Source organism: Motacilla alba, chromosome 26 (genome assembly GCF_015832195.1).
Source record: "Motacilla alba alba isolate MOTALB_02 chromosome 26, Motacilla_alba_V1.0_pri, whole genome shotgun sequence".
Taxonomy (NCBI): Eukaryota; Metazoa; Chordata; class Aves; order Passeriformes; family Motacillidae; genus Motacilla; species Motacilla alba.
The window spans coordinates 2,378,554-2,450,306 of NC_052041.1; the positions used below are offsets into that span (position 1 = coordinate 2,378,554).

At 45.3% G+C, this 71,753-nt stretch overlaps 1 protein-coding gene across 3 annotated transcripts; it reads left to right on the forward strand.

Moving 5' to 3' along the window:
• Nucleotides 1–31,626: 31,626 nt before the first annotated feature.
• NGF (nerve growth factor) lies at nucleotides 31,627–58,561 on the forward strand. Of its 3 annotated transcripts, XM_038162714.1 has the most exons (3): nucleotides 31,985–32,112; nucleotides 54,558–54,685; nucleotides 57,708–58,561. In XM_038162714.1, the coding sequence occupies exon 3, from the start codon at nucleotides 57,719–57,721 to the stop codon at nucleotides 58,433–58,435; it is 717 nt and encodes a 238-aa protein (XP_038018642.1). In that variant the 5' UTR covers nucleotides 31,985–32,112; nucleotides 54,558–54,685; nucleotides 57,708–57,718; the 3' UTR covers nucleotides 58,436–58,561. The 3 variants fall into 3 exon arrangements, with proteins under 3 accessions (XP_038018641.1, XP_038018643.1, XP_038018642.1); XM_038162713.1 differs by lacking the exon at nucleotides 54,558–54,685 and having other exon boundaries at nucleotides 31,627–32,112; nucleotides 57,770–58,561; XM_038162715.1 differs by lacking the exon at nucleotides 54,558–54,685 and having other exon boundaries at nucleotides 31,974–32,112.
• Nucleotides 58,562–71,753: the final 13,192 nt, after the last annotated feature.

Sequence of the window (71,753 nt, forward strand, 5' to 3'; positions counted from 1 at the left end):
GCTGTTTTGGGGGCTGGTTGTGAGGCTGTTTTGGGGCTGTTTTGGGGCTGGTTTAGGGCTGGTTGTGGGGCTGTTTTGGGGCCTGGTTGTGAGGCTGTTTTGGGGCTGTTTTGGGGCTGGTTTAGGGCTGGTTTGGAGCTGTTTTGGGGCTGTTTTGGGGGCTGGTTGTGAGGCTGTTTTGGGGCTGTTTTGGGGCTGGTTTAGGGCTGGTTGTGGGGCTGTTTTGGGGCTGGTTTTGAGGCTGTTTTGGGGCTGTTTTGGGGCTGGTTTGGAGCTGTTTTGGGGCTGGTTTAGGGCCGGTTGTGGGGCTGTTTTGGGCCTGTTTTGGGGCTGGTTTGGGGTGGTTTGGAGCTGTTTTGGGGCTGTTTTGGGCCTGGTTGTGGGGCTGGTTTGGGCCTGTTTTGGGGCTGGTTTGGGGTGGTTTGGAAGCTGGCTTTACACCCCCTGCAGAAACCCAAAGGGGTTAAACCCAGTGAGGGACCCAGGCCCTGCCAGGCTGTGCAGAATCCCCTCCCACCACCTTGTTCAGAGCTCCGAGTGCTGAAAAGAAACTCCCAAAGTCTTCCGCTTGTTTGGCAACCGACAGAGAAATATTTCTGTTTGCACTTAGCAACACCCTGAATCAGAATTTTTAGTACAAAATCAGTTTACGGAGCCGTTCCTGGTACTCCAGGCTCTTCCCAACAGTTTCTCTCTGGCTTCTTGCCTTTTGGAAATCTGCAGGGCTGAGAAATTTTTCAGGGGACTCCACTCAGGGAAAGATGTCCAGAGCTTCCCTTTTGCTCTTTCAGTGTCTTGCTTGGTTTTTTAAAAATAAATTTATAGGAGAGCCAGGATAGCACTAAAAATACCTCCAAATTAACATGGGAGCATGGAAATAGAAGTATATAAAATGACTGCAGTATGCTGGGGTTTTTTTTGCTTTATGACAGAAAACAGAGCTGTGCTGTCTGCACACAAAGATGGGAACTTTACTATTTTCTGTCTCAAATATGAGTTATTTAGTAAGTTTCATTTTTAGTTATTTAGTTATTAAGTTTCATATATTAAGTTTCATTTAGTTATTTATGTTATTAAGTTTCATATGAGTTATTTAGTAAGTTTCATTTCATAATTTCATACTTTATATTACATTTTAGAACAAATCTAAATTATTGACTCGAAATACTGAATGTAAAATATTAAATCATTATATTGAACTGTTTCATATAATATCATACAGTATAATATTTATATATGGAAAATATAGATAACATTATATATTCCAATACAATAATAGATTAGATATAACATATATCTGTAATATATAATATATTATATTTTATTTTCTATATTAGACATTATATATGACATTATAATACAATATATAATATAGGAAATATTTTAACATGATGAGCTCAATTAATGCACTTATTAAAATGAATAATGTAAAAATGGGTAAAGTTTGTACCTTCTCAAATCAAAGTTGCCCTCTGAGCTGCCACCTGAATTCACACAGTTTCTCATCTACTTTGGCTTAGAATTAGAGCAAGGAATTTAAGAGCTGGCCTTGCTGCAGTTCAGTAGAAAAGCATTAATTTTGGATCCCAATCCTGAATATTGTCTGTAACTATCTGAAAAGTTTTTGCCTTATTAAAAACCAAAGCAGGGCAAAAGGGAAAACTGGTAAAACAGTTTCAAGGCAACTGCCTGGAATTTTTCATGGTAATTAGCTCAGTTTATAGACTTCAGAACTATAAACAAGACTCATTAAACAGAGCAGAATGGCATTGTCTACATTTGCAAAACTACAGATCAGCATTTGTGAGCCCTCAGGAAGGCATTTAGCCCTCATCCTAATCAGATTTAGTGGTTTAAAATCCCCCAAAAAGGGTGAGGTGGATCTCTATTGTTGTTTTATCAATGATAGCATCTTTAATTAGAGTCAAATGGTGCACACAGGCTTTGAAACACAGGATCCAGTGCTGGTCTCTGTAGTTGTGCCAACAACAAACTCAGTTCCATGTTCTGCTGTTGCACTTGACTGCCTGTCTCCTCAGTTTAAGGGATGTGGCCTGAGGCCACAGCCATCATAGAGAACTATAAATAGCCCTGGCAATAAACTGACTCTGGAATTCTTGCAGGAACTGGGAGAAAACCATTCTAGATCTGCAAATGCATTAAACTGCAAGGGTGAGCCTTGTGCTGCACCTTTGGTGGGACCTTCAGCAGAGAATTGAAACCTTGAGCCAAGGTTCACATGTGGGTGAACAAGGTTCACATGTGGGTCATCAAAACATGGAATTATGGAATCCCAGAATTAGAGACTCCCAGAATCCCAGACTGGGTTGGGTTGGAAGGACCTCAAAGGCCATCCTATCCCATGCCATGCCATGCCATGCCATGCCATGCCATGCCATGCCATGCCATGCCCCATCCCATCCCATCCCATCCCATGCCATGCCATGCCATGCCATGCCATGCCATGCCATGCCATCCCATCCCATCCCATCCCATCCCTTCCCATCCCATCCCATCCCATCCCATCCCATCCCACTCCTGCCATGGCAGGGACACCTTCCACTATCCCAGGTTGCTCCAATCCCTGTCCAACCTGGCATTGGACACTTCCAGGGATGCAGGGGCAGCCCCAGCTGCTCCGGGCACCCTGTGCCAGGGCCTCCCCACCCTCACAAAAATACATTTTCTGGAACGTGGCTCTGTGTTCTGTGGGAAAATATCAAAAATCTGTGAGGAAGTGTTATATTTTTTTCTATCCAGAAGCAGAACTGAGGAGCAGGATCCATCATCAGGCTTCCCTTTTCTCCAAGACAGAAACTCAGCAGCTCTCAGAGAGGAGCTGGGGATCCCTTGGGCATCCCTTGGCTCTGGGTGTAGCTGCACCACTTCCCTGAACTGCAGAGTTCAGGGAGCAAAACTGCTACTGCAGGGCAGGGGACACAAACTGCAAGATATTTACACAACGTTTGTCATTTCAAAATCAAAAATTACTGCAGTGGGAGCTCTGAGAGCTCCAACACGGACAAAAGATTAGAAGCTAATTACATTTTGAGTAGAAATATTGGACTTTGATGAGCCTTGTGAGTCCCTTCCAGCTTGGGATTTTCTACGATTCGATGTTTTAACTGTTTCGTTTACCACAATATTGCAGAAATGGCCAACCCAGCAGAGAGCAGGTATGTTCCTACCAGAGCAGAGCTTTGGTACAGCTGAGCTGAGCTGAAACCCTGTGCTCTGATGCAGATATTGATCTGTTGATCAGATATTGAGGAATTGTGTGGGCACACCCAGTCTCAGGTAGGAGCAGCTCAGACCCAAGCTCTGCTTGCACTGGTGGTTCTTAGTTTGCCTGAGCTGGAGCAAGAGAAGAGGAAAGCCACAAGAATTGTTTAGAAACAACAGTTTATAAAACGGGAAACTGTAAACAGTTAAAGAGCTCAAGGTATTGAAGGGAAATCAAAGTTAAAATCTCAGAATATCCTGAGCTGGAAGGCACCCACCAGGATGATCCAGCCCAGCTCTGAGGCACAGGACAGCCCCAAAACCCCACCCTGTGCCTGAGGGTGTTTTCCAACGTGATGATCTTTCAAAGGATCAGGACAGGAACAGGTAGTTGGACATTATTATCCTTATGGGTCCCTCCTAATTTGAGATCTTTTATGATTATTTAAGGAAAAATATTAGGACTTGTGTGGGATCACAGCCCAGAGAAGACTCTTAGTATGGCCTTGCTGAGCTTTCATCAGGCACTTTGGGCCACTTTGATGGACACAGGTAGTTCATCAAAACCTCAGCACCACGACATGAAAATTAATTGAATATTGGTATTGGAGTTGAAAGGATGACCTGATTTCTGGTCTGATTTCTCTTTACCAATGCCCATCTGATTTCTCTCTCTGCTCAGTTTCAGTTGTATTAGGATGACATTTCAAATCTCAGTGCTCTGCATGAGTTCCAGAGCAGCTTGTGCCAGTGGGAAGGAGGAGTTAGCATCTGAATGAATTTCAGCCTCCTGTTTTGTCCTGAATGCTTGCTGTTCCCTTTTCAGATCTGGAAAGTTGCAGAATGACATATCTCTGGATTTTTTATGTTGTGATTCTTTTCTCCTAGGATCTATGCCCTGCTGGTTCTGGGAAACTTGTGACCTCTGCATTTTTAATTAGAACTCGTAACTTTTTCCATAGCAACATATTTTGATGCTGCAAATACAGAATCTGTCAAATCAAACAGCTCCTGGTCAGAAGAAATCCAAATATATGCAAATGCTGAGCAGTAATAAGATGTAGGATATGGCACAGTTAAGAATAAAAAAAGAGGCAATAAAAGAAGGATGGAAATCTTTGGTTAATTTCTAAGTTTGATTTAAGTAACTAATTAATCAATACAAATTATTAAATTGTTGTGTCAGTACCCACCTGGTACAAAGGAATGAACTGGTCTCAGGAAATATTTTAGATGTGGAAAAGTCTCACTCACGGGGATGAGCAGGAGAAGCAGGTGGTAAAAGCAAAAGAAATCCTCTGAAACAAAACCCAAGCTCAGATATTAACAGAATAATGGAATTCAATAGGATGGGTTAAGGCAAATAATTCAGTAAAACACAGCAGTTCTAGATGAACTTTTTCAAAACCATTGATTTGTGATGCATACCTTGCATGTGCCAAAAAAGTATTTCCTTCAACAACAAAGTTTTGGAACTTTTGTCATTTGGCTTTACTGTTTAAGGGTTACTGTCATTCACTGATTCTCAATTACAGACATTTTTGGGTATTATTGTTTTTACTATATTTATACACTTGATATACTATTTATATACTTATTTGCTATTTTACTGTATTTATTTACTATTTATTGTTTTACTATATTTACTATATTTATTTAATACAATTTGGTATTATTTATGAATTATTTCCTATAATTTGGTATTACTGTTTTGACATCTCTGTGAGCTTTTTAAAGATATTTCTGTGTCAACAGAGACCTATGCAGAATACTGTCACCTGTTCCTTGAACTTACCAAGTAAGGCACTACTCAATTTCCTCTCTGGCATGAAAAGTCTTGGACAAAATGATTATTATTTTCTGATTAACCAGACTTGTGCTCACTCTCATACTCAGTTACTTGGGGATCCTTTTCCTGCTTCAACAAAGATTTTGTTTCAGACTAAGAAATCATCCTGCCTTTCCTAATCCCCCCCAACCCCTCACCCTTCTGCAGGGCCATCCCTCTGGAATTCCCTGTCAGGCCAGCAGCCAGGAGATACCCACGGGCTTGTTCAGGTTTTTAAACAAATGTTGAAGGGCAGGAACATCTTCTAGAAGCAAAAACACCAATGTGGAAATAGCTGCTTCGGTTTCTTCCCTCTGGTTAGTGTTAGACACATGATTACTGTGCCTTTGTCTAGTCCATCTGTTTCCACTTTCCATAAAAAATGCTGGGATATGAAGTTCAACTTGGTGTGTTTTAACCTTGCGTTGCAAACGAGGGGTTCCTGGGTGCTCCCTTCTCACAGAGGCCACAGGGCTGTGGCTGGGCAGAGGGTCACAAAACCCTCACATTTCCTCACAGATATCTGATCTTTTCTCTCAGAAAACTCAGATCCACCATCCAGAAAAATGTCCTTATAGTCTGCAAGGCTGTCTAAACAGAGTATGAAAATAGATGACATCACTTACACAATTTGGGTTTTCTCCACCAAAATGAAAAGCTCCGTTCGTGTGAACTCCCCGACAATTGTCAGAGGAGGGAACTTTTCAAATGAAATGCTTCATCTCACTAATTTAGAGCAACAAAAACCACAACACTGCTCTGAAAGCTTTGATTTCCAAAAGCCATGACGTTTTTTTAATTTATTTAGAAGCAGGATGGAACAGTTTCATAAATCTCCTGCCACATATACCATCCACTTAGGCAATCTGACAGCTTGTTTGCCGGAATACATGAGACACAGAAGGAGCATCACTATATTTATGTGTGCTCAAAAAGGACACAATATTATTTTTAAAAACCAAACAGAAAAAAAATTGGAATGTTTTGGAGCTGGAGGAATGAAATTTCCCGCATTTTGCCTTCCAAGTATAGATGGTTCAAGGTTCTGCCTGCAGCAGCCAGGCGGGATTTCTGCCCAAGGAGCTGGGACTGGCAGTGCTTGGACCAACCCAGCACCATTCACTCACTCCCTTTGTGTGGCTGCAGTTTTCCCAGCTATTTCCACAGATCCTGGCTGCTCCTGGGTCCCGAGGATGCCACAACCCCGAAGAGTTTTATAAATCTAGAGGGGGAAATGATCTGTCTGTCGCAGTCAGCACAGAGCCCACGAGAACGTCTGTGGGGTTTTACCAGCCAAGCTGCTGAAAAAGGAGCCAAGATGGGATCCCTGACCTTTCCCAGCCCTCCTCCACCCCGAGCAGCCCACAGCCTGCGCTGGAAAAGCTTCAGCTCACCCAGGCAGCAAAATTAGAAATCTTCTCCAGGGACACTCTTACTCTTACACCAAACCACTCCTCAGTGTGATGGGGGATGGAAAGCAGGGAAGAGTGAGTGCAGAGAGTGCCTGTCCCTCTCTGAGGGTTTCCCACAGCTCACTGGGAATGCCCAGACATGCTCAGGCAGCTGCTGAGGGGTAGGAGCAGAGCCAAGCCCTGGCCTGTGATTCATGGAGCAAGAAAATCATGTTTGAGCTGAGGAACAGCAGCACTTCACAAGTGTCCAGATCCTCTCATCCCCGCTGCTCACAAAAACCTGACTGGCATTCCATAATGGAGTTGTTTTTCCAAAAATTTTTGGACTTATGACTGTTGCTTAAGGCTTTTTGAAGGTTTATGATAACTGTATAAGTTCTTAGAGAAAACCTGTTTATTATAGTCTCGTTTTTATCCTAAGTCATCACAGCAAGGTGAAATAATAAACATGGAGAATTGTCCAATAAATTAAAATTATAAAAATAAAAATTCCAATGAACTAAACCCCAGGTATGTCCAATAAACTAAAAATCAGATATTACAAATAACCAGCTGCAGTACAGTAATGTTTTTAAGATCAGGTGAATTGTTGCTGGTTATGATTAGAGGTTTCAGGTGAAAGCTACCAAAGAGTTTGTCCAATTTCTGTGACCACTTCCAACTCCTGTCTGGCTCTGGGAAAATGCAAGGATTGGGGAGATTTTGGGAGAATGTGAGGTTTTGGGAGATTTTGGGAGAATGTGAGGTTTTGGGAGATTTTGTCCCACACGGTGCAGAACCTGACCCTGCACCAGCCAGAGGGAGAGCAGCTGCTCCCAGGGAGCTCCAGGTGTGTTTTGGAAGGGGAAAACAGAATCAGCACAAAACCCCTGGAAGGTTTGGCAGCTGCTGCCCCACAAACACAGAGGTGCTGTTATTCCAGCAGATTCCCAGCCTCCACACCCTGAGCATCTCTTTTGTGTGCTCCAAAAGCTCTTCTGTGCTGGAGTTGGCCTTAACAAGCCTCTGTTCCTCTGGCTGCTGGGGGCAGTGAGGGCAGAACCGTGGAATTATGGAATTATGGAATGATTTAGGTTGGAAAAGCCCTCTAAGGTGATGGAGTCCAACCATTACTGCAGCACTGCCAAGGCCACCAGGAACCCCTGCCCCATGTGCCACACTCTGTTTCCAAACACTCCCAGGGCTGGCGCCCTGGGCAGCCCAGTCCAGCCCCCTTGGCAGCCCCTGCAGTGGAGAAATTGTCCCCAGTTTCCACCCTGAGCCTCCCAAGCCCAGCCTGAGGCCGTTCCCTCTCCTCCTGTCCTTGTTCCCTGGGAGAGGATCCCAAATCCCCCCCGGCTGTGCCCTCCTGGCAGGGAGTTGTGCAGAGCCAGAAATTCCCCCTGAGCCTCCTTTGCTCCAGGCTGAGCCCCCCGAGCTCTCTCAGCTGCTCCTCACTGGAGCTGTGCTCTGTTATGTGCACACAAATCTGAAATTACGGGATTTTCCTGCAGGAATGTGGGAAACTCAGGGGAAAAACCACAGTGGCTCCCAGCTCACCCCAAGAGGAAACAGCCTGGGCTCAAAGTGTCTGATGAAAGCTCAGCAAGGCTATAACTAGAGTCCTCTCTGGGCTGTGACCTCATAAAAGTCATAATATTTTTCCTTAAATAATCATAAAATATCTCAAATTAGGAGGGACCCATAAGGATCATCATGTCCAACTACCTGTTCCATGCAGGAATACCTAAAACTAAGCCATAAGACTATAAAATATTGCTAGAAATATGTATAAAAATACACATAACCTATAATATATTGCTCTATCTATATAAAATATACTTATTAGGTATGAAATACATATAAGAATATACATATAATACATAATACAATACCACGATGCATTGTGTATGTAATACATTACAGAATACATGAATGCAATCATCAGAAACACAAGAGGATGTAAAAATTACTCTCTCACCTTTATAAACCTTTGTATTGCATTAACTGTCCACTGCTCTTCTGCAGCCTTTTACTGCTTTTTGTGCTTACACTGACAGTCTGAGGTACCTCAGGAAGGCAAGTGCTTTAAGTGCTGTGTGTGCCCAGAGCTGAAGAGTATAAAAGCCGTGCACGGTAAATAACTGACATAAAAACAGGTTTCCCTCCTCCACTCAACCCTCTGTAAAGGCAAAAAAGAAAAAAAAAAAAGGAAAGAAAATGTCTTCTCTCAATATAAAACCTTAAAAACTCAAAACTTGGCTTCCTTTCTCAATAAATTCCATATTACACAGTGGCAGATAAATGTAACAAATATTTAACAGAAGCTGCCTTCACACAAGCAGTGGATCAGGTCAAACACTGTTTAATTAAATATCTTCCCTCCTAATTAAATATCTTGCCTACAATCATCTAAAGGACATGGATGTGTATGAGATTAGGACGCAGATGTCTTAAAGGGCTCCAGAGTATTCTGTCTTCCTCAGAAAGGAGCATTTTAGGAGTTGCTCAAGTCAGAAACCAGCACTGGTCCTGTCTGGGTTTCCTTCCCAGGAATGTGTTCATTTCCCCCCAAATCTACAGAAATTTCCCACGTTCACAACATTCTACAGCAACAGCAAGAACAGTCATCCGTCCTCTTTCCTGAGAGTGGATTGTGTTGCCCCCTGCTTCCCATGATGTAAAAGCACACAGCATCACCTTTGCCATGGCTCTCAGGATTCAGTTCCATCAAATTCCTCACATTTTCTCCATTATTTTACTCCTCTTCCCCATTATTTTACTCTTTTTCCCATTATTTTACTCCTTTTCCCATCATTTTACTCCTTTTCTGATCATTTTACTCCTTTCCCATTATTTTACTCTTTTTCCCATTATTTTACTCCTTTTCCCATCATTTTACTCCTTTTCTGATAATTTTACTCCTTTCCCCATTATTTTACTCCTTTTCCCATTATTTTACTCCTTTCCCCCATCATTTCACTCTTTTCCCCATCATTTTACTAATTTTCCATCATTTTACTCCTTTCCCCCATTATTTTACTCCTTTCCAGACTAAAGTCTTCCATATATTCCTCTCTTCCTGCATGTTTTATGAAAAACAACTGCGTCCCCTTCACCTCACCCTTGTTCAGAGGTTTCCCAGCTCCCTCCCTTCCCCGGGAGCAGTGGAATACCTGCACATGTGCCCAGGCAATTTCCACAGGGCCAGAATTTATTCTGCAGGTTGCCTCACGTTAGAGACCAATTAAAAACAAATCATCCAAATGTAATTAATTTTCCTGATTCTGAACAGTCAGCTCAGAGCCAATCACTCTTAGTTCAAAATTAGGTTTTTGAAGGGGTTTTTGTTCATTTTTGGGGTTTTTTTTTGTTTTGTTTTGTTTTTTTTTTTTAAGTAATCCTGGTGCATCACATCCCTTCACATCCCTGCACTGACCTTTACCTTTCATTCCATTCGACAGGAAATGTAATGTAATTACCTCCTCTTGCAATTCCTCAGGGACTTTGAAGACCAGAGCCCACCATGAAAACAGAGTTCCCTTGCTATTTTGCCATTCCTAAATCCCTTCTGAATACCACAAGCCCAGGTTCAGACCCCAGGACCTCCTGGAAATCAACTCTTTAATCCCATTTTTCTTCCTACCTTCCAAAAGATCCATAAGGAATTTCCTCTCCTGCACCAGGACAGCCCAGCAGTGGCAGCACAGAAACTGCCTTTCTGAAATGCATGGCTGTGATTTTGAGATTGTTTCAGCCCGGAGAATTTCATATTTTTATTTGGTTCCATTTAAGCGAATCCACTTGAAGAGTGGAAGCATTTCAGGAGGCTCAGGGGGAACTTGTGGCTCTGCAGAACCCCCTGACAGGAGGGGACAGCCAGGTGGGGCCAGGGGCAGGAGAGAGGACGTGGCCAGGGCAGGCTCAGGATGGATGTTGGGGGGTATTTCTTCACCAGGCTCGTCCAGCCCTGGCACAGCTGCCCAGGGCAGTGCTGGATTCACCATCCCTGGGGGATTTAAAGCCACGTGGGGATGTGGATTAGTGGTGGCCTTGGCAGTGCTGGGTTACTGAAAAGGAGGAATTCCAAGCAGGATGACGAGGAGGAGAAGAGGGGAGTGTTCACTCAACCCAGACTTGTTGTCGTTTCAATTTCTACAGTTCCTTACAGAACTTCTGTTTGAGCACTTTAAGACGAGGGGCATTTCTGCTGTCTGAGGTTTAGAGTGCACGGAACAGCATGAAATATTTCTATCTATGCAGGTACAGTTCACCTGCCTCCAGAATGAGATCAGTTCATGGAGACGCCACACCAAAGACAAGTGAAATTTTATTTTAAGGTCTCTTAAAACAAGAAACAAAACCATACCCTAGCTGTAGATTGCTTTGTGACCACTAGAACAAAAAATGAACATCCTGCTAGAGTCAGGGAGACTAAGGAATCATTTTTCCTGAAGGTAACTGATTTTACAGCTGTCAGTAAGTGGAAAATAACTTTTTAAGAGGGGCTCCTCGGAGAAAAGCACTTGGATTCCCCACAGTCTGGGGCTGTAGTTGATGTTCTGTGGCAGAGGGGCAGGGGAAGAGGAAAGGAAGGGGAAGAGAGGAGAACAGGACAGGACAATGGAGAGGAATTGTGGAGCTCCTCTCTCTTTGCTGCTTTTAGATTTTGTCAGGAAAACAGAATACATAACAATTATCGACTTCAATTATATGCTATAATTTCACACATTTTTATAAGGTGGTTAAATCCTTAAACAACTTGATTAATAAAAAACAGTGATACCAAAATTTACCAATGTTGTCAATAATTTCCAGAACATTTTGTCTCTCAGCTGATGTCAACAATCCTAGTTTACCAAATTTGTATGTCAAAATTTTAAATCTTTCCAGACAACTTCAAATCAATGATGGAAACACTGAAGTTTTCTGTGGTTGATCTCAGCTGTGGAATTCTGAGCCATGTTTAGGAGATGGAATATACCAGATAAAACAGAGAAGGAGGCCCTCAGAGCAGGGATTGTGCCCCTTCCATTCACAGCCCGTGGCTCAAGGCACCACAGGGCTCAGCCCTTCCAAGTCTGCTGCATCTCCAGGGAATTAATTAACTTGGAAATAAAAGAGCAGGATGACAGCTGATGGGAGTGCAGTAGATACACAGAGGGTTTTCCACATCACTGTTTTAAATTTAGGTGACCAAACTTCGACCTCTGGTTCCTGCACTCGGAGTCTGGCTCTCTGTAGAAGCCTTTGAATGCAAGAGGCCGTGTACAAATGTCACCTTTTATCTGGGCTGGATGGGAGGTGATATTTTTGGCAGCATTAAGTTTTTTTTCTAGAATTTCTCTGTGTCCCATATTCCTCAGTATTTATTTTATAGTTGTGTGTCCATGTCCTCTGGGAGCCTTGGTCTGAGAACTTTCTGCCATGGTTTTGGTCGGTATTTGAATGAACATTTAGCTCCTTTTTTGTGTCATTCAGTCACGTTTCCCCCCTCCCAGGACTAAATTTGGGTTTCTTTACCCCTCTTTGGAGAACTTATTGTCTTACATTAATTCTCTGTGGCTACAGATTAACCACCCTGGCATATTTCAAGTCTAAAGTTTGAAACCCAGTGAGAAATAAAGGTGAAAAAAGACACAATTGGATAATAAAAATTACATTGATCATCTGGCAATATTTCAGGAATTTGTTCTCATCTCTTAGTGGCCGTCAATGAATCTCAGTTTTCTTTTCCAGGGAATAGCTATAGGGAATTTTTTTTTAATACTAAAATGTCAAAATACCAAATAATATCCCATTCTCATAATTTCAAACATAGCAGCCTATTAAAAGTTGAACCTGGTGATCTGCTGCTCTGGAGCTTAATTTTGCAGAAGGAAAATCACTGTTCCTCAGGTACTGACTCCTCAGAAATGGCATTTGACTTGGCTTTTCCTTGCTGAGTTCCAGCTTTGTCAGCAGTGATCTGCCTTTGTTTCTCTGCTGGGAAGACCCTGCAGAATTCCCTCCGCTCAGCACCGTGTGCCAACAAGCAGCCAAACTCCAGAAAAAGGAAGAAAAGCCCACACTTGGTGTGTCTGGAGAGCTGCAGGCCATGGAACCACTTCACCCAGGATAAAAAGATGGAGAAGAAATAGACTCCAGCAGCTGTGATAATAACCAGGCATTTCCACATCAGTCTAAACAGTTCTGAGGAGCCGCAGGTGTACTCTGGACCACAGACTTCTCCTTCTCCCAAGAGAAAACATCCCCAGAAAACCAGGGGATGCTGTACAACAGGATTATATCCTTAACTTCACAGCCACAGAATATCCTGAGCTGGAAGGGATCACTGAGTCCAACTCAGACACCCCAAATCCCACCCTGGCATCCCTGGAATGGTGTCCACACTCTCCAGGAGCTCTGGCATCCTCGGGCTGTGCCCATTCCCTGGGCAGTGCCCAGCACCATCTGGGGGAAGAATTCCTTAATTGCTCTCACTGGATCTGAAATTCCTCCATTCCCCGCTGGCTGTTCTCACTTCTAAGAATTCCAAGGGACCCTTGAATACTGAGAAACATTGCAATTGTGGTGGAAAGAAAAGCAACACCTTCCAAAGAGCCTGGAAGAGCTCTGGAACAGATGCTGATCTTTGCCTTGAGGTTAATATCTGCTGGTGAGTCACCAGGGCAGAGATTAGAACGCAGTGTTTGTGTTTAGATTATCTGCTGTAAACACATCCGGGTGACTGTCCTGGGATTAATGGAGGCTGACATTTGTGTGCTATCACCTCATTGTTATCTGCTCCTCACAGGCTTTGTTGGCAGTTCCATAACCACCTCCCCCATTCAGCTGAGGAAGGGGAATAAGAAAGTGGAAAAGGTCAGAAGTCTGAAGTGATCTTCACCATGTGCTTGACATTTGCATCACAAAAACTAATGGAGTAACTACAACCCCAAGAGCCACAGGACAAAAGCTCTCTCTCCTCTGGGGTGCAGCCACCTTCTCACACAGGATTTGTGTCTGATTCTTCTCCCAGCTGCGTAAGCCAGTAACAGAACGAGGGGGAACAGTTTTACATGAAAAGAGGAAGATTTAGATCAGATATTGGGAAGGAATTCTTCCCGATGAGGGTGGGCAGGCCCTGGCACAGGGTGCCCTGGCAGCTGTGGCTGCCCCTGGATCCCTGGCAGTGTCCAAGGCCAGGTTGGACAGGGCTGGGAGCAGCCTGGGACAGTGGAAGGTGTCCCTGCCATGGCAGGGGTGAGGCTGGGTGATCATTAAGGTTCCTTCCAGCACAAACCAGTCTGGGATTCTGTGATAAGATTCATTTCCAACACCCCAGGCTGTAGCTGAAGTTTGCTGAGACACTTCTGCTTTTTACTTCTCCTGCTGGAACTGGAGCACCACATTCCAGACACCTGCTCTTTCCATGGGGAGAGAAGCTCCAGCAGAGAAACATCTGGAGGAGCCCTGGAGTGGTTCCACCATGGGCAGGGATGGCTCCCACTCGACCAGGTGAGATTTGGGGCGCTGGAGAGCAGAGCCTGAGAGATCAGTGCAGGGCTGGAACTCCTGATATAAGCACATTTTCATGCAAAGCTGAAGGCAGAGCAAAGCCCCAGCTCAGCACATCTCTTCCCTGCACAAAAGAACTCCAAATGCCAGGAGGCTCTTGCCAGAGAACGTGGGGAAATCCCATCTGAGAACTCTCCCAAAGATGCCCTTGGACTCTGCTGGTGCCAGAGGGAGCCGCTCCCTTCAGGGACTCTCAGAATCTGAATTTCCTCTCCTTGCTGGTTCTCTCCTATAGAAGCTCCCAGTGGCACCCATTGGTTTCCAGCACCAACACAAGCAGCCACTTTCCAGGGGCACCAATGATCCCTTCATTGCACTGCTTTACCAGGCAGAACAAAGAATCTGAGGGGGAAAAGAACCCCAGTTTACAAAATTCACAACAATAAGTTTTAATGGAATGCATTACTTTCGCCTCATTCGGTTCTAGAGAGGACAATGTGATTCCAGGAATGTTTGGGCCAAAAGATTCAATGTCACTGAAAGCCTAATCCTTAGAAAACATTGGAAGATGAACTTTGACTGTATAGAACTTTAAATAAAAATAGCATTTTTACTAATGTATTCTTCCCAAGTGCCTGCTTCTTCCTAGCATGTTTCCCATCCCAATACTGTTTTTGCAGCTGGCAAATGACACTGCCAATGAGTCTTTATGTTCAATGTTGTTTAATATATTCCCATCAGAAAGCTATTTTTACTGTACAATTTCGATATCTTCTTGAAGTGTCTTGCATGTAATGTTCATACTTTAATTTACATTTCTTTCCCATAGGATAAGTAAATAGAGATTCAAACAACAATATTGAACCAATTTAGGTTTGTTTGCTGAGAGAAGGGATCTTATAGAATGGAAAATTGCTTTGTTTTACTGAAAATAAAATGAAAAATGCAACTTTCAGGCAGTTATCCTGGAGATAATGGGCAGACCACCCTCCTAATGGGACATTTGCATTTCATTTAATAGGTTTGGGGAAATAACGTGGTCAATAATCATTATAAATGGTGGGATGGAATGTTCTCAGAATCCTGTCCCATTCATAGAACAACAACTTTGACAGGTACAACCTTTAACCTGAGGGAAACACCAGCCTGGCCTGGGGCTCAGAACCAATTTATTTGGGGTTTGAGGAGCAGCTCTTAGTTATGCAGGTTTGCCCAGGACAGATCTCATCACACCAAGACATTCAGTCCCTTCCTGCTGTACCCTACTGTACAATAATAATAATTAATACACATCCTCTGATCCTTCTCTCAGACTGAGAAAATTTTTATTCACACACAACCAGTATAAAAATACTGTGACCTCTTTAACAATCTTCAAGCCAATACTTTCTGCTGAATTGGAAAAATAATCTTATGTGGCTGCAGAAATAATGTTTGTGTTTTATCAGTGCTGTTCCCGCCAAAGGCTGGATTATCTGTTTCACATCCATTTAAACACAGGAAGGTTATAATGGGGCAGACAGCAATCTGGGCTTTATTGGCTGGGAAAACTGACCTCATAAATCTGATTTGATACATCTGTCCTTTGGGCTGTCTGCATGTATGCCCATGCATCCACTTGGCCATGTGCCTGCTCAGTGGTGGATCAGCTTCTGTGGCTACTGCTCAGAGGATTTTCCATCTCCCCCTCCCTGCTGCAAAAATAAATACACTGAGGGAAGTGCAGAAAGGAAGATGTGTTTATGGGTGCTTGGAGGTGCTTAGGAGAGATGAGATATTCTCGGAGGAACGCTCAGGAAAACATTGAAACCGCCCGAGCAATGCTGATTGTCCATTTCTGGCAGCAGACAGGGGTGCTGCTCCCACTGGCACAGGTGCCCAGAGCAGCTCTGGCTGCCCCTGGATCCCTGGAATTGTTCTAGGACAGTTTGGACAGGGCTTGGAGCACCCTGGGATAGTGGAAGGTGTCCCTGCCATGGCAGGGGTGAGGCTGGGTGATCATTAAGGTCCCTTCCAACCCAAACCATCCAGGACTGTATGATTCTGTGATTCTGTGATTCTGTGATAAGATTCATTTCCAACACCCCAGGCTGTAGCTGAAGTTTGCTGAGACACTTCTGCTTTTTACTCCTCCTGCTGGAACTGGAGCACCACATTCCAGACACCTGCTCTTTCCACAGGGAGAGAAGCTCCAGCAGAGAAACATCTGGAGGAGCCCTGGAGTGGTTCCACCATGGGCAGGGATGGCTCCCACTCGACCAGGTGAGATTTGGGGCGCTGGAGAGCAGAGCCTGAGAGATCAGTGCAGGGCTGGAACTCCTGATATAAGCACATTTTCATGCAAAGCTGAAGGCAGAGCAAAGCCCCAGCTCAGCACATCTCTTCCCTGCACAAAAGAACTCCAAATGCCAGGAAGCTCTTCCCAGAGAACGTGGGGAAATCCCATCTGAGAACTCTCCCAAAGATGCCCTTGGACTCTGCTGGTGCCAGAGGGAGCCGCTCCCTTTAGGGACTCTCAGAATCTGAATTTCCTCTCGTTGCTGGTTCTCTCCTATAGAAGCTCCCAGTGGCACCCATTGGTTTCCAGCACCAACACAAGCAGCCACTTTCCAGGGGCACCAATGATCCCTTCATTGCACTGCTTTACCAGGCAGAACAGGATGATCTTTAAGGTCCTTCCAACCCAAACCACTCTGGGATCCTTCCCAATCCTGTGATTCCCTGTGAGGACACAGTAGAGTCCATCCTTACACAGGGCTGCAGGTCATCCTGCACCCCAAATATCAACTCCCCATCAGCACCAAGGCTTGTGCCTGCCACCTGAACAGCAGATCCCAAACCTGCTCTTTCCGGGGTGAGAAATGCTCCAGCAGAGACTCAGCTGGAGGAGCCATGGAATGGTTTGGGTTGGAAGGGACCTTAAAGCCCATCCTGCTGCATTTCCACCACCTCTCCCACATCAACACCAAAACATTGCTGCTGCCACCTACCCCAGCCAAAAATACCCAATTTCAAAGAGCCCAGGCTGTGAGTAGGGACGGAACCGGCCCTGTGGGACCCCAAGCTGGGTGTTCCAGTCATTGCAGGTGCATGGATGTGCTGGGCTGCCCTTCCTGCAGTGGAATGTCCCAGTTTGTCCATCACCAGAGGCACGTGGGGGGTTGCTGGGTGCTCAGTGCAGATCCCCTGCAGTGAGTTACCTGAAGGAAACCACCACCAATCCCTTTTCCCTCCTGTGTTCCAGCCATTCCATGAGTCAGGACTCCTCACTCAGGCTTACACGGTTTTCCACTAGCAAACCAATCTGATATTGGTAGTGATTAGAAGAGAAAGAGTAAAAAAAGGGTATTTTTTTGCTCTTTTCCTTTGTCTATTCAAACAGAGGTCCAGGTACCAATCACAGACTCGTTAAGGTTGTAAAAGGTCATAATTGGCAATTTTTGAAACAGCTCATGCAAGGTCAAGAATGTGTTTGCTCCTTTCTGCTCTCTTCCCCTCATATCAAGGACCTTTGATGTGAAACTTCAGAAGGGGTCCTATTACGTTCTACATAAAAAGTGAAATATATGATAGAAGTAAGAACAAATTAAAAATTAAATATTCTCATTTTAGAACATTTTCCTTCTGCCCTAAGTTTTCTTTTTTGATAGACCCACAGGTAATTCAAGGACTGATAAACATTTCTGGTGGTTGCTAGATGCAAGAACAGCAGCAAAATATGTTAAAAAATATTGAAACATTAGAAATATATGTAAACCCTAAGCAGCCTGGCTTGGAATCTGTACTGATTTCTGCTTGTTTCAAGCTCTGTTGTTTAACTTCATAGTGGGAGAGCAGAGGATTAAACCCCAGATTAGCCTCCATTCTCTGGCTGGATTTGGCAGTCCAGCTGTTTAGAAGGAAAGCAAAGAGGAATAGGCTCAGGCTATTGATCCAATTTTCTGCTCTGTGCTGAGAGAACACAGCAGCCTGAGCTGATTTTAGAACAACTGCACTTCCCAACAGCTCTTCTCGTAGTGCAGGATAAGATAAGAAGATCATGGGAACAGCAGCTGATAGACTAATCCACCCATTGATTTCTCCTCCCTGCTTACTCCCTGTGTTTTAATTGAATTTTGTGGTTCAGCATTGGTTTCAGCCCGTGCTTTCCGAGTCAACCAGAGTACAAAGTAAAGCAATGGGAAAAATCAAATTCTTGAATTTTGTCCAAATGGAATTGGACAAAAATAGACTCAAAGATTCTCATTGCAAATTGGACTCTGGAATGAAGGTTGTGTTGGGGGGGGTTTTTTGTTGTTCTGGTTTGGGTTTTTCTCCTTTTCACTCAGCTCTTGCTTGCAACAAGGCCAATGTGAAAAGGAGAATGCTGGGAAAGAGACATTTTCTTGTTCCCAGCAAGCAGGTTAAAAAATTGAGGGAGTTGGAGGTTTTGAAGAACTCACTTTTGACACAGAAGTCACAGAAGAAACTTAGCAGACGGGGACAAGTTGCTGTCAGTCACCTCTTACACAAATACTTCCTTTGCCAGCCGTGCTCCAGCTCGGTTTGCTGGCTCTCATCAGTGCTCTAAGTGCTAATAATTCAACTGCTGGACATCCAGAGGCATCAAGTGCTGAACATAATTCTAAAAGAAAGGGAGTAATTTAAAAATAGAGATGAACACTTCCCTTCCACTGCAGCACTGGGCAGTGTCTCCATGCCCTGCCTGCCCCGTGCTTCAGACAAGTCACAGATTTTTCTACCACCTTGAGGACAACTCCTGGATCCCTGTTTCCTTTTGCTTTACCTGGACAAGGCCCTTAAGAACTTAAAACAAGATTTACAAACATGGGTGATGATTTGTTTGATCACTTAGAGCCAAGATTATGGATGGTAATTTCAACACCTCCTTATTCCCCAGCATCCCAGGCAAACTGCAGGGAATAGATGCCCCTTCCTCATTAGCAGAGCTGACTCAAAGCCTGGTTCCAGTCCCAAAGGACACTGTGCAGTGCTCAAGTGGCAGAGGAACCCACAGGCCACGTGGAAACAGAACATCCAGGGTGGAAAAAGGAAAAGCACACGCACAACACAACTTTTCCCACTGACCACAATGTTGTAAAATAACTCAGGTTCCACGAAAGAGCTGCAGGTATAAAAACAGTATTAGACTCAAAGAATAAGGGAGGCATTCTTTGAATACTCTGTAAGTTCCCCTGGACTTCCAGAACTCCTGAGTAGCTGCTTTTTACAGGAAAACATAAAGCATATGTATTACCTGAGATTTCCAAGTGTGAGTTCTGCCCTTAATGTAGTAACACTTAAAATTCCCAGGTTAATTCCCAAGCAGAATTATCTTACCCATGTGACAGCTTGAATTTGGAATGACCCATATTTTGGAAAGGTTTGTGGAGTGACAAATGCAACATAAAATTGTCTTTGCTTTCCTGAAAAGAACAGTACAAAGAGGACAATCCAAAATACCAACTGTCCCTTGGTGCATAACGAGGAACAGCTTCAGGACACAACGTGGTTCTGTGCTTCCAAGGAATGCCAGCACAGCAAGGAGAAGGGTGCCAAGGCACAGCAGCATGGCAGGAGCAACTGCAGAGCCAAGCCTTCAGCAGATGGTGGGCAGCCAGGCAGGAGCCAGGCGTGATGCTCCCCACGAGGAGCTGCACGTCCCCGTGGTGTCACCCACGGCACTGCCAGGCTCCCAGAGCTCTGGAGATGAGGGAGAGCCCCCAGAAACTCTGAGCAGTGGCACCATCCAAACTCCTTTTTATGGCAATGACTGCTCCAGTCTTATCTTCATGTTTGGGAAGCGTATGGCCTGTGCATAGCACAAGGAAAGAGGGAATAGTATTGATCTCTGGGTTAGAAGCAGTTTGGTTTGGGGATCAGAACCCAAATTAGTTACTGGTTTGGGGTCAGAGCACCAATCTGTAACTGGTTTGGAGATCAGAACCCCAATCAGTTACTGGTTTGGGGGTCAGAGCACCAATTAGTAACTGGTTTGGGACCAGAAGCCCAGTCTGTACCTGGTTTGGGGACCAGAAGCCCAGTCTGTAACTGGTTTGGGATCAGAAGCCCAGTCTGTAGCTGGTTTGGGATCAGAAGCCCAGTCTGTAGCTGGTTTGGGTTTAGAAGCCCAGTCTGTACCTGGTTTGGGATCAGAAGCCCAGTCTGTAGCTGGTTTGGGATCAGAAGCCCAGTCTGTAGCTGGTTTGGGTTTAGAAGCCCAGTCTGTAGCTGATTTGGGTTTAGAAGCCCAGTCTGTAGCTGGTTTGGGTTTAGAAGCCCAGTCTGTAGCTGGTTTGGGTTTAGAAGCCCAGTCTGTAACTGGTTTGGGATCAGAAGCCCAGTCTGTAGCTGGTTTGGGTTTAGAAGCCCAGTCTGTACCTGGTTTGGGATCAGAAGCCCAGTCTGTAGCTGGTTTGGGTTTAGAAGCCCAGTCTGTACCTGGTTTGGTTTAAGTGGGGCTTTTCCTGCCATCTATAACCTGGGCTCAAGGTGAGCTGGCAAAACCTGGCCCTCTCCTGTTGCTTCCAGAACATTCTGTACTTCCCAGTCCCGAGGCAGAGCTGGAAGTTCATTAACCCATTGATTCCAGGCATGAACCACTGCAAATCCCACAGTGCCAAGCCATCCCCTCCATCCATGGGCTTCCATTCCTCAAGAGCACAGAGTGAGTTTTGTTTGCTACACGACTGCATTATATAAAGCTGCTGCTGGCAATATCAAAACATATTAAAAGTTTAACTAAGACAATGTGTTTGAGAAGAATTTGCTCTCTTTGGAGCTGGAATGTCCCCATAAAAAGGCATGCTCTGTACGAGAGTGAGCTGTCCAATGATCTGCCTTGTGTCCTGGAGTAAACCCTGCTCTCCTCAAACCCAAATTGGTTTGGATTCCCTCTGTGCATGCAAAGAGCGCTTCCAGCTCCTGCTGCAGCTGCATGTCTTAAACCTGCACTGGTGGCTGATTGTCACAGGTGGACTTTCATGTCACAGCAGGTCTGGTGACAGTGCCACAGAAGCTCCTCAGAACACACCTGGGAGGGTGTGTCCAAGTATCCCTGAAATGCAAAGCTGTTCCTGTTTGCCAGACCTGAGCCACTACGATGGTTTGGCAAAAACCATAAAAAGATATTTTCCTTATCCCAAAGTTCTCCCTTTTCCTACAAACCCATTGAAAACACTGTAATTCCACTGAAAGCACTATAAATCAATTGAAAACACTAGAAATCAACTGAAAACACAATAAATCAATTGAAAACACTAGAAATCAACTGAAAACACAATAAATCAATTGAAAACACTAGAAATCAACTGAAAACACAATAAATCAATTGAAAACACTATTATTTCTGGCTGGTTCCTTGTGCCTCCTCCCCACCTCACCTGGCCTCTCAGCACTTCACCCCATCTCTGTAGCATCCCACTGCTCCAGCTGTTCCACTATTTCTCCTTAAAGCTTTGTGTTCCCCAGTCTCCCCCAGTCCTTGTGGTCCCAGGAAGGACCTGGGAAGGCCAAGGAAGTCCAGGATACATAAAAGTTGCTTGAGAGCTTCACTTCTCTGCTGATAATTGAGGGATTTTATTTTGCAGACTGTTTTCCAGCAATCCAGAGCTGGAAATCGCAGTGAAGATGAGACAAAGTCTGTGATACTGAAACAAAAACCTGCTGAATGAGTGTGACAGCCCCACCAGGGGCTCACTCCATGCCTAGTTTTCCTCCCAGGAAAACGGAAAAGCTTTCTTTTCATTCAGTTTTCAACTCAGAATAATTCTCACAGGCAGAATTTTGCCTTTTCCTGCAAACAGCTGAACACACTGAGCACTCCCACACTGGCTCAGCCCAAAGGTAGTTCTGGCCTGAGTTCTGCCTCCAGCAGAGCCCAGAAGTGTAGAAAACAAGTGTAAGAAACAGGGCAAGTGCAAAGCAATTCACTGGTGGATGTGCCCTCCCAGTTTTCTGCCTTTTTTAGTAGTAAAAACAAGTTGTAACATTGGCAGGGAGCCGCAGTGTTTTACACTTTCATTATCTCCATTGTTATACAATACAGAGCCAGGTCCTGGAAGATGAGTAGGATATGAAATACTTCTTGAGCTTTGCTTTAAAAGTAATTATTTGCACATCTTTTCAGCCTTCCCCAAAGCCTCATTAAGGGTTAGCAATGAAGATAAGCAGGTGCTGGACAGAAAGATGATGAAGGGCAAGTCCATCCTTTGAGTCCCTGGTGTCAGGGCAGGCTCCCTCCAATTGGGAAATTTTTTTCAGCTACTTTAAAATGTCCAACCCCCAACAGAATCATAAAATCATGGAATGATTTAGGTTGGAAAGGACTTTAAAGCTCATCTCGTTCCACACCTTGCACTAGACCAGGATGCTCCAAGCCCTGTCCAGCCTGGCCTTGGACACTTCCAGGGATGGGTAAATTGTCAAATGCATCTCCCCCCAAGAGTGATGTTAAGTTTACATTCCTCATTTCACAGCAGGACTCCCTCCTGCATCCCCTGTACCTGCCCAGGTAGTGCTGGAAGGAGGAGAGACCCACACTGAGGGAGAGAGCATTTACAAACGCCAGGACAACTTCCATAACTCTGACATTCTGATCCTTTGTGACAGAAAGGGGTTTCACCAGTGATGACCACCCTAAAAAAATGGGTTCCCTCCAAAAGAGACAGACCCAGCTTCTCTGAGCCAGGAGAGGTGTTTGGTAGGCCGGACTTGTGTCCAGGCTGGGACAGGACCCACATGCCCAAAGAAAAACTGCAGCTGGGTCTGACCTCCCTCTGTGAGAGCAGGAAAGCTTTTTCAGTATCTGCAGAATTTAAACCACCAGAAAAACAAGAGACCAGCCACACAAAGCAGTAGCACTGCTCCGTTCCACAAATAAAATCCAGGGCAGAAAAGAGAGATTTCCCACGGAATTGGTGTGAGCCTGGTGCCCAGCTCTGGGCTGTTCCCTCAGGTTAAACACACCTGGCTGTCCCCACACAGGGGAAGCCTCTTCAAGCACATTTTCCTTCTTAATTAAAATAACTTTGACAATAATTTTGAAATTAATTTTGAAATGAAAAGAATTTTGAAATGACAACTGGCCTGTGAGCAGAACGAAGGCCAGCACAACAGCTGGGGTGATCAGATTGTAGGGACTGGCAAACAGGTCCCAGTGAGCTGGAATACAGCATGGAAAAGGATTTCTCCACATGGAGAAGGGATTCCTTGGGGTTTTTAATGAACATTTATTGCAACAGATGGCTTGATGCTGTGCACATAAAAATGGTTTTATTGGATATCATCACTGCTTGCGAATGAATCAGGAAATATGCGGGGCTCAGAAATCACCTGCACAAACCTTGGGGCACCCCTCTGCATCCACCACCGGGTCCATGAGCGGCTCCAGGCTCTGGAAGGGCACAGGGGAGGGAGGGAAGGCTCTCAAAAGGACAAGTAAAGAGATTAAAGAGATGAAACAGATGCCTCGAGAGGCTGGGGCTCCATGGGCTGGGGAGGGAGGTGGGGCGGGACACGGGGGAGGTCTGCAGGGTGGTGAAGGTGATGGGTGAGGTGGGGTGGGGTGGAAATGCTGCTCAGGAACCCTGGCACGGCTGAAACCTGGGGGCACTCACTGGCAGCAGCACAAGTATTGACAGAGAGGCTGCACAACTTGAGGATATTGCTGCCAGAAAAGGTTTGGAAGCAAACAGTGCCTCAGGCAGACAAGTTCATGGCCAACAGGTTCATCCAGATAGGAATGGAGTTAGGATAGGGGTGTGCCTTCAACATCCCTCCTGCAACGACTGTGAGTAAATCTTACCTCCAGCTGTCACTTCTGGGCACAAAGTGCATTTTTTATTCTTTTAAATCTGCTGTAGTCACTAAACTTTTTTTCTGTCTCTAAGGAAATACGAGTAGAAGTGACAATAATAAAAAATACAAATAATAACGGCACAGAAACCAAATAATAATGGTAAGAAATAAACAAATAAAGAACAAATAAAAGAACAAATAATAATGGTAACAAATAATAATGGTAAAAATAATAACAATGACAAATTAAAAATAAAATAAATTAACAATAAAAATACAAATAAAAATAAATAAAACTACTACTACTACTACTACTAATAATAATAGTAGTAATAGTAATCCAACCAAAACTCCAAGCCAAACCAAGCCAGTCCATTTCCCACAGAACACAGACCCACAGAGCTCAGCTTCCAGGCATTGGTATGTAAAGAGTGAATAACACTCCTGGTTTTAATTACTGCCCTGCAACAGTGCTAGGAACAGAGAGCCATGTTTTACAGCAATTCCTAAGTGTGCTCCTTCTTGGAAACACAGAGAAGGGCAGGCCAGGGAGAATCCTGCAGATGGGATTCTTTTACAAAGTTGGAATTCAACCCAAGGAAATTAAATCTTGAATGACTGGGGGGCAATCTGGGGCTCTCCTCAAAGTGTGGCCTCTCTCATGTTCACTGATTTATGGTAAAGCACAGGTAGCTGGAAAACTTTTCCGGGGCAGAAAAGTTTGAAGAAATTGGCTGATTTATGGTAAAGCCTGTCCTGGTAGCAGAGCCTGGACAAATCCTAGATGAACTTTAAAGCAGCCAGGTAATTCCTGTTATCGCACAGTAATTGCTAACTCTGCCAAATTACCTTTTTGTACCTCAATTCCACGGCTTGGTGACATTTTGCTAGTTACTATTTCTGTCTCCTTTCCAAAAAAGTTTTCTCAAAAACTTCCAGCAAAGCCAGTGCCTGAGAAGGAAGCTTTAAGCAGAGTGTTCACAGAAAAAGACCACGTTCAGACCAAAGAGCAGGAAAAGGTGTTTCATGAAAAGCCTAATTTCACCCTTAAAAAATTATATACCAGCAACTCAAATGCCAAAGTGTTTGTTCCACCCCCTCCACAAGATTTAAGCAAGAAAGCAACATTCCCTGAGAGCAGCAAGTTCTCTCGTGGGGTCTGTTCTACAGCAGGAGGTCAAGGGGCACTCTGGAATGTTTTGGGGCACTCTGAAAAAAGCAGATGCTTCTGTGGGAGAATCTTTGGCCCAGTGGCCACAGTTCCTGTGGTGTTGTGTACATGAATTTGCTGTCCAGGGCCATGGAAGCATCCCTGGAGAACAAGCACAACCTGATCCCACAGCTGTGGCCCCAGTGCTGCTGCGCACGAGGATCCAGCCTGAAAGCAGGAGGAATTGTGCTATGAGCATATGTCATCTGCCCACTTGTGGGAACCCAGGACATCCCTCTGGGTGCCCTGGATGGCCAGAGCCGCTGGCAGGGGGCTCTGAGACCCTGGCAGCAGCCAAAGACACACGTGGGGTTTTGATCTGAGCCCATGGAGCAAATCACCAACTCTGTATCAAGAATTACAAGTCACAAAAGTTTAGGTATTGTGGTAGAAGTAGTCACAAAGTGAAAGGAAGGATTTTTGAGTGCTGTACAGGGGGTTTTAAGCCTTGTACGCAGGGGTCCAGGTTTTGTACATGGGGGTCAGGAGTTTTAAGATGGAGGGATTTGGGTGTGCCCTGTCCTCCTTCTTTCTCCTTCCCAGCCTCCATGTCTTTGGTGATGCTGGCACTCACAGATTGGTTTAGAGTAGAAAGTCACCATTCAATATAGATAGCAGGCATGGGGGAAAAGGTATAAACATGGAACAGTAATGTGTGATATCAAAGATGGCAGCAGCCCCTGGGAGGGCAGTGTGCCTTTGTCTGACCTGCTGAACGGGCCACAGCAGCTCAGGAGAAGAATCTTTAGATAACAACAATAAACAACCTTGAGACCGGACAACAGAGGACTGCTGAGTCTTTCTTTGAAGGCACGGGTTGGAGCAGAGACTTTTCCATCTTTCGGGGTCACCCCAATCCGGGGCTGAGACCCCACACCCACTAACAGGGCAAAAAGGATCAGATTTTAATGCTCATGCCCTGCAGATAGAAAATCCCTTAAGCAGCAGCCAAGTGCCAGAGGTCATGAGCAAAGCAGGGTCCTGCAGGAGAACCATCCCCACTGTGGCTGTGCCCCTGTGAGCAAGGCCCAGCTGCTGCCAGAGGGGTGGGAGAGCAGTGGGGAGCCGGGAGGAGAAACACGAGGCCATTTCATCCATCAGAGCAGGGAGGAGTTGCTCTAGGTCAGGGATGCTCCTCTCTGCTTCCAAATCCTCTGCAGCAAGGAGAGGAGTGATGCTGAAGCCATGGATTCTCAGGGAATCTGGACTTATGGTGCCACTGTCCAGCAGCAGGAGGAGCAGCAACTGACAGAACCAGAGGTCACAGTCTCAAGCTGCACCAAGGGAAATTTAGGTTGGATATTAGGAAGAAGTTTATTCCAGAAAGGGTGATGAAGTTCTGGAATGTTCTGCCCGGGGAGGTGCTGCAGTCACCATCCCTGGGGGTGTTTAACAAAGCCTGGATGTGGCACTGGGTTTAGGTGAGGTGTTGGGGCTGGGTTGGACTCGATGATCTTGAAGGTCTCTTCTAGCCTGGTGATTCTGTGAATTCTGTGAATTCTGTGAATTCTGTGAATTCTGTGAGCATGCAGACCGCCCCCAGAATGGTCCCATTTCATGCTGCCACTGGGGGAGTGAGTCCTTGAGCTGCTGAGCTTCTCTGGCAGTACTGACACCCCCCAAAACAGGATCCCCCTGTCAGACTGTGGGTGTTTGAAAGACTGATGCTGGCACAGTGTTGGCAGCACAGAACCAGGCAAAAATACCCAACCCCAGCACAGGGGAGGGATGGCTTTTGCTGGCTTTTTAAAAGCCTCTGTCAAGGAGATGAATGTGAAAGGTACACCAGAGCAGGTGTTCTCCTTCTAAAAATCCATCAGAGCAGCTTCTGTCCAAGGAGAGAGACCTCAAACAAACTCCAGCATCAGCAAACTCTGACAAACAATGGTTTCCAAGGAGAACTCAGACTTCCACCCAAACCTGGCTCAGCCAAGCGCAAAAAGCTCAGTCCTGGGGAAAAACTTTGCACCTACTCAGCAGAATTTCTTAAAAATATTAATCCTCTCACAGAAGAGCATGGAATAAACATCTAAGTGCTGATTCTCAAAATCCATAATTCCTCTAATATTTTTAATAGCATATATTCTCTCATTTGATCCTCTCTGCCAATGAACAGCTGATAATTAATCATAGAATGGTTTGGGTTGGAAAGAGCCTCTAATCCCATCCCATTCCAACTCTGCCATGGCAGGGACACCTTCCACTATCCCAGGCTGCTCCAAGCCCCGTCCAGCCTGGCCTTGGGCACTGCCAGGGATCCAGGGGCAGCCACAGCTGCTCTGGGCACCTGTGCCAGGGCCTGCCCACCCTCAGAGAGAATTTCATCCTAACATCTAATCTCAACCCCCTCTCTTTCAGTTTAGAGCCAGTAATAAAAGCATATATTAAATAAAGCATGTATTGCCTGCAAGCCTGTGCATTCCAGAAAAAAATGGTTGTTATCTCTTCAAACAACTGTCAGGCCAAATGTGTGCAGGGTCTGAAACAGAATGTGAAGTTTGTCTCAGAGCTCTGTCTATATGTCACTGCCACTACAATTATGTTCTCTCTGTAACAGCACTTGAACCATCACCAGACATTTTAGTCAGCTCAGGCTTTTGAGATGTTTTCATTTAGAGTCAAAGGGTTTCTTTCTCCTGTACAGTGCAGAACCAAGAGAAAGAAAAAAAAGGAGTGCAAATCACTTCAGCAGTGCAGCACAGATGAGTGGCTGTCCCTGCTCAGTTTGGATTGCAGGCTATTGGAATTCAGCGTGTTCCCATCGATTTTCCAACATGCCCAAGCTGCATTCCCCATGTGGTATCGACTCAGCTGGGAAGCCATGAGGCAGAGACAGTTAAGAAAATATTTACAGGAGACTGAGCCCTACAGTAAATCAGTAATGAACTTGTTTGTCTGACCCATTTATTCATGACCCATAAGTGAGCTTCTGCTGTCTTCTGGAAACGTCTCCCCCACACACAACCCCACAGTGGTGCTGCACAAACCCCCAAAGGCAAAACAGACCCTCAATTCCTCCATCAGAACAGACCCTCAATTCCTCCATCAGAGCAGACCCTCAATTCCTCCATCAGAGCAGACCCTCAATTCCCCCATCAGAGCAGACCCTCAGTTCCTCTATCAGAGCAGACCCTCAATTCCTCCATCAGAGCAGACCCTCAATTCCCCCATCAGAACAGACCCTCAATTCCTCCATCAGAGCAGACCCTCAATTCCTCCATCAGAGCAGACCCTCAATTCCTCCATCAGAACAGACCCTCAATTCCTCCATCAGAGCAGACCCTCAATTCCTCCATCAGAGCAGACCCTCAATTCCCCCATCAGAGCAGACCCTCAATTCCTCCATCAGAGCAGACCCTCAGTTCCTCTATAAAAACACACCCTCAGTTCCTCTATCAACTTCTTCATTTTCTGTAATGAACATGAGAAGAGAATTTGCATTGTGATCATTCCTCCCAATCTCTTGATTAGCTTCTACTCAGCCAAACATGGGTGAGCTTCCTGCAGCTGAGTTGTAGAAGTTGAGAATCTCCTCTGGAGCCAGGCTGGGAGAGCTGGGGGTGCTCACCTGGAGAGGAGAAGGCTCCAGGGAGAGCTCAGAGCCCTGCCAGAGCCTAAAGGGGCTCCAGGAGAGCTGGAGAGGGACTGAGGATAAGAGATGAAGGGCCAGGACACAGGGAATGTGTTTCCACTGCCAGAGGACAGGGCTGGATGGGATTTTGGGAATTGGGAATTGTTCCCTATGAGGGTGTGGCTGCAGCTGGGGCTGCCCCTGGATCCCTGGCAGTGCCCAAGGCCAGGCTGGATGAGGCTTGGAGCAGCCTGGGACAGTGGAAGGTGTCCCTGCCATGGCAGGGGTAGAACAGAATGAGCTTTAAGGTCCTTTTCAATCCAAACCAGTCTGGGATTCTGTGATCTCTTTCCACTCACTTTAGCCCTGGGAACAGCTCTCAGACAAGTTTACACAAGTTAACAACGTTCTGCTTCCTGCAAATGTAGAAGTGTAAAAGCTAAATATTCTTTCAGGTAAAACAGACACTGTCTTCCACTCTGAGTGTTTAATTTCAGCTGTTTATAACTCTTCCTCACACTCACAGTAAGCACCCCCAGGACAGGCAGGGGAAGAAGGTTGCTTGTGATACAGCTTTTCTCATGTAAAGACTTAGCATGACAAGGAAATATTGAATGCAATGCACACACACATTTAAATAAGTGTCTCTGAAGAAAATAAAACTTGTTCAGCTCATCCCATCCCTTTATACTTTTACAGGACCTCTGAAAACGGTTTGATGCTCCGTGGGTCCCTTTCTCAGTGACCTGACACCTCTCTAAAGTGCCAAGATTTTATGAACAGCAGCTGTACTCGCCCATGTTGCTTCCAAACCCACAAAGATTTCAGAAATAAATGAGGATTCATCAAAAGCAACATTTTTCCTCGAAGGCTTCTTTCCTCTAAACCAAGAGAGCACAGACACTTCTTCCCAAATGCCTTGTCTAAGATTTTCAGCAGCACAAAGGACACAGATACCAGGAGGAATCCACAGAATCGTGTAGCATTTTGGGTTGGAAGGGACTTTAAAGCTCGTCTGGTTCCAACCCCTGCCGTGGCAGGGACACCTCCCACTGTCCCAGGGTGCTCCAAGCCCCAGTGTCCAGCCTGGCCTTGGACACTGCCGGGGATCCAGGGGCAGCCACAGCTTCTCACAGAAGCTCATCCAAGAGATCACGGGAGACTTTAAACTGTGGTAGAAGCAGAGAAATAACTGGATGCACAGCGGAAGAGAATCAGGATTCATCCATCCTGTGCTCACAAGGCTCTTTGTCCAGCTGCCTCTCTGAGCCCAGAGCACATCCTTTCCTTACCCAGCCTGACACTCCAATCCCTCACCTGGCACCAGTGACCTGCCAAAGCAAGAGAGCCCTCAACTCACGGAGGGGTTCAGCAAGGCTTTCCTCCTTAAACCTGAGCCTCCAAGCACTGCTGGGGGAGGAGGATTCACCTCTGAGCACAGCAATGCCCTGGGATCAGGCATTCCCCCGTGCACTGCTGCCACACCTTCTCCAAAAGCTGCCTTGCTGTTTGTTTGGGTGACATGGGAACGTCAGGAAGAGCAGACAAGCTCCTGCTCCTTCCCAGGGATCCCAGCCTGCTAACATCAGCCTGCTGGGGTGAGCTCAGGAGAGAATGTGGGACAAGAGGGGGATTTCTTCAAGAAAGAAATTAGTGCTGGTGATACGGATTAAGTACAAACACAATGTTCTGTTGATTACTGTGTCCAAAGGAGCTTTTAAAAAAAGACAGGCAGTTTTCTTAGAACACAGTTTTAAGAAAAAACAGGCAGTTCTTGCCAAGAAATACTCTTAGAGATGCTCAGCACAAGCGTGCACTAACTTTTATGTAAAGAAAAGGAAAATCCTATCATTTTATAGCTCTCATCTAATGCTGTTTGCTGCAGTCACAATGGGCTCTAAGGCTCTTTCCAATTTTCCAGCACAAAGTTCTAAATCTGAGGATGTCCTAATGAGGCCAGAGAAATGCTTGGCACTGGCACAGCAGTTCTGCCATGGACCCTGAGGCTTTGATCCCCAGGTCAAGGTTTGCAGGCAACATCTGAAGAAACTCTCCCTGTGTAAATGAAGACACACTTTGGCCTGTGACTGCCACCATGTGCAGAAGCATTTTTCTTGGAGAAAAACAAAGCAATCTGCATAATCCTGGCAAATGGGAAAGGCAATTTCAGCACTTACATCCAGCATTTTGTGCTGCAATTTCCTAAAGGATATTCCAGGCAATTTTAAACACACATCACCTCCAAGAATCAATCTAGCACTGAAGCCACTTTGGCTCTGTGGGGAAGGAATTTAAGGTTTTTCTGCTGGTGCTAATGAAACATGAGGATAGGGTGCTCCAGGTTCAGAAAGCAGCACATCCCCATGGCAGAGAACTTTCTCTCAAGGCTTCTCTGCCTCCTTGCTCTTCTCCTTTATGTAGTGCCTTCCACACATCTTTCCCAAAGGATTTAAGGACCAGTCTCTCCAGCTGGCTGCCCTCTCCTGGATGGAATCAAAAAGTGTTTGATTACTTTCACTTAGATAAAATGCAGTGATCTGCTTTTAATATTTTTTCCTTGGGTCTGTTTAATCACAGAGGTTCCACGGTGCCAGAACAAGAGCTATGAAATTCTAAGGGGCTGCTTCATAATCCTCAACAGAGCTGCCAACTTTTTTGAGAGTTGAGTTTTTAGCCAAATTGCCTTTTATATATTTATTTTACAAAGTTCTAAATTTTTACATTTCTTTCCTGTATTTACCATTGCCTAAATACCACTGCTGTTCCCTTGTAAGCTACTTAATCTCTCTCCTCAAACACGCTGGAAAACATTTCCATATCTCTTTGTTGCTGAAGGTAAGCGTGTTAAACGCAGAATATTTCACTTGGAAGGATTCTTATATAATCTCTTCCTCTGCCTCAAGTCAGGGTCAAATATTTCTTTGCTACTCTCAACCAGCGCTTGGCTGACCCCAGCCACAGCCAGCTGATAATGGGGACTGCACGGTTTTTGTAGGGAACCAGTCCACTCCTTCCCCGGTTAACCATTAGCGTTCCTACAGGTTTGCTCCCCGCTCCTGAGATGAGCAAAGGGCTCTGGAGATGATTTTCCCAAGGACCCGTTCACCGGGGAGCTGGGAGTTTCCCTCTGGGAGCCCTCATCTTTAAATCGAGGGCAAGGATTAGGATGCAGAGAGGCGAGGCAGAGGACAAACCCCCCTCGCAGAGGGATTCAGTCGCTGCCAGCGGCGCGGCCGAGCCGGAGCCTTCCCGGGGCGTTGTGCGAGCGCGCTCGCAGAGCAGCCAGGCTTTGAAACTTTCGCTGCACATCTGTGCATCCCTGCCTGCGCTCGGCAGCGAGCCAAGCGCCGAATTCCTGCGAGCCCGTGCAGCTCCCACACGTCCACAGCGCTAGGACCCAGAGGGAGCCGGCTCGCCGTGAATCAGAGCGGAGCCCCGAGCGCTGAATGAGGCTGCGACGGCAGCGGCGATGTGAATGGCTCTGCGGGCTGGCCACAGGGGCCGAGGACAGGGGTGCCACAGGGGACGGCAGAGCAGCCTGGACAGCCTCGGGCAGCGGCGAGCCCGCGGCGAGCAGCGCTGCGGCTCCCAGGTGAGTGAGCCCCGCTCGGAGCCCGCGCCGCGCACGGCCCAGGTGCGCTCCGGAGCAGCGCGGCACGGGTGGCACGGGCTGGCATGGGGTGGCATGGGACAAGGTGGCATGGGAGAAGGTGGCATGGGATGTCTGGGCGGCTCGCTGCTCGCAAGCACGGCGTGGTTTGGTGGAAGCGAAAATCGCATCTGCTGAAGGCAGGTTTGGCCGCGCGCACATCTGGAAGGTGTTGGTGGGGCAGCTGTGGATAAGCTTAGAGCTCGAAAAACATCTTTAGCCAGAGCAGCTTAATCTCAGGGAAATGCAAGTGTTCATACTCTTTTTATCCAGGTATATGGGAACTTAGTTTTATTTGCATTCTACAGCAGTCACACCTATATGAACATTCTTTACTGGCTTTGTTCTGAATATTGAGGCTTTCTTATTTCCTTTTTTCCCCGCCTTGTGATAATTCTAGTCTAGATAAAAACTCCTTTCTTTCTTTACTAATATAAATAAATAGGAATTCTGCTAAATCAAAGCGTGACTGACCCAAGGCAGGATCCTTTCAGCTGCAGACAGAGCAGTGCTTCACCAGAGACCCTGTATCCTCTGGGATGTCCACTTGGAAAAGCTCACGACCTCCCTGCTGCCTGTGTGTAGTGACAGGATGGAGCTGACAATGTTTATTGATTTATAGCTGGTGATAACACTGTTTTAGCTGAGACACTGCTCACAGATAAAAACGGGGACCCCAGGCAGGGAGACAGAAGGAATTTGTGTGCTGAGAACAAAAAGTGTTTGTGCTTCGGTTCTTTCTTCAATTTAAATTCTCCTTATAAAGCTCAAGAAGTTTTAGAAAAACACCAAAAGTGAGCGTGCTTGTCAGGCTGGTTTTCCAAGTTGTCACAACTTGGAAGTTGCACTGTGGCTGTTAGACAGATAATTTATGGATGTTTTCATGCATTGGAGTATCACAATAAAGTTTTTTGGGGCACTTTTTTGCTAAGCCAAACTAAAATGTGACAATTATCTGCAATAAGACTGAGAGGGAGCTGACTTGTCTGTACATTCCTGCTTGTGGCACTTCTGAGCTGGTTCAGATATTGTGGAAAACAGGCTTTTAAAATCCCCCTGCCAACTGCCATTTCAGGGAGTTTTGTCTGAAATTCAGAGGGTTACAACATTTTCTGCGCTTCCCCAAGAGACTGCAGGGATGGAAAGAAGGGATTTGAACGATGAATCAAATCTATTGGAGAGTTCTCAAGTATGATAAGAAGGACTGGGCCTTAGACTGTATTAATAATCATAGATATGAATCATTTTAAAACAAATCTCAGCGAGGTCTGGAGAGGAGCCCCCTGACACATCTGTGCAGAACCAGTGATTTCACAGCTTGATCAGTCCCAGCCACTCACCCCGGAGGGATCTGGCCCTCCCAACAAGGTGGTAAAGAAAGTAACCGTGGCTGTATTTCCTCACCCTCGTAGCTCAGCAGTGCCCCTTTTCCCCACCGAAGACTGAAATTGTATTTTTAGATGTCTTCATTTAAGTTCAGTGGAGAGCTACAATGAGCACAAGCATCACTTTAACCCATATGCTAAATAAACAATTACTTCATAGGGTAACTGAGCAGCCTATGAAATAACCACAGGATAGTAATTTAAAAACTAGTTTAGAAAAAGACCTGAAATACGTATTCAGATTAGCATTTTCAAGTGTAAAATGTCTTTACTTAATGGGATGTCTAGAACAAGGGTCAAATAGAACACATTAAAAGCTAGATTGTTTCAATCAATAGAATAAAGCCCATAAATTCCCCTACTGCTCCATGGCTTTGGCCATATAAATGTTCCTTTAAGCACAGATTCTATTAATTGGTTTTCTGTTTCCTTAAAAAATGCTTTTAGGACTAACAGAATATTGAATACGTACTAATTAGCATTACTGACTTAAATGAAAGGCACATGGAAAATCACTGGTAATTTTAAGAAGTTAACAGAAATCTTTGATTTTTTTTTTCATCTACATTTTACAAACAAACTGCTGATAAAGGAAAAAAAAAAGATAAGGGGTTACTAAAACCCATAATTTCATTCCAAAAGATTCAGTGCTGTAACAGCAACAGTGAGCGCTGGATTGGTGGGGTTAGAAATGTTTGTCAATCCCAAACGTGGGGCCAATAAAAGCTGGGGAAACTCAACCCCTTCCAGCCCAGCTACAGCAACGCTGACCTCTGCTGGCAGCTGCTCGGGCAAAGGATTTGTTACACCAAAATATTTATTAAATCTCATTTTATTGCCTGAGAAAGGGGTAACACCTCTTCCCACCAAATTTATCTCGTGGAAAGAAAGAAAGAAGGAAAAAAGACTTGTCCCAGGGCATTGGGGATGGAGAAGGGGCTGGAGCATCAGGAGGGGCTGAGGGAGCTGGGAAGGGGCTCAGCCTGGAGCAAAGGAGGCTCAGGGGGAGCTTGTGGCTCTGCACAGCTCCTGACAGGAGGGGACAGCGGGGGGGGTCAGGCTCTGCTCCAGGGAACAGGGACAGGACAAGAAGAATTGACCCCAAGTTGTGCCAGGGGAGGGTCAGGGTGGATATGATGGAAAATTTCTCTCCTGAAAGGGTTGCCAGATATTGGGACTGAGGGCAGTGCTGGAGTTACCAACCACCCAAAGTGTTCAGAAAGGCCCAGGTGTGGCACTCAGGACGTGGCTCAGTGGTGAGCTGGTGGTGCTGTGTTAACATCTGGATTCAAGCTTCTTAGAGGTCTTCTCCAACTTTAATGATTCCATGATCCTGTGGGAGCAAAAGGCCATGCACCAACGCTCCTACAGCTGCATTCCTGCCCTGGCCAGAAGGAAATTCTCCCTGTGCTGGGTCTGACCTGGGCAGGGTCACAGAGGCCAAAGCATTTGAGAACATTGCTCCGGCCAAAGGTCAGGGACAGATGTCCTGTGGGATGTGTTGTGGCTTTTTCTCTCCCCACAATGCCCTTTGTGCAGCCCCACAGAATTCATTAAATATTTGTGTGTGTGTGTGTGGATGTGAATTTATTCACAAAAATGATGCGGTCGAGCAAAGCAAGATCATTTTTGCTGTTGCCAAGAGATCGCAGTATCAATCACTGCGAGTTATGTGCACTCTTGTCTGCCCAGGGCCACTAACACTAAAGGAATTTGGGGGAAAGAAGATCTCAGACCCTCAATATAAACCCATCCCAGCCCCAAATCCTGGGTAGTGCTGGTAGTTCTGGTCACTGGTTACAAGGATTAAAGGATAAAGTAAAACAAGAAAAGGTGCAGGATGATGAAAGCCTGGAACATTTTCTGTATTTAGAGAAACTACAGAGATTATGATTTCTAAGTCTGGAAAAGAGATGGCTGAGCAAGGGTGTGAGGGAGATATTTATAGTCACAGTTGTCCTTAAGATGCAGAGAGGAAATGGCTGTTGTCAAAAACCGAGGAGCAGGAAATAAAACTGGCAGGTGGCAAAGTCAAGGCAAACAAAACAAGGTGGTTCCCCTCTCTGGGCATGAGGGAGCTCTGGAATTCCTCCCCATGGATGTTGCAGGTCACAGGGCTCAGGGAGCACTCAGGCACACTGAGAGCAAAGCTGCTGCCTGTGTTTCCATCAGTCTGTGCTTCCAGAACAACCTCTGGGTGGGAGAGCAGCCCAAGGAGAGGCTCCCCACGTGTCCCCCTCTCCCCAGCCACCCCCAGGGGCTGCAGGAGGCAGAATTCCTGACCTGCTGCTCTAATTCCTTCTCCTTGGTGCTTCAGCTGTCAAATACTCCACCTACCCCAAAAAAGGTGACTGTGTAACATTTGCTGTGGGTTGCCAGTTCATCGGTGAAAAAATGGCAGAAGGTGAAACAGCATCCCTCATTTTGGTGTTTGCTCAAGGATTAGGTGTAGGCCAGTGTTCATGGATGCTACCATTATAGAAAGACATCAGTGATGGGATTTACAGCTCCTCAGGCAAATCAGTGTCTGAGGCAGGGGAGAAGGGCCTGTGAGTCCTGGGGCATCTTGTGAAATTCACTGAAATGGGGGAATGTCATTTTATCCCATCTCAATGTGGCCTTCATGTGGAGCTGGCATCTTATTTGAAAATTTTTACTGAACTCAGGTCTTTTCTAACAGCTTCCACTAAAAATATTATGCGCAAATAAATCTCAAGTAAAAAGTAGCAGGGCAATGCCTCATTAATTACACTGACAATAACCTTTCACTCTGAGAACTGCATCACCCTGAGAAATGCAGCAGAGAATGGCACTGCCAGCAGAGAATCCTGGATGCCAAGAACCTGAGTGCATTGGCAGAGAGCTGGGGAGTCACCAAGGACATCCAGAGCTGGCTCCAGCAGCCCAGAGTCAGAACAGCTCCTGGGAGAGACACTGAGATCACACCAGGGCTGGACAGCAGGAGAAAATCAGCAAAGTGCTGCTCAGTACTTGGAACTTGCACACAGATGAAAGTTGCCCAGTGCAAGGAGGAATCAGGCCCTGAATACACACCAAGGAGGCTCTGCCATCATATCTACATTCAAATGACTGCAGCAGGTAGTTTGAAACAACATTTGAGGGCTTTTCTGCCGTCCTTTGAGCTGCCCCGGGCTGCTGCTGACTGAATGAAACACCTCTGATTTTTCCTTATCTTGGAGGCAGCTGTTCATCACCTTTCTCCTTTACTCCCCGAGGCTCCTGCATTTCCAACACATATGGCACAGTGCTTGACACCATCAGAGGACCCAAATCAGGATGTATCAGTCACACACTGGCTGTTGCTGGGATGGGTTTTATCACATAAAATCCCAGGATGGTTTGGGTGAGAAGGGAATTCCTGCCATGGCAGGGACACATTCCTCCATCCCAGGCTGCTCCAAGCCCTGTCCAGCCTGGCCTTGGGCACTGCCAGGGATCCAGAGGCAGCCACAGCTGCTCTGGGCACCCTGTGCCAGGGCCTGCCCACCCTCCCAGGGACAAATTTGTCCCCAGTGTCCATCTAACCCTGCCCTCTCTCAGTGTAAAGCCATTCCTCCTTGTCCTCTCTCATGGACACGACTTCCACATCTCACAGTGGCATCTCCCCGAGGAAACAGAGGTGGTGACAGTGCCCCAAGGGAGGTGGTGACAGTGCCCCAAGGGAGGTGGTGACAGTGCCCCAAGGGAGGTGGTGACAGTGCACCAAGGTGAGGAGCTCCCTGGCCCGGGCTTTCCAACCAATCCCTGACACAATCCCCCCTCGGTGTGACAGAAATCAAACCTGCACTGACCAGACCACTTGAGGTAGTTCAAGGCTTCTTTTTTCAGGGGTTTTCTAAAATTGAACATCAACACAGACCATAAACTGGTTCCAAAAAAGTCTTTCCCTCATTTATCTTCCTGGCTCCAAAATCCAATTTCCTGTCCCCATGGGGTCCATAACAATGTGCCAATAAAAGCTCAGATTCTGCTCCCATTGACTTGTTAGGAATCAAAATCCTAACTGGGATTCGAGTACAACAGACAGACAAAAAACAAACAGAAGGTAAAACCACTTCTTTGATTTTTTTTTTTGGGGGCCTTGGTTGACGTATGATTGACAAAATCATAGAATCATGGAATGATTAAGGCTGGGAAAGACCTCCAAGGTCAGCAGGTCCAACCTTTGACAAACACCACGATGCCCACTAAACCATAATGACCGTTTATGTTATGCAAACATGAAGCTCCTCCAAGAAGAAAATCAAAGGAATGAACTAAATGAATGACTAACGGATAAAATGAACCCGGGTTGTAACTCAGGGCTGGTCATTTCTTTTGATCTGCCATATTTGTGAGAAATGTTGCTGCCTTAAAGAGGATGCAGTGAAAGTTGCCTTCATTAACTTGTTAACTGCCCAGGAAATTTTTAAGGATTGCACTGATTCTGACAGCTCTGACCTCCAAAGAGTAAATTAGCCCAGTGTAAATACAGCTGGGAAGCAGATTATGTGTTTGATAACTTTCTATTTGCCAAGAATGGCTTTGCAAGGTGAAAAACTACTATTATGATTTTTTTCTAGTTCTTAATCACTTTGTATTTTCCCTGCTGTATAAGTAGAAAGGTGACACAGATTTTTTTTTACTGGTCTGGTTCACTGCTTCACTTTGTTTTATTTTGTTCCTCACACAACCAGATGTGATCCAGGCTCTTAAAAAAAAAAAAAGTTCTTCAGAAATTTCTGTGATGGGGATTTGCCAGGCGCCTCATTGCTACGTAGTACTTTGATTATGATACATTTAAGAGCTCTGGCTCACAGAATATGTGTTTTTCTATTTTGAAACATAGCTTTTATTCTTTTTCTCTGACGACTTTATGTGCTGGATGAGTCAGGTATGAGAAAAGACCTGTGCTTGTTCACAAAGAGCTTTGCCCTGTGGTGGATGACACAGCCTGCCTTTTCCCAATGCATCATTTCCTGCCCATTATTCCATGATCCTTTTGGGATATTCTATGTCCTGGCACCAGACCAGCGAGGGGTTTGAGGTGGGTGCATTGCTACAGCCACAGAATCTGTTTATGTGAATTATTGAGATTTTGCTCTTAGAATCTTCTGTTTTCCCCTGTCAGAGACAACAAGCCCTTCACCTGGTCGTTCTCCGTGCTGAGAGGACATTGAAGGGTTCCTTCTAAAAAGGAATAGGTTGATTATCCTTGTTTCTGCTCAGTGTTAGCAATTTGATCCATTTCCCTCAGCAAAACTGAGGGAAATCAGTAACTGATCACAGTAACTGCACCTCTTACCTGGGAGGAGAAAGTACCTGAAGTGTGTCAGAGAAACAAATCAGCACAGAACAAGCCACTGAAGTGAGGTGTGGGTTTATTTTCCGTGTCAAAAATCTTTTCCATCCCTTCCCTCATTACTGGGGAGCACCCTGGTCCAGGGGAAGGTGTCCTTGCCTGTGGCAGGGGTGGAGTGGGATGAGCTTTAAGGTCCCTTCCCACCTAAACCATCCTGGAATTCCATGACTGGTGTTATCAGTGCTCTGAACATTCAACATCCACATTTCTGTTCTGCTGGATCCAAACACTCCGTGCCCCAGTCCCTCCTGCCAAACCTTCCTCTCATCGTTTTCTCAGGCACAAGCTGTAAAGAGGAGAGTGCAAAGGGTGACTGCTCAGCCTCACATTCCAGGACACTTTATCTATGCCAAAAGTGTGAGTTTCTGGTTTTGGCAAAGCATCCAGAATCCAAAGCATCAGAGGGAGTTTGATCCATCAGCTCTCCCTGGGTGCACGTTCCTGGTGCTGGGCAGGGCTGTTCCAGAGACCATTTCTTTTCTCTGTGTGTTCTGAGACAGAAAAGTGTGTGGCCCTTTCCTTCTCATTTCTTCCCTCCTCTTTGAAAGCAAAGAAATTAGAAAACTGTTTAATAACCTGCAGAATTTCTCCCCTTTGTTCAGTATTCCACATTTTAAAAAGAATTCGAGTAATTTGAATTCCGTCTTCAGCCCTTGCTTGTGCCATCACTTGAAAGCCAAAGGAAATACTTTCTGTGAAAATAACACATCTCCAGTGCCACAGGAAAACTGATGTGAGGTTTAAAGTTTAGATTTAAAGTTCATCTCTCTCCCTTTGAATTTGGAGAAGCTCATTTCCAAGTGACATGTATTTAAACTCTGGCATTGTGCACAGAAATGAAATACACACCTAATCAGCAAAACTCCCCTCTGGTTTTCATTTTAAGCAGGCAAAAAATGATCTTGTAAGGCTTAGACCTTGATTATTCCTTTGAACCCAATACTAATGCAAAGAAACCCCAGAGAAAAGTTGAAAGATGCAAAATTCAGTCACAATAGGCTTCTTTAAAAAGATGGTTCAGTTAGAAATCTGCTAGACATATGTTATTTTAAAAAATAGAATAAAAAACCAAATTTTTTTTGTCAGACAATGTAAAATTGTCATGTATTCATCATCTGAGGAAAATTGTAGCAAAAATAGGCAAATACCAGAGAAAAATTTGTTCCTATTGCCACAATTATGTCAATAATCTGTGGAGTCCCACTTTTCAACAGCATTTAATATTTTCATACTACAAATCACATCTGGCTACAAATGTCATCTTCTGTCTCCTCCCACTCCATCCTCATCCATATTCTCTTCCTTCCAGTTCACAATAAAACTGCTTTTTTTGTAACCACAATGATTCTTCCTGACAACTGATTCACCACACAAAAGCATTAACAAATAACACTGTAATAAATACAAGGTGCACAGCAAATATCCAGACAAGGAAAATACTTGGTTACATATGGGGTTAAGTGTTACAATGACAGCTAATTTCAAAGGTATCAGGTTATTTGTACTAATTAATATTGGCACAACCCGCATGGAAATTCAGATTTGGGAGTTTTCTGGGTGTGTTTTGTGGAGCTACAGAAGGTGTGAAGCCTGTGGCACCTGTGTTCATGTCCTGCTGCAGAAGAGCGATGGATTTTTAATCCAAAAATCCAAACAAGAATTATGGTTATGTGAGAAAGAGAGCATGGGATTTATTACAGAATCACTAAGGTTGGAAAAGCCCTCCAAGATCATCAAGCCCAACCTTTGCTTGAACACCACCACACTCCTTAAATCATTCTGCACCCCCTGTTGTGACCAATGCCTCATGACAAAGGCCAAACCCACCCCCCAGGGCTGGGGGCTCCCAGCAGGACCTTTCCAGAGGATCCCAGAAGTTGAAGGAGCAGTTTGGAAGCTCTGGACTCAGCATTCCCAGATTCCTTGTGAAACCCAAACACTGGCTTGGACAGAAAGGTTGAAAAGTTTAGGTGGGATAATGGGAAGGAATTCTGCCCTGTGAGGATGGGGAGGGGCTGGGATGGATTTCCCAGAGCAGCTGTGGCTACTCCTGGGTCCCTGGCAGTGCCCAAGGCCAGGCTGGATGGAGCTTGGAGCAGCTGGGACAGCGGGAGGTGTCAGGGTTGGAGCTGGATGAGCTTTAAGGTCCCTTCCAACCAGAGCATTCCAGGATTCCATACTGATTCTTTCTAATGCTGGGCCTCACCCGAGGTCCTGCCACCTGCTCTGCACACCCGGCCAGGTGAGGCAATGTCCAATCCAGCTGCAGGGCTTGCAGCCAGATGTGGGTGCTGTAACTGCAGTCCTGCTGTCACTGCTGGCTGCAGAAGGCTGGCTCACCCTGTGTGCAGCTGCCCTGGGTCACAGGAGGACTGGGGCTCGTTAACTGTGACATCAAATTCAGCTGCTAATTGTGCCTGGAATTTCTGATATTACAATGGGATGGGATAGCTACACATGATAAATATCAAATATTCATCAAAGCCAGCAGTTGATAAAATTGTGCAACCATGTGCGTGCAGGGAAAATGATGATTCACTTACAGATGTGCTGCTGATCTTTCATCACTGCACACAACCTGGGGCACATCAGGAACCAGACAAATGTTTAAGCTCCACCGTTATTTTCCACTAGACAAACTCTTGTAAAAACTCTGACATTTCAGCTCCTCTTTGAAACAATTTCTGCTGGATGTAAGAAATAAAACCCATAGAAATATCCTTTTGGGGTCAATTCTCTAAACATAATGACTAAAGAGCCTACTGGCTTTACTCTAAAATACTGCAATTATTTGTGCTAGTACTAATAACTGCAAGAAGCTGGTAATATTTATATTTCTAAAACCTTCCAAAAAGTTGGTTTAACTCCTGAAGGCTGCAAATTTTCTGTCCCAGAGACAAGACAGCACTGCAGCATCATGCAGAAGGAAGAAATGTGAGAGGGCAAGTGTCTTGTTCCAGTCTGTTAATGTGTACATTGCACTGGGACCTGCTGTAAGCTGGAAATGGAAATAAAAGGGAGCCCTGGTGAAAATCTTCAAATTATTGCAAAGAGCAGGTTTTCAGGAAGCAATTAACTGTCTGACTGGGAATATCCCTGCTTTTTATTTGATGTCAAACTCATGGGTGGTATTTTGAAACATTTGATTGAGCTCAGTCAATTAGCCTTGATTATGGTTTGGCTTTTCCCTCGGAATAGGCTGATCCATAGGGAATGCCACTCATACCAGCACTGAGGCAGAGCAGGATGACTCAGCTGATTAATCAGCTTTCTTTTCTCCTATTAAGAAGCAAGACTTTGGCTTCCCCAGCTGCTGGAGTGATCGCTATCGAGCTTGTGTTGTAACTCACACAGCTTTGCTCACCCCTGACTCACATTCTGGGAGAAGGAAAGTCACCTGCACCCCTGACTGCTGGAGTGCTGGATGAAAAAAAACCAAAAATCAGCACCTGATCTGTCAGAGAATCATGGAATTACAGATCCCACACTGGTCTGAGCTGGAAGGGACCTTCAAGCTCATCTCATTCCACCCCTGCCATGGGCAGGGACACTTTTCACTGGAGCAGGCTGCTCCAAGCCCTCCCACACCTCTGGGCCTGAGGGACACACAGCAGTGCTGCACCCAGGGATTTCTGTTCACCATAAAGTCCTTGTTTGCAGGAGAAATGTTCCCATTCCTGTTGCTTTCTGATTGAGATTTGTCCCTAATTTGGAATCAACCATGTTTCTGGGTTCTGACAATTCCTTCCAGACAAGCAGGTACTGAATCCTCACCTGTATTTTGCCAAATAAATCTAATAACTTCCTTAGAAACACAGCACAGAATCTGCAGATGAGCAATTTTTTCCAATCCAAAAATTAGATTAATTTATTAAATAAGTTAATGGAAGAAAAAAAAACAAAGGCTACTTGTAAAAATCTTAAGTAAACACAGAGCTTTTTTCTCTTTCTTTAATAGGTAAATGGCACAAAACACAGCCAGGGTACAGTCACAGTGTGTAATCATGGCCATGAAATGCCTATAATGTAAATTGACTTAATGACAAAATTAAACAAATCTCAATTAAAGGCACAACGATTCCAGACAGGCAAAACCCATCACTCTCCCAGCTTCCCACTAAGTAGATCTCCAAGCATGGAAAGGTTGCCAGCTATGGGGAACAGTTTAGAAAGTTAATGACAGTACAAATGGGATTGACTGGAGACTGTAATCCTGGCTCTGTGAGCATTGCCAGAGGCCTGACATGAAGGAACAAGTACTATTTCAAGCAGACTGCAAAGCCAAGGCAAAGATTAACATCTGTCAGAATCAGCTACAGATGAGATTCTTATTGATCCTTCAATGTCACAAGAATTTAGAAGGGCTCAAAAGAACTTTAAAGAGAATAATCAAGTATCTGTGGATTTGGTTTGCAAATCTGAAGTACCTTTGCCACATTGCAGTTATTTTTTTCACACAGCTGTGTGTGATGTAGCTCAGTGCTACAAGGCAGAAGGGCAATTTCTTCCAACTTAGTCAGTGTCAAGCTTAGTCTTGCAGGAAAAGCAGTGGCAGGGAGCAGTTCTGGTGCTGTTACCAACCTCCAAGACAGCTTTTTGTGTTTGGACTGTGTTGCTGTGGATTTTGTTTCTGCCTCATCCGTATCTACCCCTACTAACAAGATTAAGGCTTTGCTCGCATTCTTCTAATTAAAATGCTGTAATTCTGAGGAGAGATTCCACGTCTTCTTTTAGCAGGGTAATCAGTACATCTGTGAGTTCGAGTTACTATTTTTTAACATCAAAGCTTGCACAAAGATAGCTCCCTTCCATGCAGGCCATGACTTTTTATCCACACTGGTTTGAATAACAGGCTCCATTTTGTACTGGGATCAACATCATCTCCTACAAGGGAAGGCTGGCAGAGCTAAAGATGCTCAGCCTAGAAGAGAGAAGGTTCCTGGGAGACCTGAGAGCCCCTTCCAGTGCCTAAAGAGGCTCCGAGAGAGACTTTGGACAGCCTGGAGTGCCAGGACAAGGGGAATGGCTACCCACTGCCAGAGGGCAGGGATGCGATATTGGGCAGGAATTGTTCCCTGGGAGGGTGGGCAGGCCCTGGCACAGGGTGCCCAGAGCAGCTGGGGCTGCCCCTGGATCCCTGGAAGTGCCCAAGGCCAGGTTGGATGGGGCTTGGAGCACCCTGGGATGGTGGAAGCTGTCCCTGCCAACATCTTGTCCTGTCAGGAGCACACGTGCATTTTTCTGCAGCGTTTTTTCCTATTAAACAGGAAGAAGCATGATCAGAGTGGAGCATGTCCAGGGAAGGGAACAGAGCTGGGGAAGGGTCTGGAGCACCAGGAGCGGCTGAGGGAGCTGGGAAGGGGGCTCAGCCTGGAGCAAAGGAGGCTCAGGGGGAATTTCTGGCTCTGCACAGCTCCTGACAGGAGGGGACAGCTGGGGGGGTTGGGCTGTGCTCCCAGGAACAGGGACAGGAGGAGAGGGAACAGCCTCAGGCTGGGCCAGGAGAAGATTGGATATTGGTGAAAATTTCTTCACTGAAGGCATTGCCACAGCATGCCCAGGGCACTGGTGGGGTGGAATACCTGAAAATGCTCAAAAAACATGTAGATGTGGTGCTTGGAGACATGGCTTAGTGGTGAACATGACAGTGCCGTGTTAATGATCTTAAAGGTTTTGCCCAGCCTTAATGATCCTGTGAACTTCAGGCTGTATTTCTCTTACCATTTGCAGCCTTGACATTTTATTTACAAAGTGTTCAGTTCTGTAGCTTCTCCTTGCTGTATCAAGGTGCCACTCCCCAGGTTTCAGAAGCCCTCCTGCCCTCACTCCTTCCCCCTGTTTTCTCGAAGGTTGTGGCACAGCACTGAGAGACAGTTTTGTTTAATCAGCTTCTGCAAGACTGTTTTGGTGGATGTAGGTTGAGGAAACTCATTACAGCAGTTTAGTCCTCCCAGTCAAGAGTTCCCACATTCAATCCACTGATTGTTCTCACTGTGGAAATGGGGGAAAAAAGGTTCATATCTAATATAATAAAAGGTAAATAATATGGTGGTAGACACAGGAACAGTAGTTTTCTTATCCTGGGTTACTTTTATAGGCATTCCCTAATTTCCAAGTCCACATAACAGGGAAGTCAGTGAGACCCACAGAAAGATGAAGGAGGAGTAGTCCAGAGATGTCCAGTGCTATCAGCGATAGCACTGTGTTGCAATTCAGGGATTCAGAGCTGTTCAGACTCAGAGCAGGGCCAAAGAGAGTTCTAGAAAATGTGGCAGAAACACTCAAGGGCACGGTTTAAAGGAAAAAGAGGCATCTTTCCCATTATCATTTGTACTGAAGCAAAAATGCTTTCAACCACCAGATGATGCCAGAAAATGTAAAGACCCTTCAAATCCTCCTCACACAAGTGAGTTGCCAAACACAGATTTATAAGAGCTGCTGAGACTGCCAGGTCAGTCCAACTCCCTGTTTCCTGTTCTTAAGCAAAGGTTGCTGAACTTCATTTAAACTTCTTTGCTCTCTGTTCTGTGCTTGAAGGATTCCCACAGCACAGGACAGGATCTGATCTTCCCTTTACAGACACTCTTCTGTTGAGCTCTCCTTTTGCACAGAGGGTCTGTGTGGCCAGGAGAGCTGAATAAATGTTCAAAGACATTTATTCCAGAGCCAGCTGCAGGCTCCCAGCAAGGGAGCATCATTCACTTCTGCATCATTCACTTCTCTGTGTGTTACACCCTTCAAGCTTTGTGTGAGGTGAGGATATTCCAGAGCTGTCAGGCTCCAGAGGTTCAAGATCCAGACAAACAAACCCCTTCCCACACTGAAATGTCACCTTAAATTTCATTTCACCTTAAATGGCTGAGCAGGGAATAAAACCCTCCTATCTTAAAACATCCACAGCAGCTGCCTCCCCTCAGACTCTGACATAATACAAAGATGGAAAACTCCTACTCCCCACTGCTGGCTGGGTCTGTGCCCAGCAGCCCACAAGGTCCAGCTGAAATATGGCCCCAGTTCAAACTGTCTCTGCTCTCTGGGAGCATGAGCAGATTTGTTGTGCAGCAGCTGCCTGACACACTCGGGATGCTGAGAGTGCTGAAGTTTGGGCTGTGCTTCTCTGGCCTCAGCTTTGGTGTTGGGGTGGAAGCTGAAGGAGAGCGGAGATGCTCAGAGCATAGGAATGAAGTAAAACCTAAATCAATCTCTGTGCTAGCTTAGTGCAGGGAAACACTGCTTGGATTAGTTTCTCTGAATATATATTTTGTTGCTAATGTACAGAATCTATCGCATTTTGTTCCCACCCCTCTTTAGAGCTGCCAGGAGTTGTCTGGCATTGTGAGTTAACGCAGCAATGAGTTAAAACAATCACACAGCCAGGAGTAAATACCTTCCACAGCAGATGAAAGCCAAGATGCTGCAGAGGTCCCAGGTGTGCTGCAGAGAAGACTGTGTGGGGCAGCAGCTCTGAGGCAGCTGGACTCAATGTGTGACAGGAGAAGGCAGGAGCCTTGCAGATAAAGAGTCAGAGAGCACGTGGAGCAGCGCTTGGAGCTGGAGAGGAAACAAAACAGAGGTTGTCAACACATAGGCATGACCAGGGGCAGGAGTGAGAGAGCCAGAGAACAGATTTTTAGGGATGGCTGTCTCACTCTCCTGCTGCTTTTTAATCCATCCACTCCATAAGGAAAGGTGCAGAAAAGGGTTTTGGTAAAGAGAGAAGGAGCTGGTGCTCACATGGATTACAACCACTGGCAAAACCACTCTTGTTTTTCTACCACTTGAGGCATGCAGACACTAAAATACAATGAACAAATAAGGACAATAAGGCAAATAAAAGCATGTGAAGAAATAGGATCAGTTTCCCAAACATCCTGAACACTTGTGCTTTGCAGTGGTTTACTCTGCTGCCAAGTAATCAAGAGGATCTCCCAGGCTGAGCTCAGAAAAACATACAGGGGAAAAATGTAGGTATGGAGCATTTTGCATGGTGTCAACACACTTCCACAGAAAGCAGGCTTTAATCCTCAAAGTGCTGAGTACAAAGTATGAAAGCCCAGGGGTAAAAATTCCAGCAGCAGCAGCAGAGTTCACAAAGCAGCCCTGTCTCTTCACGGAAAACGAAGCAGCACCGTTGTCTGGAGTGCAGGAGCTGCAGGGTGAAACCCACTTTGCTTGTTTCCTCCTTCTGATGGTGCTCAGATGAGGCACGGCACTAGAAGGAATATCTGAAAGGTCTAAGCAATTGTAAAAAACCTCATGTTTTTCTTGGTAAACGACCCTAGATGACAGGAGACTCCTATTTCTCCTGCAAGAACTACTTGTGCTTGCAGAGAACATTACAAGATGACACTGCAATCTGATAACTCAGTGTTTCTGTGGCTTGCTTTGTTTTATTTGGTGGTGTTTCCAGATTTTTTGTGGAAATCTCTACCCTGTTTCTTAGGAGGTTTTTACCCTCTCATTTCAAAACTACACCACATCTAAGAGGTTCCTGCTGTGCAGGGAAAGAAAACCCCTTTTTCCACCTCTTTGGTAACTAAATTTTTAAGCCACCAGCAAGTAGCAAAAAAACTTCAAAGCTGAAAGTTTTTCTTGCACCCAGCTAAAAAAGCATTTGCTTAGTTTAAATTTAACACTAAGACTGTTACTTAATAGATATTTTTAATGTTATAATAGATTACTACATCACTATTTATTTACATCTGCTCAGTTTAAAACCCACTGTATTTCACACCTCTGTAGTGGAGTGCTTAGGAATTCTAAAAAAAATTGTTTTGAACTCAATTTCAAACGGGAAAGGCAGGTGGAGTACAAGGGTTTGAGCATTACCACATCTTTACAATCTGCAGAAAAAAGCTCAGGCCTTGAAATGAGCAGAGAGACAAATATCTGCCCAAACCTTGAAGGTCACTTCACGTACAGCAGGACACAAAGCTTATGTTCAGATGTCCAGAAAATACAGAAATACACTTCTCAAATGTACAGGATATGTCAAAGAATACAGAAAACAAACAGCTAAGGAGCAACAGCCCGATGATTGAGGTTTTTTGTACACACAATTCACCTTGGGGCATGCTGGTTTAAGGAGAAATATTAACATTTTTTCTATAGTTCAAAGTATTATGCCTTTGCCTTGAGAGTCATAATAAGAAGGGCACAGAATGACTGTGACTGCTCTGGGGTCAATACCCATTTTCCAGCTGCAATAAAAATAAGGAATTTGTATTTCTAAAGGTGTCATTTTGGGGTTTTTTTCATGATTTTCCTATTGTAACGTAAAGTAAATCATAAGAGAGGGAATTCAATCCCTAAAGAAGGCAATTGAATTCTCTAGGTCTCAGGAAAGTAAAATAGATTTTAAAATGAAAAAGAATATCCTAGAAATTAAAAAAAAAACAACAAAAGGAGGTGGGCAGTGGAGAAGAGGAACATTGCTACTGCTTGGCAGGAATCCTGTGTTATTCTTTGGGTTCTTCACATGCTACAGAAGAAAATTCTACTGACCATAAGCGAGTGGGGAGGATCATTTTATTAAGTGTTTGTAAAACCACTTGACGTTTCTGGATGGAAAAATCCTACACAAGCAAAGCAATATTCCATTCCAGTATGGACTGTTTCTTCCCTATCTCAGCACTCTGGGTGAACACAAGAGCACCTTCATGTCATAAGATTTTGTAGATTTTTGTCTATATCCTTAAGGGATTTTTTTTAATGGAGAAAAAAATCCAGCACATCAGTTTGAGTTGCTCCAGCTACAGAACTTTTTATCCGGTGCAGCCAGGCCCTCAGTTCAGCAGAACAGAGATTTTAAAGTTCTGTCAACTCTATCCTTTGCTGCATCCTTCTTTACTCTGAGTTGCCAAGCACAGACACTCTTCAGCTTCCCTTTGGAGCTTCTCAGAATTCCTGCCCTATTAAAATATCATTGAGTCATTGAAAATAGTTATAAACACACTGGAAGATTTGTAGAAGATAAAATTCCTTTTGGATGTAAATAATTAATAGAACGGGAAAGTCTGAAAAGTCACGGCCGTAATTTATGGCTGCTCCTTGTCCTTACATAATGTTATTTTCCAAATTCGTGATCCAGAGAAACACTGAAGATGATGGAGTCTACCTTTGGGAATGTGATCATGACATCCCAGGAAACAAAAATTTTTGTTTTCTACCTCATTTTTGGAGGCATTACATTGATGCCTTACACTACAACACGTGCCATTGCTAAAATCGCCTGTGTGCAAGTTTGTTAATGCAGTTGTAGAAAAGTGAAAAAGGAGAATATAAATGAAAATTATGGGCCTGAATAAAAATGAAACGCTAGCATTGCTGCTGGGATTCAGCTGGTTCTTATTAATCAGGGTTTGGAAAAGAATCAGGATTTCTATTCCCTTCTGAATAGCTGGAATAAGATCACTAGTTGGAAAGGTTTACTGGCCCTAAAGATATTGTATTTTTCTGCCTTAACTACTCTTGGCTGTAAGAGGGGATGTAACATCACAGTCTGACTGCCCTCATACTTTCTGTTCCCAGCTGAATTCCAGTTTGATTTTGGTAGTGTTGTGAAGTCTGAAATTCCAGTTCTTTCATTCCTGGTAATTTTGTCTTGGAAACCTCGGGGCCAAATATAGCAAGCCAACTACTCCCAAATTTAAATCCATTTGGGAAAGGTGTAGAGGGGAGAAGGGCAGGCCATGCTCCAGCCTCAGGAAGGTCTTTGGACTCACTGAAGCAGCAACAGGGAACGAGTCCTGCTGTGTTTGGACAGGGATTGTAGGGAGCAGCAATCCCATCCTGGCTGCAGCTGGGTAGGACGGAGGCATCCAACTTTATATGGATGGATTTTTCCCATTTATCCTGCAGTAGTTTTCCTGTCAGTTAGTGCCTGAGATCTTTAGTCACTCCTTGGTGCCTATGAATTAGGATATATGAAACCCTGGAGTCCTATAAAAGACATATATCCAGCTCCGAGGCGATACGGAAAGTTCCAAAGCAATCATCACATGTCAATCATTGATTTTAGGATTTGCTTTCTGGATGATAATATAGGGATGATATACAACCCTGGTATGCTCCTATAACTTACTCCTAGCCAGGATTTTTATTTCTAGCTCATTTAATTTACCAGCTTTATGCCATTGAGGTCATCCACTTCAGGAGAATCAGGTTCACATGCTCCTCCAAAAGCTGTTTTCTGTCATTTATTTTCAGATTTGTCACTAGTTTTGTAAGTGATGTGTTTCCCTTCACTTTATTTGATGAGATTTTTATCGTGACAGAGACAATTTCTTTATCTTTTATTTAACAACGGTCAGTTTGGTTTTGTTATCTGCAGCAGGATAAAGCTTTCTGCTCTGTCAGGGTGGCTCAGTGCATGTTCAACACTCACTAACAGCCAATCTGTCACAGCAAGGGCTGCATCCTGTCACAAGCCTCTGCTGGTATGGCCACCCTGACCTAGGATCATGGGGTTTTTCCCAAAGGAATCACATTTTACATGACTGTTGATGCCTCTGAATTCCCACGAGCAAGTTCTACAGGCCAGAGTATCATGATGCCAAACACTGTAAAACAAATTTGAGAAGCAAAACAAATTATTACATTCTTAGAAGTTTTGATTTTGTTTTACCCCTCAGGAGTTTTTAAAGTGAGGCCTCTAAAGCTGAGCTGTGCCTGTCCCATGTCACCAGACCTGTCACCTCCTGTCAGAAACCCCCAGCTGTGGCTCCAGGCTGGATCTCTCCCAGCAGATGGCCTCAGCACCAAATGCTCTGAGGGAATGGGGTGTCAATGAAGGTGATGGGAAAGACACTTTTCCTCTCTTTGGACTTCTCTACAGGGACAGCAGCAGGTGAAATATTGATGTACTGGTTCAGGATGAAAGAAGGGATAAAATTAGGCCCTTGCAAATAAGCCATTTCCATTACTTGTACCCCAATAAATATAGAATAAACATTAAGAAGCGTTTTCCAAAGCCTCACTGGCTTTGGATTTGGTGCTTCTCCACCCCACAGAATCATAGCATGGTTTGGGTCGGAAGGGACCTCAAGGATCATCTGACTGCACCCCCTGCCACGGGCAGGAATATTCCACTACCCCAGGCTGCTCCGAGCCTGTCCAGCCCGGCCTTGAGTCCTCCAGGGATGGGTTGAGACTCATGGAGCAATTCCCCCTTAAGCACCCCAAATTGCCAGAGGCTCCGTGGGCTGTGAACCATCCCTGTTATTATCTTTACCTGGGCCCAGGCTGAGTCAGAGCTCTGGAGGCAGATGCTGGGTGCACATCCTGATGACGAGGAGGATCACGGTGACACCATGATGCTCCCTGCTGCAGGGCAGAATTTTTCTCAGTCTACTGCTCTCCCTAGAAATCCTCAAAGGAACATTTCAGTGCTGGAGGCATTTGGAAAAAAAGAAAAAAAAAAAGGAAGTGTATGAGACACAGGTAGCTTCCAGCTGGCTCTCCAGCACTCATAAACCTCTTATTTACAGGCTGAGTCACTGCAGATATTATGGAGGAATGAAATGTTTGGTCCATTAGAGATTCCCATTTTCTTGCTCATCAGCTAAGATCAAGGCAAAGCTGTGCCTCTGACACTGCTCTTAGTCATAATGGCTGCAGGATTCCCTTCAAGGCCTCCCAGGCCTCAGAAATCTTTTCCCTGAGTTGCTACTGGTAAATTTTAATTCATATAACTTATATACACCAGTGAAAATGTTTCCATGAGAGATGAGCCAGAGGCACCTTCTCTTTACCAGCAACTTCAGCAGCAGCTGCCTCCCTCATTTCTCTCTCACTACCAGAAGCAATGAGACAAAACTAATTCACTACTTGTTGCTTATTTTGGTGACCTCCATGATCCCACTTGCTGCACTGACAGCCAAGCAGTTCTGTTTATTTTTTGCACATCCCTAAAATATGCCAACAACTTCAAGAATGACAGAAAACAACATTCCGAATTGTATAATGCCTTAGATTACAACATCCTATGCTTATGTTTATTGGCTATGTTTATTTTTATTTAGAAAATAATTTACTTGCTGTGTTTGAGACAAATGAGCATTAATTTATCTTTTCTCAGTGTAGGAGCTGCTTTAATGGCATCTGGTCAAGTACTGACTGCTGTTCTTATTGGAAGCAATTAATTTAGTAAATTTATTAAATTCTCATTTTTAATAACTTTCCAGGCAACATTCCCTGTTTGTCCATTTTTCCTTGGATTCTGTGGGTAACTTCAACAAAAGGGGAACTCCCCAAACATATTATGTTTGGCACTTGTTGCACTTACAGGTCCTGCAGGCAAAGAGCTTTTCAAGGCACAGAACCATTTGCTTTTTGATGTGATCCCTTTCCCCACTCTCCAGAATTATGGAATCCTGGAATCCCAGAATGGTTTGGGCTGGAAGGGACCTTAAAGCTCATCTCATTCCACCCCTGCCATGACAGGGACACCTTCCCCTGTCCCAGGCTGCTCCAAACCCTGTCCAGCCTGGCCTTGGGCACTGCCAGGGATCCAGGGGCAGCCCCAGCTGCTCTGGGCACCCTGTGCCCAAACAGGTCTGGGACTCTTTAATTCTACTCTACATGTGCTGAGACTAAGAAATAAGCTTGAAGTGAGATTTTTTTTACCCACCAGCTCTGTCATCCTGTATACAGGTAAATCCAGAAGAAAGACTCACTTCAGTAGGATATTTTATGAATGTCTGGGAGTGGCAGAACAGAGGAATAGTCTATGGATGCTGAATAACACTGCATCATTTACTGGATTCCACCACAGCCAGGAATCCGGGAAAAAGACAGTAAAAGAACTTTAAAAAAAAAAAGTCCTGCTGAAAATAAATGCTTTTGTGGTTAAAAACCAGCCAGTTGGAACTGAAACAGTGTTTTCTTAGGGTGGCAGAACAGTTGGAAAAGTTGTTGGATTATTTTTGGCAGTGGCCAGCACATTATAGCTCTATCATTACTGGTACTCAACTCTCCAGAGTTCACTGAAAGGGTTATTACTTCACTAGTACATTCCTGCAAAAACACAGCATACTCCATCTGTAGCATGAAGCTCTGGATTCTGGAACTCTGTGTGACCTTTCTGACACACTGATATGAGTGGAACCAGCTCAGCTCCCAATCCCTGCAACACCCAGGGGCAGCCTGAGCCACGGCCCCAGAGCAAGGCAGGGTGGCCAAACCACTGTGCACGTAACAGGGTGACTCCTGCGCCCTGCACTGATGGAAACAGGCTGGGAAGGTTTCAGCTGGAGGTTTAAACATCAAGGAACTTGCACCTGGGTGTTGTAAGAGCCAAACCCAGTGGCTGCCTTTGCTGGCAGCCAGTGCTCCCACTGACAGACTCTGCAGGTGGAAAGTGAGTCCAATTCATATTTTTGCATTAGCAGCTTGTTCTCCTCAGCCTGATGCAGCAGGATTTTTTGCAGTGCAGGAGTACCTTATCCAACCCTCATTTACCTTATACAACCCCTACTTCCCTTATGAAATGGAGCAGATAAGCTATTGAATAATAAGATTAATAAAATACTATTTCTATCCCTATCCTTTTCCCATGAATTTACAATCAGAAAATGTGTTTGCTGAGAAGGTGTCAGTGGGCTGGATTTAATTGGTGAAGAAAAGAATGCTTTGCCTTTGGCTGGGGTCTGTTTGACCATTCCCAATGCAGTGATTAGGACTGGAGTCATTGCTGCCCTTACAGCAGCAACACATCAAAAACCCAAGTATTTGCTTTTATGTGCCTGTGAGTTTTGTATCTTCAATTCTTCTCAAATATCAGCCACAATCAGATAATTGTCTGCCAATAAATGGCAATCTGCGATTCTTCTCCTGAATTTAATTGTAATCAGAGTTGCTCCCCAGAGCAGATGCTGGGGCTGTGAGCCCTGGTTTGTGCCTGGCTGCTGTGCAGTGCCATCAGCCATTGCTGCCCACTCCTGGGTTTGCTGAGCCTGGAAGGTGTCTGAGAGGAGTGGGAAGCAGTGATCAATAACCACAGTCTAGTAAAGGTGCTGAGTAAAGACAGTCCTGTCCTACAAATGTGCTGCTCTGCAAAGTCTGGAACTGCTTTGGACAAGCTTGATGCTGTGACAGGGGAAAGGCACAGCTCAGAAAGCCAAGGGGGTCTGTCCCCGTGCCCCTGCTGCCATGGGGGGAATGGCACTTGTCACCATCATATTTCCTGAAAAATCCTCTTTGCCCAGGATTCTTCTCCTGGGAACCTGAGAAGCCTTGGAGAAAAAGGAAAACAATTCTTATCTCATTTGCTTCTCCTTTATTTTGCTGCTTTGGAATGTGGTTTGGAAATTGCTTATACAACAGGTGATTGTTTGATTGGTTTAATGGGAATTGTTTTAACTTAATGACCGATCACAGTCAGGCTGTGTCAGGACTCTGGAAGGAGTCACCAGTTTTCATTATTTTTTAGGCTTCTGTCTGTATCCTTTCTCTATTCCTTAGTACAGTTTTAGTAGATCATTCTTTACTATAATATAATATCATAAAATCATAAATTACCCTTCTAAGAACATGGAGTCAGATTCACCATTTCCTCCTTTGTCCTGGGGACCCAGCAAATACCCCAGCACTGAGAGCACTGATTTGCTGGCTGATTACTGACACAAACCCTTCTGCCCTAGTGACCCACAGCACAGGCAGCTGGCAGGAGCAGCAGGGCCCCATGGCAAGGTGCAGCCCAGCCCGGCTCAGCTCTGGATGAAATAAGGACCTTGCTGGGGGAGCAGTTCTTCGTGCAGTGCACTCAGAGGTAAGCCAGCACTCACTGCCACAGCAGCCTGGAGTCCCCCGTGGCCAGGCTCGCTCTGCAGCTCTCCAGAGGAAGGGCTCATGACACTGGCCCAGCGCAGAAGTGGGGTTAGCACAGCTGCTGTAATTTTGGCATCACAACGCCCATGATAACCTCGGTGCCCAGGGTTCCCATCACACACCCATGGACCCCCAGCACTGGAACTGGCAGCTGCACGTCCCCTGCAAGTCCAGGTGGCTGCACGAGGCATGCACCCACTGTGACCATCTCCAGAAAGCACCGCCAGAGGCTCTAATAACTAATTACAGGACAAGGTTTGGAGAGAGAATCCCAAAATGGTTTGGGTTGGAAGGGGCCTTAAAGCTCATTCTGTTCCAACCCCCTGCCATGCGCAGGGACACCCCAAACTCCCCAAAATAGCCTGGTAAAACACTTCTGTGTGCCAGTAAAAGAGTTCACAACCCTCACAGCCCAAGGCACACGTACTCTTTAATGTTAACTTTTCTTGCCTGTGCTGTCATCAAGTTGAGTTCACTTTTTTAATGTGTCACTTTCTATTCTCCTGATAGAAAATATTCCACTGATAAAAACATTCCATTCTGAATTTTCAGAAAAGTTACCACGTATCCCAAATACATTCTGTCTGTGTTTGGGCCACACTCCACATAATGATTCAGAACAAGGAGAGGAAATACAAGGCAATGAAAGAAAAAAGGCAAGCAAGGTCTTTCTGCTTTTGTGTTAATGGCCTGAAAGCAAAAATCTCAGCACGGGCAACACAAGAAACCCAGAGAAGGGAGGTAAATGTAGCTGCATTTTAGAGCAGCAAATCTGGTATAGCACAAAACCAGAACCAGCTCTTTGCTGACATTGCAGCATCTCTTTCCTATAGAAGGAAATAATAAAAAGGGGGTTTATGCATAAACACAATACACTGAGGCTGCCATTGGCATGGCTAAATTGTGCCTGGATTTTATTCTGCAAACCTTTTCCATTAACATTTCTGTCGGGAAAGCTGACTCTTGAGAGATGCAATGAAGCATCTGACTTTAGTTTGGTTGTGGAACAAGGGGTTACTCTCTGGAGGGTGCACAGCCAAGCTCTGAGCTACACCCAGCTCTGTTTCCTTATACAGAGGATGACGAGTGCTCCAGCACGAGCAGCACGTGGGAAAGCAGCAACCCTCAGCCTTGCTTTAAACAAATTAAAGTGCCTTTGGAACAGTGAGGATTTGCTCTGTGACAAACATTTGACTCTCCTCGTCATCATTTTGTCCCCAGTGCCTCCAGCCCAACAGTTGCACAGACAAGTGCTCACACGGCTTTTGGCCTTTCTCTTCCTTCCTCCCCTCCACGCAGGCTCTGCTTCTCCTCCCTCCTCAGTCGCTGCCTTCACTTGGTGTCTCCTGCTGGTTCCCTGAATGTTTGCTCAGCCCTGCACAAACCTTGCTGTTTATGTCATTTCAGCTCCTGTCTGAGATAAGACACACGAGATCCTTTGGGACATCTTAGGGTTGTTCTGCATTTTCCACAGGATTATGCTCTGGCAGAGCACCCTGGTCGAGTCCTTTAGTGCTGCTTGGGATTCTAATCTGAGAAAGCTCCAGAGAGAGGGGGAACTGCAACCATAATTGACCCACACCCAGCAAAAACACAGAGAAATTCTGGGAAATCACAGTGGAACTGCAGAGCTTGATTCCTCTGGTACAAAACCCTGTTTGTCCAGTGGCTTTGGGGCTCCCTGCCTGCTGGCCAGCCACGGCAGAGCTCAGGGCCAGCTGAGACATGTCAGGAAAAACAAGGCAAAGAGACGGGGAGGAGCCTCACTTGGGCTTTTCTGTTTATACCCTGTCTCTGCTTATTAAGTCTTTACAGAGGAAATGCAATGTCTGCCCTTCACTGCAATTCCAGAGCATTTCTGAATGTCTCTCATTCCCAACATGTGGCTGAATTAGTCAGCACATGGTAGTTGCCCAACAAGGTATTGCTGCTGCTGCTCTTCCAGCATGAAATGGGTCTTAGCAAAGGTTTAGACATTTGGCTTGCATTTTTCCACACCCAAACAGACGTGCCTGTCCTCTGGATTGAAGGAGGACCAGCACTGGCACTGTATCTGCTCTGCCAGGACTTTTGGGGAGTTCTTGCTCGTAGCATTCTGAAAAAAAGCAGGTGCTTGCTTGTCCAGAACTCCCAGTACTTTGGCCACAATGGCTTTAGCTGTGCTGTATATAAACAGAGGTAGATTGGTATCTACAGTGCTCCCATATTTGCCCTTGAATGTGAAAAAATCCTATTTGCACTTGTGACAGATACCTGAGCTCTTTAAGGAAGGAGCCTGGGCTTTATCTGCCCTGACTCAGTGATGTGGTGTGTCCTGAGAGGGCAGCTGGCAGAGCTGGAGGCTGCTGAGCCAGCCTGCACTGGGGCCTGGCCACGTGGCAGGTGAGTGTGGCTGCTGAGGGTGTGATAATGGCACGAGGTACTGGCTTGGTGGCCCCCAGCGTAGCCCCAAGGACAACTCTGCAGACAGATTTAGGGAATGGACAGCTGTTTTAGCCAAGAGACTGCTTCTACTTTCACTCCTGTGCAGCCAAGAGACCGGCCCTGGCCAAAAAGGTTGCTGCAAAACTCACTAGAGATCTGACTCCTGGGAACATGCTGTCGCCATATGGTCTCCACATTAATAACACCAAACAAGTGCTTCATAAACAGTGCTCTAACGACAAATACCAGAGGAATTAATAATAATCTAGCTATTATTTTCTAATGTTCTCGCTTTATTAAGAACACTGATGCTGTCTGAATGAGCTCTTCCGGAAGAACAACATCTGGCACTCACATGAATACCTGATGAAATCCGTACGATCCCGGGTATCTGATAAATTTATGGCCAGAACAGCAGCAGTTTGTGCCCTCCTGCCTCACAGTAACAGTGCCCTTGTCTCTCATTCTAGGTCAGAACATAATCCCCACGCTGTTCTACGCTCTGACTGCAGTAACAGTGCCTTTCTGTCTCGTTCTAGGTCATAACGTAATGCCCATGCTGTTCTACACTCTGACTGTAGCTTTTTTGATCGGCACACAGGCAGCTCCCAAGTCAGAGGACAATGCTCCACTGGAGTTTCCTGCAGAACACTCCCTGCTCAGTACCCGGAGCGACCGACACCACGTTGCCCAGGAGGCTCCGCAGACATCCCACGGCCACGCCACGCGGAGCCTCGGCAGGAGAGAAGCTCTAAACATCACCGTGGACCCCAAAATCTTTCGGAAGCGGCGTTTCCGGTCTCCCCGGGTGCTGTTCAGCACGGAGCCCCCGCCGGTGGCCGGGCAGGGGCGGAATTTGGGATTTCTCAGTGGGGCAGGGGCTCTCAACAGGACTGCCAGGAGCAGGAGGAGCACGCACCCCGTGCTGCACCGCGGGGAGTTCTCGGTGTGCGACAGCGTCAGCATGTGGGTCGGGGACAAAACCACAGCCACCGACATCAAGGGCAAGGAGGTGACGGTGCTGGGCGAGGTCAACATCAACAACAACGTCTTTAAGCAGTACTTTTTCGAGACCAAGTGCAGGGACCCCAAGCCGGTGTCGGGCGGGTGCCGCGGCATCGACGCCAAGCACTGGAACTCGTACTGCACCACCACCCACACCTTCGTCAAGGCCCTGACCATGGAGGGCAAGCAGGCGGCCTGGAGGTTCATCCGCATCGACACCGCCTGCGTCTGCGTGCTCAGCAGGAAGGCGGCCAGGCCCTGAGCCCGCGCCCTCCGACCCCCCTACCTCAGCCTGTAAATTATTTTAAGTTATAAAGGACTGCATGGTATATTTATAGTTTATACAGTACAGAAAGAAACCTCATTATTTATTAAACTCTTTTGGAAACCTTTGGTGTTTTGTAAGTTATTTACTGGCAGAGCTCTTTAAAATGAGTGTTTGTTTTAGTGTCATTCACCTCTACAACTCTGGGCTGTTGAACAAGCTTTCAGCAAAAAAGAAAACATTTTCCACACAGTCTTCACACGTATTGCTCTCTTCTACAAGAAAATTTCCCTGCCAGTTTATTGTAGGTTTATTTTCAATTGAAATTTTTTTGTCCAAATACCAAGAGACCGAAGCAGAACTTTCAAAACTTGCTTCCAGTGTTACTAATTATCCATAAAGGTATTAATCATATATAATTAATCATCTTAGTGAAGTCCTGCTAAAAATTGATCTGTTGCCAGATCAATTTATAAGTAAGAATTTTAGTGCGTATTTTAAAATTGCCCACTGTTACTTTCATTGCAAAAATAATCCATTCTGAATTACTTTGGAACATTTGTTTGCACAAGAATAGAATCTCAAAGTATGTATTTTTGTGTTAAAATGGTATTTTACAGCTCATTACTTCAGAACTATATCAGAGTGATGGGATTTCAAATGTCAATATACTTATATAAATTTAAAAGTTCAAGTGCCTTATAATCCAAATTTGATAATTTTCTCAAACCAGCGTTCTGGTAATGGGACCTGCCATAAGAGCACGTCTTTTCATGCATGACAGACTAAAATCCAAAAATAAATTATAAAGAAATCATTGAGGCTGTGTTTTAGCAAGGACCCAAAATAACCCTGTGCTCAAGATTTCTGCATGTCAGGGACATCGACCTCCAGAAATACCCGGCGGAGCCCCAGGCCTGTGCTGGGCGTTTCACTGCACTCTCCAAAAGCTCCAGATCCTCTCCTTGTTTCCCTTGGAAGAGCAGCTGTTCTCCATTGCAGAAACTGTTTCAAAACAAATACCATCAAGGTTTTTCGGCATGGTCCCTTCCAAATCCTAGAGGGCACAGCCACCCTCGGCTCCCCTCCTGCACGGTTCTTGCTTTAATGCAAAAAGCAGAGCTGACCTTTGCTTCCTCCACGTAAGCAGCGCAGCAGGGCAGCAAAATCTCCAGAGAAAACGTGCTGGGGTGAAACAGTGCCAGTGGAATCTATCCAGGCCAGGCAAGAGGTGCTTCCTGGTGGGACAGTGCCAGTCCGTGTGACGTGGAGGGCACAGACACCACTCCTGACCACCTCTGCTCTGCCAGTTTTCACTCCGATAAGTTTTTATGGTGTGGGACAGCAATGTCCCAGTGAGAATGTATGGCTCTCTCCAGAACAACATATTTGCAATATTTTCGTGAGTAATCACTTATCTGAAAGGCTGAGGAGGAGGCAAGCTCCTGGCTGTCCTGATCCTCCAAATAACAACTTGTTCTGGAGCAGGGGGAGGCAAGGGAGGCTCAGGGTGCTTCGAGGGCAATCACAGAGGTCTCAGGCGCCCTGACACAGCAGCAGAACCCTGTCACCATCACAGCAGGGATGGAGGGACACCAGTGACACACAGTGTTCTGAGGCAGAGGAAAGCATGGAACTGGAGCAGGCTTCCACCTGAGCTCCTCAGTGGCCGTAAAGCCACGGTAATGAATTGTTGTAGAGCTGTTTTGCAGAGCTGACACAATGGGACTAGGGAAGAATGGAGCTGCTGCCCATTCAGGACTCCGAGGTTTATGGAGACTGAGACTGTTTTACCACTGACATAAGAGAACTGCAATTGAAAGTGCCTTCTGAATGCCTTTGGTAATTCCAAACATGTGTAAGACCTGGCATTCCTTCAAAAGCCCTGAAAGTGATGCCTTTCTTCCTCGGGACAGCTGGAAAGGGACTTTGGACAAGGACACTTGGTGATAGTGGGGGGTGGCTTTAAACTGAAGTAGGATAGATTTAGATGGGATATTGGGAAGGAATTCCTCCCCTTGAGGGTGCTGAGGCCCTGGAACAGAGCAGCTCTGGCTGCCCTATCCCTGGAAGTGTCCAAGCCCAGGCTGGACGGGGCTTGGAGCAACCTGGGACAGCGGAAGGTGTCCCTGCCCATGGCAGGGGGTGGAAGAAAATGATCCTAAAAGTTCCTTCCAGCCCAAACCATTCTGGGATTCCATGATAATTAATCAATCTTGGGAGCTGGCATCCCTAATTAGAGATCACACCAAGAGGCTACACAGCAGAGCAGAGGGGGAAATCTGCTTGTTGATGTCACTTTAGGGAGAGAAGAAAACAACTGCAGGATTTATCTGCTCAGCAAGAACTTGCTGGGTTCTGAGCGAGATCTCAGGTGATCAAACCTAACTCACCACTGGAGGAGAAAGAGTGAGGGACAGAAGGGCCAGGTGACACCACAGCTCAACTCACACTGCTGAAACAAAAGCTGCCAAAGCACCCAAATCAGCCTCATGTGCTTTGTTTCTGCTGTATCCAAGGGCTGACAGGACCATCATACTCAGATAATTTGCTTTCACTTGTAAAGGCTGCATTAGAATCAGTGGGATGAGTCAAGACTGTAGCTCGGTGTTGAGAATGGAGCTGATGCCCTGCTCAGCTTCTTTTGTAAGGTGACAATAACTGAAAAACCCGTGAGGAAGGATCTCTACAGACCAACTTTGTTCAACACTAACTGCTCACTCAGAGCTCTCTGCATTTCCCAGGAGTTCCTCTGGTGCCCTGAGCTTTTGGAACAAGTGCTACTCACTGATTCTCTTCCCACTGTTTAAGAAGTCTACCAGTTTTAATTTTATATATATATATATATATATATACACACACACACAATAACCAACTGCTTCCCCAAAGACGGAGCATCTTCACTTCTTCTTAAAAGCCCTACTTCTAAATATAAGGATTGAAAACATTTGTGGCTAAGAAAAAATAAATCCACTTCATCTAAAAGGAGATCAACTAGAGGGACTGCTATGAAGCAGTTTGATTGGAAGAATTACATCATTGCTAATTCAAGAACCTGAAATTCTCTTTAGAATCTGAGGACAGAAAAGCAAGATCCTTATATTCAAAAGCAAATCAGATCAATCTGGTTTCACCTTTAGCCAAATACCACACGCCTGACACCCCCAATTTCACTCCTGTTCAGCGGGTCTGACTAAGGAGTGAAGGTTAAATTTTGCCTGGAGGAAAACAGATCAATCTCTAGAGAGATGGATCATAATCAGTTTCCATCACCCAGCATGGGACTCATCCTCTAATCACTGCTGTAATTAGTTTGGTGGGGCCTTTTTTAGCGGGGTGTGGGAGGTGGCAACAACACATCTGTAACCCCACAGGTTACTCAGTCACTCCTGCTGCCGAGGGAATGCCAAGAAATGCCAGAAAGCCTGGAATGCCAGAAAGCCTATTCCAACGCCTACACCTGCAACCGGGCTGCACTTCACCGGGCCCGGGTGATTATTTTCACTTCAGCTGCAATACAGACAGGAAATGTTGACTCTGACAGAGAAGAGATGGTTTACATAACAGTCCTGCTTTCTCCCGGTTTCCTTTCACCCCTTACATGACACTGCTGCTCCACTCTCTAATCCCTTGTTCAAACATGCAATTAAGCAGCAGCCACACCCTTGCCAGCTCTTCCTTAGTAAGCTACACCTCAGGAGAGCAATTACAACCACTCGGGGAATTTACTTGCAGGGTTTGGAATTGCTGTGTGTGTGTTTTCACTTTTCTCTGTCTGTTTTCCTGAGGAATTCTGTGCCCTGGAGAAGTCAGTGTCTCTGTGCCTACAAATGTTCTGATGTGGCATCTCCAGCCCGATATAAATCATTGGGCCTGACATTCAATCCTGAATCTCTTGGTCAGTAAAACCATCAAGGATTGTACATTGACACTTCAGTGTCATCCTGCTTTGGGAAGTGAAAAGGAATCAGCAAAACCTAAGGAACACTGAATGTAGCCCAAGGCAGAACAAAATATGGAATTACCACTGACCAGCAGTTTCATACATAGAGAAAACACTCCAGCAGAACACCTGGCACAGGGCTGAAACTAAGAAAATACAGAATTATCCAGCTTCTGATCTGGCCAGGAGACATCATCCATTGGTTTTAGACAGCAGAAGGGAATCCTGGCAGGACCAATATCTTGTTAGAAAAATGGATGTTCTTTGGTTTGCTTTGGTTGGTGTTAAAGAAGATCAGATGATCAACTCTTTCCTGTATGCCCAATTTTACAGCAGAACCCAGACATTGGCCTCAAATTACAGATAAAATATTTAGTCCTTATCCTCACAGTGATAACTGTTCTGCAATAATTGTCTTTACTTCAACGATCTATTCAGCACTTACTCAGTGCTCTTTGAGTTTTCCCTCTTGTCCTTCCAGATTTCAAACACCAAATACTCCCCAGGGAATCAGAAATTCATAGCTTTTGGAGGTTTTCCCTAAACTGTCTGAGACATGAAGAGGAACAGTGAAGCTGCCAAGTTTTGCTGTGCACCTTTGCTGTCTGACTGATGGGGACACTACAATCTGACAATTGAAGTGGGTGGGATGGAGTAGGAGGTTATTCTGTTGTGTTTCTGACAAACTGTTCTGGAGGAAAATTTGTTCTTCCTTTACACCAAAAGAAAAATAAAACCAGTCCAAACCTGCTCATGCCTAAGTCAGTGAAATGGATTTCTGCTTCAAATGCGAATGGCTTTTCCTTTTGAAGCATTGCTTAGGCACACATGGCTTTTACATAGAATATTGCCAGCACAAACCCCACCAGACCCACTGTGCAAAGCAGTGCTCTGCTCCAGCGCCTGTGTGAAGGCTCCTTCTGCCTGGAAAAGGCAAGCCTGTACTGAGCACACTGACTCACGGATTGCCTCTTTTTTTATCGCCTCTATTTCCATAATCCAGCACACACAGTGGGCCCTGGCAGGCATTTAGCAAGATCTTGCCCCCAGGGTTGTGATCCAAACTGATGGGTGCAGGGGTGACTCACGGGGCTGGAAAGCTCTGCTGTAACCTCGGCCCAGGTGATGCCTTCAGCCCGGGATGAGCACAGATGCTCGTGGCACCTCTGTGCAAAACACATCTGCTGTTGTTACTGATCAGATGTGTCCTCTGGGGATTTTGTTCCGTTTCCCTTTTTCCTCTTGAATCATTGGATTTGGGTACATTCCAGTTCTACTGCACGGAGTCCAAGTCTGAGAACAAGTTAAGCTGTGGCAGGAAGGAAGGAGTGTGCACAACCCCAATTCCCTGGTGACAGGTCTATTAAGCAATAAATAACGAGCCTTTTATTACAGGTTCTAATTAGAACAGGACTTGTCTGATTTAGGAGCTCAACTGAGCACTCATTCCAGAATTCAGTTTGATCTGTTGCAGTGACATTCAAGCTCTATTTGTTTTCTTTTTGGATTGATGATGCACAGGAAGAAAAGGGAAAGGAAAAGTGTTCGTGTCACCAGCTGCAAAGGATCGCTTTGGTTCTAGGCTCTTTACAGAGACTGGAACCCAAATTTCTAAAAACGTGTGCATTCCAAGCCTTTGGACACTGTGGGTTGACATATTAAGTGGGGTGGAACATGCTGGACAAAGGCAGGAGCTGCTCAACAGGGAAGTAACAAAAGAGTGTGCTCAATTTGCTAGACAATGTGCACTATATCCAACCTATAAATGTAAAACCCAAGTTTTTATTTTGTTTTCTCACACAAGGTCCAGAATACTTTTCAGAAAGGCGTGGAAAACATTTTCTTATTAAGGTTGTGAAAAGCCAAGCAGACAGATTTTGCGCAAATATTTTAAAAGGCTTTACGTCACTGACAACAATTCTAAGAAATTTTTAGCCACGAATATTGTTTAGCAAACAGTAAAACTGGAGGCTTTGTTAGAAATATTCTGAATCAGAACAGCTGTAATGAGCTAAAATGAAGAAGTGGAGGTGACCAGAATGCAAAATTGTGTGGGAAGTCCCTTGTCCTCCATTAACTTCTCAAGACTATAAATCAGAATAGACAAGGAGAGCAAAAAAAGAGGTTTTGGAATCATATCCATAAATTTAGATGATTAGTAGCACAGGAAAAGCAGTATCTAATGGGAAAGTGCTGTTCTAAACTGGGACTGTTTACTGGAGAATGATGGAAGCCCAGTCCTCTCGTTCTAGGAAGTCAAGAGTTCTTGAAGTTCCCTTTCAAAGTGCGCTCCCAAAGCAGATCCCTGAAGCCAAAGACAACAAACTTGGCCAGGGTTATTGTCAGGCTGAAGCAAACAGCTCCTCAGCTGTGTGCCTGCAGGAGCTGTGAGCCCAACAGACCAGTCAGGCACCACCACCATGCCCACAGCCCGGCGGGCAGCTCCTGCAGCGTTCTCTGCCAGATACACACACAGCTCTGCCACGGAACTGCACAAACCCTTCTTGCCACAAGGCCAGGAGCTGATGCAGAAAAACCAAGTCTTAACTCCCAGCAGCTTCTTGCTCCACCCTGGCCACATCAGCACAGTGACCTGCACAGAATGCAGCTCATTATGCATTGAAGGGACTGATACAATTAGTGACTAATCGCTGACGTGGGAAAGAGAAAAAAACAACAAACATTTGGGTTACTTGCTCTTGACAACCTTCTGTTGGAGTTTTCATGCTTCATCCATGCTGCTGCAGGAAGAGAGAGCTCAGAGCCAGGAGAATGGTGGCAATAAAGCCTCTGGAGAAGTTAAAGGTTTCCTGCTGTGCCCTGAGTGCAATCAGTTACTCTGACTGCAATTTCTACAGCCAGCACAGGGAGGAGAGTGGAACTGAAAATTAAGGCTACACATTCCAGGAGTAGCAGATCCTGTATAAGCTCAGCACTGCTGACAAACCTCCATTCTCATACAGTCATGGAATGGTTTGGGCTGGAAGGGACCTTAAGGCCCATCCCACCCCACCCTGCCATGGCAGGGACACCTTCCACTGTCCCAGGCTGCTCCAAGCCCTGTCCAGCCTGGCCTTGGACACTGCCAGGGATCCAGGGACAGCTACAGCAGTGGGAATTCCATTCCAGCCCCTCATCACCCCCACAGGGAAGAATAGCTTGCTAACACCTGATCTAACCTACTCCCTGTCACTTTAGAACCATCCAATTAAGTTACATCAAGAGATTTTTGTTTCTGAAAATGCAAGATGGAGTCCCCAGCACCTCAAGTATAACCAACCCAAAAACCTTCTTGAAAACTGCACTTGAAACAGAAATTGCTTCTATTTCACCAATGTATTAAAGACATTACAGGTCCTAATTGTCTGATTTGCTTAAAAATAGCCAGACATTTATTTGGAGAATTTAAGATACAGATTGTCTTATCTACAAAGGATTTGGAACAAATCGAAAAAAAAATTATTTATCTAATCTTCCCTAAACTGAGATCACCTTCAGGTTTATCAAACTGCTTAGACATTGTCTGATGTGAGTGAACAGATGATTCATTTGGTGATTAATAACTCCCAATACAGCTGTCATCAGCAAGGCTTAAACACCAACTTCGGAACATCAAAGTTGTGCGAGGGCAAACAGGGAGAATCAAATTAACAAATGGGATTTTTGCAAACTGGATCTGCTCTGGCTCCTTCAGCACTGGGCTGAATAATGGTGTTGATTGTAACAGTTTATTCTTAATGTTCATAACAACCCATCATTCTTCAGACAAGTATACAGCACTTATCTTCCCATCCATCAACCAGCCCTGCGTTTGTGTTAACCAGTTGTAACAGGATCTTGTGTTTGAGCATCAAAGGTGATTCAACGAACATTTCACACTGTCACTTTCTCAGCATTGCCCAGTTTCTGTTTTGGTTCAGCCAATTTTCTCCATCCCATTCTTATTTCTCTTATTTTCACAGACTATTTTTATCTTTTTGTGCTCAGGATCTTGCTTCTTAATATTATTTCTAAAATGCTCCTCAACAGCAGCAGCTCTCATTCTATTTTTCCTGTTTTTTGCAACATATTTCACTTACCTGCCTTGCACCTCGTGCCATAAACCTTCATTTGTTTCTCAAATTGTCACCCAGGAGATGCTGTGTCTCTCCCCAGGAGGTGACCACGCACAGGGTGGGTGTTCCATCAATCTGAGCCTTCAAACCAGGTTTTATTCCTTCCCAAAGGAACTTTCCTGTCAATACCCTAAAGTGAAATGGCAGCTGGAGGCAGGAGCACCCCAGCCAGTTTTAGTGTTCCTGATGAAGTGGTGGCTGAGGGAACAAAGACATTTTATCCTGCAGAACAGGCTGCAACAGCACGGTGCTCCTGCCAGGCTGCTTCCCTCTTCCCTGACACAGCCTCTGTCACTCAGAGCTTCCCCTCAGGTATGTATTAAATGCTCTGCTTTTCAGCTAAGCCTCAGTTACAGCTGGAGGTAAGCCCACCCCTCCAGAAAATTCAGAGCAACCCATGGAAATAATCAATTTCTTGGCCATTTGCCCTGGATGTGTGAGAGCTCTGCAGTCCCCTGGATGGAAAACTGCTGAAGAGAGCTCTCTGCAAGGCTGGGCCTTTGCAGGCACCTGGGAAATGTGAAGGAGTTCCTAGAGAGGAACTGAACAATGTTTTATTTACTCAATTATTTATTTGAGGCAGGACTGAAAATGAGCAAAACCACATGCACTTATGGCATTTATTTTGTGTTTCACATTTCCCTGGCAGTGTCTGTGTAGGTAGCACATCTCAAGCATCATCGTAAAGCCCTAAAACACCCTTTAACAGAAAAAGTACATTTTTGAAAAGGCTTTTTGTTGGTTGATTGAGGGGCTTTGTTTGTTTGTTTGTTTATTGATTAAATAAAGCAGCCACAAGGATAAAAAATGTTTCTGGGCTGACTCCAATTGCTTTCCTGGCTTTTTTCCAGTGATGCTCAAATCAGGGGTTGTTCAAAATAGGAAACAGTAGTTTTGCCATTTACTCATACAAAAACTTGGGAGCTCTGGTATTTTTTTAGTACACATTGCTAACAGGGTTCAAGAGTACCCTCTCCTCTGTCATGTGGCTCTGGCTGTGCATAAACACTGCTTTGACCAATAGGGGCAAAATTAGATACTTCCCAGAATGATTTGTTGCATTCTCACGACAGTTGCGATCCCAGACTGGATTAGATCCAGTGGGAAAATGTTTAGACAAAGTCCTGCAGCAAAGAACACTCCTGAGAGATGTGCCTGTGGTCTGCCTAGGACAGAAGGCAAGGTTACAGCCAGGCCTGGAGAAATGTGCCACAGGGAGGTGTCTTGGAATGCTCTGTCTCATTTTAGGGAGCAAAAAAATGGGAGCATCCAGCAAACGTGCAGCCATGTTCATGTTCTTCCCTGGGAGGGTGGGGAGGCTCTGGCACAGGCTGCCCAGAGAAGCTGTGGCTGCCCCTGTGTAGAGGTTTTGGTTTGTTAATTTGAGATTTTGTTAATTTTGAGATTTTTTTTTTTGGCTAACATTTTAAAGAGTGTGGCGGGTTTGGTGTTGGTTAATTATTAACGTGCTTATTTTTTGTTGTGAGATAGGATTAGGAGAAAGGTGAAGTGGGTTTAAAACTTTAAAAGGGTATAAAGAAAAATTTATTAGTGGTAATTAAAAGAAAGAGTAATAAGAATTGGAACAAAAAAGAAGATCTTACTTCCAGAGATCCCTGGAAGTGTCCAAGGCCAAGTTGGAGCAACCTGGGATAGTGGAAGGTGTTGGGGTTGGAACTGGATGAGCTTTGTGGTCCCTCCCAACACAAACCACTTTGGAATTCTAAGATCTCCAACACCAACCATTTGGTTCAGCTCGTGTCACTCAAACATCATGAAATGGAAACCAGAACGAAGAAAGGGAAACATGGGGAGCTCAGAAAAGGAAGGTATCACTCGACCCTCTCTTCAAACACTCTCTCCTGACCCACAAGATTTTAGGTTTCAAGAGCTTTAGGAAATATTTAGCTAAAGACTTCTCCAAATTCAGTGATCCAGCAGGACAGATAAGCACATCAGGACTGAGAGTTGGAAAGTGCAAATGCAGCATGAAATTGGAAGCAGGAACATGGTCTTAGCACCTCCTCTGTGCTGCACCAGCCAGAGCTTAACCAGCCTCTGAGGCCTTAAAAACTTAAACCCCTACTCATTTTTCCTCATCAACTACTTTAGAGCAACATTTCCTAACAGTTGCTTGGGGGTTTTGTCTCCTTCCTACTGGTTTTCCCTTTCTTCTTCTGTGAGAGCTGTTTGGACTCGTTCCGTTTGCAGATTCCACTCAAGGCTGTGCTTCTCATTCAAAACATTTCTACTCTCAAAGGTATTTTTGTCTTTCCTTCACTTTGAATGAAGACTCTGCAACCTGCACAGCCTTGCCTTTTTAGCCCCTTCAAATGAGTTTTATTAATTTTTGTTCCTCACTGCTCCAGCAGGTTGCTTTGAGTACCTTCTGCACACATCCACACAACACTAAAACAGTGAATTCTGCCTGGAAGTCTGACCCACATATTGTTAGAAGTTCATTAAACCTGCGTTCCTGCAGTCATTTTGTGACAGCAGGCTTAGGAATACATTTCCTGACTCAGGTGACACCATTGCTCAGCTTTTCCCACCCTCCTTGATTGCTGGAATATTACCTAAAGCTGTTTAGAAGATAGAAGATGTGTGAAATTGAAATCATCTGGAGACAGCTTCTTGTCTGCCTCTGCTGACAGGTAACATTACAAGAACTAATTCACTGTTGTTAAATTCCTGTTACTTTCATTCACATCTTTGCTGTGAAGGCACAGAAGATCCTTTGGCAAGCAGAGTCTAATCAACAGCAGAAGATAAACAGAATACGTGGAATGACTTGGTGGTGCTTCAATTGTCTTCCATTTTATGTTTATTCTTAGTGTTTAAGTTGCCTTCCTCTCCAAGCCAGAGGTCAAAGTGAAATTTCTTTTTTTATTTTCCCAGTGTGATGGAAGCAGCAGAACCTGGTGGTGCTCCTCCTCCATGGCAACTCTTGACTCTGCAGACAGGGGCTCAGGCTCCAGCTGAGGTGGTTTGGAGCAGTAACAGAGGAAAGCTGAGCCCACTGCTCCCAGCCTGGGAATTGTGGTGCCTGTGGGACAGTCTGGTCCCCAAAAGAGGGGGAAAACTTCAAGGCTCTTGGCTCATTTTATCAGCATAGGAAAAAAGCAGAGATAAGAAATACAGGACCCCTGAGCCAACAGGAGCAAACCCAAAAACCTTCTTAACTTTGTCAGAGCCAGCTGCTTTTAGCACCTAAACAGGATTTTGGTATAACTGTAAAAGTGTCTGTGCTTCTCTTTAGCTCCTTCCTTTATAAATGAAAGACATTGAGGGAGCTGGGAATGAGCAAGGAATCAAATAAACATTTCAGCCTCCTGTACTGGAGCTCACCACCCAAACTGTCTGCCCTGCAAGGAGCTTGAGGACACACCAGTGCTACCAGGAGTCTGGGAAACCACATCTGGGAAAGACAAATGCACTTCAGAGGTGGAAGGCTCAGCAGCTCACTCCCATCCTTATTTTGCAGAAGGACACAGCAATGCTCATTCACACCGAGCTGCTGTAGCAGGAGGCTACAGAAAGGAGTCAGCTCAGAGCCATGACAGACCTCCCCTCTCCATCCTCCCTGGAATAAACAGAATTTATTGTTGCAATCATCCCTCATCATGGCCTGCACACATCCTGTACCAATACCAGCATATTCCACAGGCCTTGTGCCCCTCTTTCCCCTCCCTAAACTTTTAACTATTTTTTAATTTATAAATAACATTTAAGTTCATATTTCAAAGTCATGCAGGCTCTTGGCCTCTCTAAAATCTCCAAGAAATCACCTTTACTTCCCACAATGTAGATCCAGAGCATCCAAAGTCTGTTTGCTTGTTATATTAATAGAATTCAGAAAATTGCTCTACAACATTCCTAAAAAAGAGAATCAGCCAAAGTTAGACTTGGCATCTGCACAAGTCTCAGTTATTTTTTGGAATACTTTGACAACACTCTTATGTTATTGTCTCTGGGTTCATTTTTCTGTTCCTGTATTCCCCAAAGAAGGAAAGAATGGTATTCCTGTTCTCTGAATAAGGACACATCTTGCTTGTCAGAGAGACTTAATTATTTATTTTCCCTTCTCCTTCTTGAATTGTTGGATCTTCAGATCAGGTTTCAGGTCCTTCAAAATCTTGCTCTTCAGAGAAAGTCATCCTAACTGCCTGAAATGAAGAAACAAGAACAGAGTTTTACCTGTAGAGCTGGCACCTTCAATTATTGTCCTTTCAGCTGGTTACTGCAGGGAGAGCCTTTGGAGAGCACAGAAAACATGTTAGGCTCCTAAATCTGATTTAGTAACACAGAAAAACTGAGCTACTCAGTGCTGGCAGGAGCCCTGTGGCAAAGCCCCAGCTCCACAGTTCCACGTGGCCTCACCTGGGTGCACCTAGGGACAAAATAAAGGTGTAGGAGGAACGAGGTGACTCCTCCAAAGCTGCTTCTGAAGGAACCCTGCAGTCAGTTGAGAACATTTTCATTTTCTTTCTTCCATTTGATCTCCTCAGAAACATATTTTTCATATTATTCCTCACATTTTACTTCCATCTGGTTTCAGCTTTTGATTAGAAACTTGGAAACTCAGCCTTAACAGCTCAGTGCAGAGACCTGAGCTGCTTCCAGCCATACTCCTCCTCGGAGGATCTTAACTCAGCCGTATGGTTCCTTTTACTGAGGCTGCAGCCTCAGTAAATAGTTTGCAACTCTTGGAAAGAGCAAAAACTCTTGCAAACAGAGGAGGGGTTTGTTATCCTGGAAGAAACAAAACCTGCAAGACAGATGATAGCGATTGAAAAATATTTGCTATGCAAAGTGGTGTTTATGGGGAAGCTGCAAATTGCCAGGGTTAGCAGGCAGGACTCAATACACTTTTAAATGTTGGTTGACATCTCACCAGGAATACAGAACCCTGATATCTGAGCTCAGCCCAGAATTCACTGCAGCCACCAAAAATGGCTGAAGTTACTGCTCAGAAAAAAAAATAAATTAAATGTTCAGTAATAAGCATTGTATTGATGGGATCATAAAACTGTAGAGCAACAGAATGGTTTGGGTTGGGAACTTAAAGCTCATCCAGTGCCACCCCTGGCATGGCAGGGACACCTTCCACTGTCCCAGGCTGCTCCAAGCCCTGTCCAGCCTGGCCTTGGACATTCCAGGAATCCAGGGGCAGCCCCAGCTGCTCTGGGCACCTGTGCCAGGGCCTGCCCACCCTCCCAGGGAACAATTCCTTCCTAGCACCTGATCTAAACCCACC

Coding starts and splice junctions, on each gene's coding strand:
- NGF (XM_038162713.1), top strand. CDS start 31,996: ATGGCTCTGCGGGCTGGCCACAGGGGCCGAGGACAGGGGTGCCACAGG. Junction 32,113..57,769: donor AGCAGCGCTGCGGCTCCCAG/GTGAGTGAGCCC, acceptor ATCGGCACACAG/GCAGCTCCCAAGTCAGAGGA.